The sequence below is a fragment of the Rhineura floridana genome, chromosome 16 (genome assembly GCF_030035675.1).
Source record: "Rhineura floridana isolate rRhiFlo1 chromosome 16, rRhiFlo1.hap2, whole genome shotgun sequence".
NCBI classification, from domain to species: Eukaryota; Metazoa; Chordata; class Lepidosauria; order Squamata; family Rhineuridae; genus Rhineura; species Rhineura floridana.
Window position 1 is genome coordinate 38922099 of NC_084495.1, and position 60948 is coordinate 38983046.

A 60948-nucleotide genomic window follows, 5' to 3' on the forward strand; every position below is an offset into this window, starting at 1 on the left:
GGAGTGCCAGGAAGGATCCTCTTACTCTTAATATGGTCATTATCATCACCATCATCATTTATATATCACCTTTCATTCAAAGGAAATACCTGATGAAGCGGAAGGAAAGGCCACTCCACTTGGGATGATGTGTGCATGCTGGAGGGGAGATAGAGAGAGGGTCCTCCAAGGTGGCTCGCTACCTGTCTCCCTCCTTCCTCAACTGATACCCTTGGGGAAGGTGACCACACCATCCACACTCTCCTTCCACTCCCGGCATCCTGCCCTTCTCTCTCTCTTCTCCAGAGTAGGGCGAAGGACCAACCCTGGCCATCACGCCTCCAGCTTAGTTAGCTAGAACTAGTTATGCCTTTCCTGCCAGCTGTGTATTTCTATATAGCAGTGTAGTTGTCCAGGGACTCAGGGGGTCTTAGACCCCTTACTTTTTTAGGAGCAGGGTCCCAGCAGGGTCTCTAAGACTCTGGCATCCAGTGAGCCTATCAGCATGAAAGGGGAGAGTTTAGTCACTGAGATGAATCTTCTAACATGCTTCCTTGTCCTTTCCTGCTGATTGGAGCCAATCAGAGTGAAAGGAAGTGAGTCAGCCATTGAGAAGACTCTTCTCAGTAGCTAACACATTTCTCTTTCATGCTCATTGGCCCCTAGGAACATCTGTTGTGGTGGGCAAAGGCATTAACAAGGATCTCATTCTCGACCCAGCGGCAAAAAAAGGAGAGGGGGCATGGTGTGACATGGCTGTGACTATCATGAAGGGGCCCTGCACTTCTGAATTTGCCACTACACTACTGTTTCTATAAATAAAGTAGCTTTTCTTGTTTTGAACAAGCCTGAAGTCTCAGTGATTGAAAGCAGGGAAAAAGCCCGCTCCTTTGCAGGTAAATCACAGACGCACACACTGACCCCGTTCTCCTGTGCTGACTGCTGTGCGCCAGCTGATCTCTGCTAACAAATATTCAGCAATACCAAGGCAGTTCAGAAAGCAATAAGATAATAACAAAAGTCTACAATAAAATAAAATAAATAAAACAGCAAGAAAACATCTGCATCAAATACAGGAGCCAGGGTGAGTAGTTAGGGAACACCTGGAGAAATAGCAGCTACTTTTCAACTTGTGGGCAGCAGTGCTCCTCAGTGGGTGCCCTGCTCTCTAGGGGGAGGTCTTTCCACAGGATTCTTTCCAAAGAGCATCAAGTATGCGTGGTGGGAAGTCGCCACTGCATTCTGCACCAGCTGCAGCTTCCAAACCAACCTCAAGGGCAGCCCACATGTAAAGGGCATTATGGTAAATCCAGCTTGAGGCTACCAGTGCATGGATCACAGTAGACAAGCGGTCTACAGACCAGGAATGGCCATGGCTGCTGTACCGTCAAAGATGGTAATAAGCACTCCTCACCACGGAGGTCACTTGGGCCGCCAGTGACAATGATGGATCCAGGAGCTCCCAGGTTACATTCCTGTTCCTTCAGAGGGAGTGCATCCTGACTCAGAATAGGTAAATCCCCTCACACACAGAGCTTCCACCTTATCATGATTCAAAGACAGTTTATTGGACCTCATCCAGCCCACCACTGGATATTCAAATTGCTAAGTAATCCAGTCTTTTAACTAGAGCTGAAATGAATGAATCACACCTGTCAGTTCCTTGAGTAACCTAGGATGCAATTTGCCAGGGCCCGAAAACCTGAATTTGTGGAGTGGTAAGGGGCTCCCCAACCACCTTGTGACCTGTGACCTCCCTTTCAGAGAGCAAGGCTGGTCATAACAGCAGAAGTATTTGGGTAGGGTGATTGCTCTCGTGTCCTCTGTGGCTGGAACTGCAGAGGCGGTGGCCATGAGGGCTCTTGTTGAGAGGCTGTGACAGCCCTGGCCTTCATCAGTCACTCTGTGAGGGTATGGGGGGGCTATGGGGGTCCACTTGCTCATCCCATCTCTGGGAACATTTAGCACCTTTCTTTCCTGATGCTGAACGTATAGCATCCTGGACGCTCAGAAACTGGTCTTCAGAATAATGTTACTAACTTGATTTCTGTTGCTAAACAGTTTGTTTGGTCTTTTTTATGGGAGCCAATTGTTAGGAGCTTGTTCTTGGGACCTCGCTTGTGTTGGAATATATGGGGTTCAACTCCAACTTATGGGTTGAGGCTGCATGGGGCTAAAGGCGTAGCTAGAGAGGAGACCTCTTGGTTGCTAGGCTATACCTGTCCTTTGATCTCCTGCTGTCTCTTTTTTTTTTTTTAATTAAATTTTTATACTGCCCCACTAGCATAGCTCTCTGGGCGGTGAACAACAAGTATATACAATAAAATCCAATAAACATACAGCAAAGTACAGAGAATGAAAGATCTAAAAACAATTACAACACACTTTAAAACTAAATTAAGTTAAATTAAAAGCCCTAGAAAAGAGGAAGGTTTTAACCTGGCGCCGAAAAGACAGCAGCGTCGGCGCCAGGCGCACCTCATCAGGAACACTATTCCACAGTTCGGGGGCCACCACAGAGAAGGCCCTAGTTCTCGTTACCACCCTCCGAGCCTCTCTGTGGGTCGGAGCTCAGAGGAGGGCCTTCGATGTGGAACGCAGTGTACGGGCAGGTTCATATTGGGAGAGGCGTTCCAACAGGTATTGTGGTCCCGCGCCGTATAAGGCTTTATAGGTCAAAACCAGCACTTTGAATCTGGCCCGGAAGCAAATTGGAAGCCAGTGCAAGCGGGCCAGAACAGGTGTTATGTGTTCGGACCGCTTGGTCCTTGTTATCAATCTGGCAGCCGCGTTTTGCACGAGCTGTAGCTTCCGAACTGTCTTCAGAGGCAGCCCTACGTAGAGCGCATTGCAGTAATCCAATCGCGAGGTTACCAGAGCATGTACCACTGATGTGAGGTCGTCCCTGCTCAGATAGGGACGTAGCTGGGCTACCAACCGAAGATGGTAGAACGCATTCCGTGCCACCAAGGCTACTTGAGCCTCGAGTGACAGGGAAGGATCTAAAAGAACTCCCAGACTACGAACCCGCTCCTTTAGGGGGAGTGTAACCCCATCCAGGACAGGGTATATATCCACCGTCTGATCAGAGAAACCCCGCACCAACAGCATCTCAGTCTTGTCTGGATTGAGTCTCAGTTTCCATCCTGCTGGACTGATATGTAAAGGATGTTGATCTCAGTTCCTTCCCTCCTTCCAGTCTTCTTCTTTCTCGAGAGGGGAGCAGACATCTTTCCTTTGTCTCCCTCTCATCCAGCATGAGGGGGAGTACTGGGCGCAGTGCTCGTTGGTCCAACATAGCTAGTTAGCTAGATCTAGAACCCTTTCCTATCAAGCATGTACTTCCAGAATAAAGTAGTTGTTCCCTATTTTACAGCTTAAAGTCTCTGTCTGACTAATTTGCAGGGAAGGTAGAATCTTAGCAAAGATTCAAACACACACACATAAGCTCGCTCAATACTCTCCATTCCGCTACACAACTCTGCAGGGTCCTACAGGACATTGGGCCCAGCATCCTATAGCTTGAGTCATGTTGAATGGAAAATCCATGCTGGAAAATCCACCCCCATTGCTTTCTCACCTTTTCTAGCTTCCTTTGAGCTCGAAATTTGCAGCTAGGCATCTCTCAACTGAATTACCTTTCTCTGCTCTCTGTGAGTCTCTGTGGCTAGGCTGTCGCTCCTGCAATTTTATGTTATTTATTTGACAAGATTCATGTACTCCTCAATTGACAAGAAAACTCTAAGGCAGCCATTAACTTAAAATATCCATTGAAGATGCCAAAGAGGCCAGACCATTGATCCCAAGTGCTCTGGAGATGCCGTTTTTGGGGCTTGCCATGCGCCATGCAGGCCTTTCCCTCTGCTGGCTAGAGGACCCGCCCTTCCTCCTGGCAGGAGCCCAGGGCGGCAAACAAAAGCACTGAAAACACTTTAAAACATCATAAAAACAGACTTTAAAATACATTAAAACAAAACATCTTTAAAAGCATTTTTTTAAAAGTCTTCAAGACATCTTAAAAAAAGAAGGTTAAAAACATACTGTTTTTTAAAAAAGGTTTAAGAACATATTGAAAAGCAATTCCAACACAGATGCAGACTGGGACAGGTCTCAGCTTAAAAGGCTTGTTGAAAGAGGAAGGTCTTCAATAAGTACCGAAAAGATAACAGAGATGGCATCTGTCCAATATTTATTTCTTCACAGCCTGAGACCAGGTATCATCAGGGGGGCATTATTCGGAGGGGGGGGCTGCTACTGAGAGGGGCTTGCCCCTCTTGCACTTTCTTCTCTGCCTCTTTTGTGGGCTCAGCCGCAACTGGGTGATCTGACATTGCTCTCCCTCCCTCCCACCCTGAGGAGCCTCCAGCATTTTCCAGGCCAGCTGTCCTCAGCCATGAGCCCCATCTCACCCCCCTTTCCTCCCCCTCTGGCCCACCTCTTTTGCCATATCCGATGGCTCGCCTGCCACTGCGCTCCTTCTCCTCTGGCAAAAGCAGTGGAGAGGCAGCTGCCAGCTGAGCCAGAGGCACCAATCCAGCTCGACCAGCCCTTTGTTCTTGTGCCCTGATCCATAAGCCACATTGGGCAGCAGTGTGTTTGTGTGTGGGAGAATTTAGGCTTTTTATTTATTTATTATTTGATTTATATCCTGCCCTCTCTCCCAGCAGAGAGGATGGTGCGTGTGCATGCATTTGTGTAAGACAGAACCCTGATTTTTTTCTCTTTTTTTACATAGTGCTAGCCGTGATCCGGCCCTGAGTGGTGCAAATTCCAACCCTCCTGTGATGATACACAGGCGGAGTGGTGGTGGTCTTGCTGCAGGGCTACAGACTGTTAACCAGTTTTCAAAAAATCCTGCAAGATGGACTCCCTGCCTACCAAGGCCACAAGAAGAACTCCTCAGAAGTCAGCCTACATGGAGTAGAGCAGCCGGCATGTCTGAGGTCGATCCTCCTGCATGCTTATCCTTGTTAATACGACTGCAGAAGTCGAGTTAAATGTCACCCTGGCCAAGGATCCCTGGAAGGGTCCAACAACCCTTTTAAGACTTGGCCACCAGCTTCAAAGTTCTGGTGCTCTTTCTGTTTGAGCAGGGATTCTGTCCCAGAGATTTCAAGCCAGGGAGTGACAAGGGAGGGAGGGCAGGAGGAGGCGAGGCTGGAAAGTGCTTTGAACAAAAACAGTGTTCCTAAAATCCACTGAGCAGATCAAAACCATCTTGCTTCCCCCCCCCCCTTTTACTGGATTAACAGCCTCAGCATCACATTTTGTGTTCACAAACTAAATGGGAACAAAAAGGTGATGGTGTGCAACACGGGGGGGGGAGGTAAATGTGGTTTGGAGGATGTGTCAGAAGATCCAGCCTATGGAAGAGGAGATTAGGGGTGCAATTATTGCACCCCACTTGGTACTCAGCAGGCCACATCCATGTTTAGTTAACACACGTCAGTAACACTCAGAAGATGCCTAGCAGTGTCCCCAGATTACCTGCCACCTTCCCTTGCTCAGATTCTGATGGCCTGATCCTGATTAAAATGGCATAAGAGCAAGATGAGCAGGTAAGAGGCAAGGGAGTCTCTGGCACTTGCTGTAAGATTTTTGTGGGAAAGGAGACATAGCTTGGAGAAGGCCCACCTCCTTCCTAGTTCCCCTCCATTCTATACTGGTTAGGCCTCATTTTGAGTACTGTGTTCAGTTCTGGAGTTCAAACTTTAAGAAGTATGCAGATGAAGTGGAAAAGGTTCAGAGAAGGACAACGGGGGATGATCAGGGGACTGGAAACAAAGCCCTGTGAGGAGAGACTGAAAGAACTGGGCATGTTTAGCCTGGAGAAGAGAAGACTGAGGGGAGATAGGATAGCACTCTTCAAGTACTTGAAAGGCTGTCACACAGAGGAGGGCCAGGATCTCTTCTCGGTCATCCCAGAGTGCAGGACACGGAATAATGGGTTCAAGTTGCAGGAAGCCAGATTTCGGCTGAACATCGGGGAAAACTTCCTAACTGTTAGAGTAGTAGGTAATGGAACCAATGACCTAGGGAGGTGGTGGGCTCTCCAGCACTGGAGGCATTCAAGAGGCAGCTGGACAGCCACCTGTCAGGTATGGTTTAACTTGGATTCCTGCATTGAGCAAGGGGTTGGACTGGATGGCCTTATAGGCCCCTTCCAACTCTACTGTTCTAAGATTCCATGATTCCTTCCTCCAGCACTCCCTCACCGTTGCATACTGGGATCTTTCCTGCATACACACTATACCTTCAAAGCATATTCCCCCCACCAAAGAATCCTGGGAACTGTAGTTTATTAAGGGTGCTGGGAATTGTAGCTATGTGGGGGGTAAACTACAGTTCCCAGGATTCTTTGGGAGGGGAATGCGCTTTGAATGTGCTTTAAAGGTATGGTGTGTACTTTTGCTGATTTCCACTGTCTGCCTCTCTGCAGTTGCCTGCCTTGGCCAAAGGGTCATAGCTGCTCTTTCTCTGGCTTCTTTATGTGGGACCAGTAGCGCACCTAGGGATTTTTAGACCCTGGCCTGGACTCAGTGGTCTTACAGCAACACTCTCCCACACACACTTTGGATGATCACATGTAGTACCTCAGGGGTGAAGTACACAATCAACATTTCCCCCCTCCAATATTGCTGTTCCATGCTGTACAACTGTGTAGGCATCCCTGATTTGTTAGAGCAAAAACCAAAAATGTTTGCCAGCCCAGATGAAAAAAGAAGTAATCTGAGCATATGCAGTTTTACATTTTAAATGCACTTAAATTATAGCATTATCATGACTATAGGGGGAAAAGTGGGGCTTGCTTCTGTTGCCCTGATTCTAAACACATTTGCTTGAGAATAAGCACCATTTTGCTGTAGAAATATACAGTATATGCAAAACACACACACACACACTGTACCTGCCCAGCCAGCCCTATAAAATGTCTTAAAAATATGAAGGCAGGCCCAAGTGACCAGTGGTCAGCCCCAGTGGGCCCCAGAATGCCTATGCTGGTGCCGGTGTTACAGCAGGGCCTCTTTGCCACTGCACCCCGTCATCTGCCACTGTCTGGGTGGTCATTTGGGGTCCTCTGAGCTGTGCATCCTAGACTTTGTCTCTGTGGTCCACCCTAGCTATACCATGGTGTGGGACAACTCAGGCTGTTGTGAGGGTAAAACTAATCTGTCCCTCTGATGTTCTGCTTGGGCACCACAACACCAACAGGGCCATCAAAGAGACTTCCAAATAAATCATCCTGAAGGGCTATGATCTGATACCAACAGAGCCAGCTCAGTCAGGGCTGTGTCCATTTTGCAATAACTTCAAAGCTCCAAACAGAGCTTTGATTTGACTGTTTTTGAATTAAACATGCTTCCCCGATACATATTTTTTTGGACAGAGGTGGGACATAGCCACTGCCATGTGTGTCTGCCTGTGCATAAAAGAAGGCTTGTTTGTGGCTCAAGGCAATTGCCAAAGCTATGCCTGAATCTGCACTTACCCTCTTTTTTCATGGGTTGAGTGTTTTGATACATCTGCTCATTTCTGCTGCTAAACCCAATAAAAGGAGCTGGACCTGCAGCACCAGCGCCGGCGCCAGCATTGGGAGGGGCCTCCCTGTGCCAAGATGAGCGGCTCCTGATCTGAACAGAAGCCCATCATTGCTCCAAAGAGCTGAAATCCCTCTGCTCATCTTCCTGGCAGAGCAAGTTTCACAAAAGTCTTTGCATTCCTGTTGAAACACACAGACACTTCAGTGGCACAAATGACTGGGGGGGGGACACGGCATCTTGGGCACCATCTCTCCCTGGTGACCAGCCTGTGCCTGGCAAGCAGACCCTCAGCATGGAGAGCCACCTGGGCATGAGAGGAGGGAGGCAGTTTGCCCACCAGCCACGAGAGCCTGCGCTGGGCAGCAGTGGCCTGGCAGGTGCCTACAGAGCCAGCGGCACGTGCCAGTGGGCAGTACCATGTACGGCCATGGGCAGGAGAGGACCAGCTGCCTGGAGCCACCACTTCATGCAAGGGAGAGCAAGCTCTCCTGCAGGGCCACTGGCCAATCCTTCCTTCCCAGAGCCAGCCCTGGGGAAGAGGTGGAGCCCAGTTCTCAGCGTAGCCTCTCAGGACAGGCTGCCCAGCCTTGCAGCTCAATCCTGGCTGGGCCCCATCCGGAGCTCCTTATCTCAATGCGGCATCTGCCATTGTGTAAGGAGCCCCGGTGGGGAGGGTGCATTTGTGACTGACACATCATTATCTGGATCATTTGCAACAGTATCAGAGCCCCCCAACAACAGGCCCAGCCGCCCTCCCAGCCTCTTTCCCACATCTCACACAACCCCTTCCAGAGACAGTCCTTTCAGGTGACAATCACTCCTAAAGTATGTTCTCTTGGAGACATTTATTTGCGATTTACAACATGAGTAAACATTAATGGGATGAGCAAGTGGGAGCAGCTTGTAAGGTTGAGAGTGGGGGTGGCCCCTCTTCACACCAGCTCAGGATCCTGCCCTCCAGGGAAATATTCTCTCCTGCAGCCCTAACTATAGTACCCCCAAGTCCCCCCCCTCGCCAAAGCTCTGTTTGTTTCGAAGCCATAGTGGGGAGTCTAGGCTCACAGTGGTCAGGGAAGGAGGAGATGGGAGGCCAAGGCAAACATCTCCTTTTCTGCAAACCTTTATTGGAGGACACTTAGAGGTAGAGGTAAGCAACCCAGTACACAATGTTGAAGAGCAAGAACGCTGTCGGAAAGAAAACCCGAGAGTAAGAGTCCAGGCGGGAGATGTGGATGCGGATGTGGCCCTCCCGCCATGTCCCCGTCTGGCAGTCCTCAATGCAGCAGAAGAACCGCCGGCACTCCTTCCCTTCCAGGCAGGGGGACCCCAGCTCCTTGTTCTCCTCCCTGTCTGCCTCTGGAGGCCAGTGGACCAGCCTGTTGATGTTGATGGTGGTGTAGGAGGGCACCACCAGGTGGGCCTGGCTGTCTGCCTGGAGTGAGACAAAGGGCAAGTGAGAGAGGCGGAGAAGGGGTGGGGGCTCTCTCCTCACCCCCGTTCTTCAAGCCACCCAATCCTGCGGAGCTGGCACATAGGCAGCGGGCACAACTCAGGGGTGGCGGAGGGCGCTTCTTTGGCCTGACCCTCTGGCAGACTAGCTTGAGCCCTGCCCAATGAGCCCAGCTGCTTTTGTGGGACTCGTGGAATCCAGCTGATCTGCCGCTATGGACCCCTTCTAAGGAGAGCAAAAAGCACCGCAGGAAAGCAGAGGCAATCTCCCCATGGCTCAGCACTTCTCAGCCTTGTAGAGGGGGAACCTCATCCCAGGCAGGGAAGGGATCCAGAGATGCTGCAGGCCCTAGAATTAGCTAGGGCAGGGGGACCTAAAAGGGAGAGGCGTATTGCCAGGGCCTGCCTGTTGCCCACAGGTGCCCATGTGCCCTGCCCTCCCTGCCCTGCCCTGCTGCTGACTCCAGGTCCAGCTCATCAGATACCCACTGGTCTCCTCAGGCAGCCTTTCTGTTGTTGGCTGGCACTTGCCTGGCATGCAAGCCTGCTTTCAGAACTACTGGGGCCTGAAAAAGCTTTGGGAGAGTCAGTGCATATCCCATAACTTTTTAAAATCACAAATGTTCTGGGGTGTGGTGTGGGGGTTCTGCCCCATTTTTGTTGCACTGTAACCCCTCCAGACAGCAGAAATCTGGTAGCACAGGGGAAACGCCACAGAACAAACTAAAGCAGAATAAATCCACCACAAATGCACAATTATTGTGTCAAGAACACATTGCAGAACACACCCACAATCAAATGCCATCTGCAGGGGCTCTGAGCGGCTTGCCTTCCTCTCCTGGCTCCCCCTTGCCTGATCCTCTCGATGGGCCCAGAGTCTCTCTCTCTCTCATACACACACACACACACTCACGCTCCCTCCCCCCCTCTACCGCTTACCAGCCTCGGCTTCCGGTCACTGTGCTGTGCTGGCTTCTTGCTTCCCACCAGGTAGTTGAGGGTGGCGTACTCCATGAGGGCCGCAAAGACAAAGATGAAGCACACGGAGACAAAAAGGTCCATGGCCGTGATGTAGGAGACTCTGGGCAGGTGCTTGCGGGAGATGGTGCTCAGGGTGGTCATGGTGAGCACAGTGGTGATCCCTGGAGGGAGGAGGAAGAAGAGAACGGGTTCGCCTGCTGGCTCCAAAGGGAGCGAGGAGTGGACCGTGGGCGCCAAAGCACCTCCTGCTGGGTCTCAGCGCAGGGCTGGGTGTTGGAGCTTTGCTCCACGGGCCTTTGGGGAAGGATGGGGGCGGGGAGCACAGCTCTTGCAGATTTGGAGGAAATTCTCATGGCTTGACTGTTCTGGGCATTTTTAAAAAATCAAATGCATATTCTTCCTGAATCTTCACACAGAAACACACACACTTTAGATGCCGTTTAGTTGAGGGGAAAACCCATCCTCTGAAATGACTGAGTTTGCAATTGGAGCCTTACTTGTAAAAGCCATCAGGGATCAGGATTTGCAGAACTTGTCATGACATTGAAACAGGAAGGTGTCTGCTTTGTGCTGCTGTTGGAATTGCACATGAGTTTGGGTTGGTCCGCCCTGAACTAGGAATTTGGCCCCCGCCAGGGGGCAGCAGCAGGATTCCTCCTGGCAGGTTGGAGGAGGGTCCGGAGACCCTGCATGGAGCAGCTCCTAGGGCAAGGTTGTGGTACATTGTGGGAGGCCAGAGAGATGAGGGGGAGGCAGGGAAAATTGGCTCTCCAGGCAGGAAAGAGAGTCTGCCTGGAGTCTGCCTTGCCAGAGTCCACATCAGTGGCATTGGGCCTGTTTGGCTGGCTGTGGCTCTGCGCTCCCTTCATCCTGCCCTTGCCATCACTCCCGTGCCAGCTTGCACCATCTCTTCCCTGTGCATTCGCACTCTTCATTTTGAGTGAGCCGACTTTCTCAGTTCTGCATGACTTGCCCCCATTTAGTCAGCCCATCAGGTGCAAGGGCGGGGGGAGGAGGAACGACACCTTTGTTGCACCTCTAGGGGTGGGAGTTAATCAGGGGAGGGAGTGGGATGGGGAACAGGGAGGCCCTCCTTACCCAGAGATGTCCTGGCAGGTGTGGAGTCCCTCTTGATCCAGAAGGAGACCCAGGAAAGAACAACCGTCAGAATGCAGGGGATATACGTCTGAATGGCAAAGTAGCCCATTCTCCGGCTGAGGTCGAAGGATACTGTCATGACCAGGTACTCTCCTGGAGAAAGCCAGAGAGGTGGGCAGGTCAGAAGAACGGCTTCACCACAAATCAAGTTGCCACAGCCTGTGCCTAGCAGCTTTGATGCCCACCCTGACTTTATGCTGAGCTGCTGCAGAGTTTGCAGGTTCCATCTCAAGAGGCCATTTGTTATTTGCAATTTCCATGAAGGGAACACAGGAGTCAGACTGTTGGTCCATCTAGCTCAGTATTGTCTACACAGTCTGGCAGCTGCTCTCCAGGGTGTCAGAGAAGAAGCCTTTCCCTGCCCTACCTAGAGATGCTGCCTGGGACCTTCTGCATGCCAAGCAATTGCTCTCGTACTGACACATGCCCTTTTCCAAGGGGGAGACAGTCAGGGCTGACCCTAGGATAACTAGTGCCTGGTTGCTGCCCCCTACAAGGACCCACACATGTTTGTGCAAAGCTGGGGGCACATGCAAGAATTATTGCATACACAGACCACCTGTGAGAATCCCACCTGCAGCTCCCCCTTGCCCTCCTGGCATCAAGCAGGAATGATAGATGTGCTTCATTCTTCTCTTACATGGGGATACGGGTATAGAATCATAGAATAGTTGAGTTGGAAGGGGCCTATAAGGCCATCAAGTCCAACCCCCAGCTCAATGCAGGAATCCAAATCAAAGCATTCCTGACAGATGGCTGTCCAGCTGCCTCTTGAATGCCTCCAGTGTTGGAGAGCCCACTACCTCTCTAGATAATTGGTTCCATTGTCATATGGCTCTAACAGTTAGGAAGTTTTTCCTGATGTTCAGCCGAAATCTGGCTTCCTGCAACTTGAGCCCATTATTTCGTGTCCTGCACTCTGGGACGATCGAGATTCCTACCTTAAGACCTAGCCTCACACCACCCCTACACCTTTCCCTAGAGTAACTGTCCCAGAAAATGACTCTCCAATGGCACCTGGCCTGGAAAGTGGCATTAATTCACTGCTTGAACTCTTTTCTTGAGTTCTTTCTGTGACAAGAACAGGCCACCTGCTCTGCCACAGAATCCTTCCTTAAAGCCTTCCCTGTTCCTTAGAAGGCGACTTGCTGTGGCCCGCTGAGTTGTACCTAGCACAAATGACTTCAAACGGAAAAAGAAACATACTTTATAGCTAGTTGAAAAAAGATCATTTTTGTAGTTAGCACCTAAACCACCTTGGGGTGGGGAAAGCTTTCTGAGACTTGCTTTTTGCTACACTCGCTCACGGCAGGCAGCACTTTCAAAAAGCACAGCCCCCTCAGCTCGGCGCTCCAGGCGACCACCCAGCTCACCTACCCCTTGGGCCGGCCCTGGAGATGGTGCTTCTGCAGCCATGCTCAGCAATCACTGGGGGACACTCAGCACCCTTTCCACAGCAGCTGTACCTGCTCTGATTTCTTCTTTGGCTCCTAAATCCCTTTGCTCACCACTCTGTAGGAAACACGTCAGTGAGAACGCTGGGCATGGGTGAAATGGGGTCCAGAATAATAGACCTGGAGGAAGGGACCCAAAGGCCAGAGATCAGCCCCCCCCCATTTCATGCATGAGATCCAAGTTTGTCCACACTGTGCTGCAAGCAAATATGTGTGTATGAGAAGAGCCACTTGGCTGCTTTGAGAAGAATTATTGTGCCTCTGAAAAAATGTCAGTTAATTAACTGAGCAACCCTGCTTGCTTTTAACCAAATTCTCAGTCAAGGTCAGTCCTCCACCCGCTTCCTGCTGCCCTGCAGCCAAATCGCACAAACAGAGAAAATGTCTGATGAAGGCAGGCACCACCCAGGAAGTGCCTGAATCAAAAGAGATGTTTCTCCTTGGTTCAAAAGGAGGCACATCCACCTTTTATGCCTGTCACAGAGAACTTCGCCAATTAAAACCTGCCTTTTCAAAGAATAAAAATTCCCATTTGCAGCCCGCCAATCATAAACAGATTAACAGTACAGATTAATCAATGTGTGATTTCAGGGCAAAATACATCCTCTGCCCCAACATAGCCTCTGGGAGTTTCAAATGAGCTCAAATGACACCAGTAAGTGAGGTGTCCTGGGAACTGCACGGAGCACCTGGACCCTCATCCTGAAGACAACGGTCCTGGGCAGAGAGAGAAGCTCTGGAGCAAGAGGTGGCCCTTTTGGGAGGGGGGGGGAGCAGCTACAGTGCCAGTGAGGCTCTTAGCCAGAGAAGTGTGGGGCACGGTGGGAGGCTGTAGATGTTCCAGCTCCTCCTGCTGCATGATCCTGCTCTCTGTCTCAGTCCTCCACTCCCCAAACCATCCCGGGTAGAAAGTATTGAGCGAGCTTAGTGTGTGTGTGTTTGAATCTTTGCTAAGATTCTACCTTCCCTGCAAATTAGTCAGATACTTTAAGCTGTAAAATAAGAAACACTTTATTCTGGAAGTACATGCTTGATAGGAAAGAGTTCTATATCTAGCTAACTAGCTATGCTGGAGCAACGAGCACTGGTCCCAGTACTCGCCCTCATCCTGGTTGAGAAGAGAGACAAAGAGAAGATGTCTGCTCCCCTCTCGAGAGAAAGAGAACACAGAGAGAGGCAGGAAGGAACTGGGATCAAACATCCTGTTGCTTATCAGCCTAGCAGGAAGGGAAGAGACGGCAGAAGATCAAAGGGATAGGTATAGCCTCAACCAGCAAGAGGTCTAGCTCTCTCTATCTACCCTTATTAACCCCATGCAGCCTCAACCCACCAAGTTGGAGTTGAACCTCATACATTCCAACAAAAGCCACCAGCGCCAACATGCTCATCTGCCCCGGGACGGGAGGAAGGCCTTACCAGCGCCTGTCCTGAGCACCTCAGACGTGTTCCTCAGACCTGTGAAGTCAAACTGATACAGCCTCCACGTGCGTTGGTCAGAGACTTCAATGGAGTATCTCCTCCAGCGGTAGATGATCTCATCTCGCGGATAGCCATCTGGAAGGAAGGGGCACAGCCAGCCTGAAGAGGATTCCTTTTCACCCTCGCCCCATAGCTCCTTCCTCCTCCGGAGGCAACTTAATCAAAGAGGCCTTGTTCTGTGGACCCCACAGAAATCTCCAGGGGGGTGTCCTGGGCTGGCCCAGAAGAACCTGCACACACCCAGGCAAGGAAGGTGTGCAAGGACCCTTGTCTCTGAGAGGCCCCTCCTTGCTGGGCCAATGTCCCTCTCACGGAGGCTTCATTTTGGGCATCACATTCTTTTGGGGGCAACTCCTCTTGGGCCAGAGGTGCAAAGGGTGCCTTTTTGGAAGCTGGCAATTCCACCCCCACTCCCTCTACAAGGCCTTCCTAACAAGAGGTAAGCCAGGCAGATCCAAAGGGGAAGCTCAGCCTGAACCAAGAGCTGTTGGTGGACCTGAAGAGCAACGATCAGAAACCCACTCGCAGCAGGGTGGAGGCTGTCCACCCCACACCCACCCCTTTGCTACCTGTTGTGTGCTTGTTGATGCCTGGCAATCTCATAATATTTCACAGTGTTACTAGACTGACTGCACCTCATTCAATTTACCTCTGTATGAAAACTTTTAATGATTGTGGTTGGATTCCTCTGTTTGGGAAATTATAACTTCGCATTCTGGACTTTCTTCTTGTCTTTCGTCCCACTTTAAATGATTGCTGTTTTACTGTGTTGAGCAATATTTTATCTTGTATTGATTTGTTGATGGTTAAATGTGCATTTTAAAAAAATGTTCCCTGTTAAACTTATAATACATAAAGTGTGCAGACAATGACTGAGGGCATCAGGACAGTTGCGGGGGCCATAAGTGGCTGCCTTGTGTTGCACATGGGTGGCTCCAGGGAGGTATGGTCTGAAGGCACCTGAGGCCACCACCTTGCTGGAGGTAAGCAGGCTTGAGCTCCCCCCTCAATTGGCTTCCTCAATGGAGGAAAGGCAGGATACAAATGCAAGGAAATAAAGAAATACTGAGTCACACTATGTGTCCATCTAGGTTGCCTGCTCTGACTGGCAGCATCTTTCCCGGGTTTCAGGCAGACACAGCCTTTCCTAGCTCAACATATCTGAGATACTTTTAAGAGGCGATGCTGTCAGGGATTGAACCCAGGTTCTTCTCCATACAAAACAGGTGCTCTGCCACAAAGTCCTTGTGTGCATACGCACCTGCTGGGGGTGGCAATCCTTCCTCAGCACAGATTCCCTTGGCCTTGGAAAAATGCTCCTCAAGGTGGTCCCTGGGCATATGGGGAGTGGCATGGTGAGGTTCCCATATTCCCAGCTGCTCCAGGCCTCTTGTTTCCCTCCCTTGTGCCTGAGGAGGGGGCCTTTTTGGAAGCACCCCAGGAGGAGAGGGAACATGGGTGGTGGTGATGGATGGATGGATGGATGGATGGATGGATGGATGCTGGTGCCAAGGGCAGATGCCTGACAATCAATAGGCAGGAGGACATGGTTGCTGTTTGTCATCTGCATTTGAAACATACAATATTCGGCGGAGCAATTAAATTTGTTCCCTCAATCATTTTTTTTTTAATGGAACAAGAACTCTCCCTTGTGCCAGGGGCTGGGCACGTGCTCATGTCTTTAGGTTGCGATTACTTTGGGCATCTGGCTCAGCCTTGCCCCTTCTGATTCTGGAGAAGAGCTTTCCTTAGCCAGCCAAACTGCTGCCCGAGATCCCTCAACTGGGTCGGAGGACCCAGTGGGCAAAGTGTGCTCTCTGCCCCTGACCCCTCCTTAGCTTTAGGGGATATGCAGGACATTTATGTTTGTCAGGAGTTAAAGAGGTGCAAAGGGTCAAGCTTGTGTGGGACCCATATATCCTCTGATCTGAAGGCCTGCCCCATAACACTGTCAGCAGCTGGGAAGATCCAGGCAGAAATTCTCATGGCGTCTTATACTGCTGGAATTTAAATTTTTTTACCACCAAAAATCTGAGCCAGATGTATCATAGAATCATAGATAGTAGAGTTGGATGGGGCCTCTAAGGCTATCAAGTCCAACCCCCTGCTCAATGCAGGAATCCACATCAAGGCATTCCCAACAGGTGCCTGTCCAGCTGCCTCTTGAAGGCCTCCAGTGTGGGAGAGCCCACTACCTCTCTAGGTCATTGGTTCCATTGTCGTATGGCTCTAACAGTTAGGAAGTTTTTCCTGATGTCCAGTCGAAATCTGGCTTCCTGCACTTGAGCCCATATTCCGTGTCCTGCACTCTGGGACGATCGAGAAGAGAGGGTTAGGGTTGGAAAGGATGTCTCTAGGTCTCCTTGCCATGTAGGGTGCATTGGGGGGAGTGGCTGTGCCCTTTCTGGGATGCCACTGATCACACACGCAGGTGCTCAGTGATATCTCTTGCTTGGAATGAAAGGAAATCCTGTTTGATGGGCAATGGCAATGCTAATCCAAGCTGACGCCCTGCCTAGCTCTGATTTTGCAAAGCCTTGACATCCCTTCATTTTCTGTGCTTAATCCTTTGCCAAATAAATACTAATTGCTTGTTTAATGCATGCCTGGTGGAGATATGCCCTGTGTGTCTCCTAAACCTGCACAGAGACCACTATTCTTAGGCTGGAGTCTCAGGTCTCCTTCAACCAGAGTCTTTACCCCATCTGTGATACTGGGTGTGGGCTGATTTAGGAGCTGATTCAAACTCAATTTTCCTATTGCTGGCCTTTTGAAAGAAACCCACCCAAATTCAGGGTCCGGTCAGGATCTGGGGGGTTGGAGCTTCCTCACAAGGAGCCCAGATGTGTTCTGGGAAGACCCTCAACGTATACGTTTTTCCACCAGGAAAGAAACAGCTGAAATGCAGGGAGAAAGGGCACACATACACACACACAGGCCGCCAAGGCAGGCTTGTCATCAGAGTAGAAATGAGTTCCTGGAAGCCATGCATAAGGGCCGCATCAGAGGCTAAGAGATGGGCCTCCTGGAGGGCTACCACTGGAGTTCATCAGTGGAGTTTTTGCATGCTCAAGCACCCCCCTCCCCCATCACACACACACACACTTAGGGAGTCAGGAGGCAGTGGAGGGAGGTGGGTCCTTCCCTGGAGCAGAAACTAGACTCCAGCTATCTGCCAGAGCGGTTTCCTCTGGGATCCTGGTTTATCTGCAAACTGAAATGTCAAAACTATTTTGAAGCAGCAATCTTGATGCCTATATGATGGATGGGGGGGGGAGGGCGGGGAAAAACCTCACAGCATTGCTCAACTATGTTATAATTAATTGCCAAACATCCATGGCATGTACTGTTAATTAGCTCAGATGCAGAGAAGATGGAGACAGGCTGGGAGGGGCTGGTCTCAGAGCCACGTGGGTGGGCCATGCGAAGCAGGAGGGAGGCAGCAGCTCTGTAGGATCGGGTACAACGACATGAAAGAGGGTGACAGGCTCCAGAGGGGCTGGTGGAGCCCAACAAACAGCAGCAGTACTAGCCAGAAAGCAAACGAATAGAAGCAGAGGGATGGGGGGGCTGTCCCATTATAACAGTCAGGGAGTGAGCGAGGGGTAAGACACCATCCTCCTTGGCTCCCAGGCACCCCCCAAAGGCCCTAAACCACCTCCTGAGCCTCTGAGGTTGACAATGGCTCTGTGCAAGCATGTGTGTGTGTGGCTTTCAGTGCCTTGATCTTCACAGGAAAGGACTCCATGGATCACTGCTGGGAAGGACGGCTGTGAGGGCCATGCGCTTCCTGCAGACAGGCAGAATGTCCAGGGAGGTGGCTGGGGGGGGAGGGAGGCTGGCAAGAGGCTTTTCACTCAACCATCTCCCCAGAAACGGATGTGCTTGGGTCCTCACGACCTCTGAAGATTGCCCCCTCTTTTCCTCGCCCACAGCTCCAATGGGGTTTGGAGCCTACATTGCTGCTCCCTTCTTGAAGGGACACCCAGACAACAGCCTCCTCTTCCTCCTCCTTTGCAGTTTCTTGCGGGTCTCTAGCTTCGTGGTTCTGGAGGTCTATCTGACATGGCGTGGACCACACTTGCAGAAAGCCCCAGCCCATGGTCAGAGGGAAAGCCCGAGCCGTACGGAGGCCAGAGGGCCACGTACGTGGCCCTCTGGCCTCCGGCTCAGACTCAACAGCTGCTCTTCATTACTGAAGGCCAAGCTGGCAGCAACAGCTGATCCAAGCCAGCCACAACCACACGGAAAGTGGAGCGGGTGTCCCATTCGGAGCAAAAGGGACGCTCCTCCAGCACTTGCAGCTTACCACCCCAGCCCCCTCTCCCCCAGGGAGGTCTGATGCTGACCCACAGGAGCAAAGGATACAGCCTTATTCCACTGAGCCCGGTCTTAGGTCCATCTAGCTTAGTACTGTCTACACTGACTGGCAGCCCCCCCCGGGTGTCAGGCAGAAGTCTTTCCCAGCCCGTTGTGGAGATTCCAGGGAGTGAACCCAGGACCTTCTGCATGCCAGGCAGGTGCCACAGCCTGTCCTCTCTCCAGCTGGCTCCTTTTGTCCCTTAGCCTCCCTGGCACACTTGTGTGGGATACGCGTCCCCCCAGAAAGGGAGCAGGCTTTACTTGGGAGTGAACTTGTGCAGGATAATGATGCTGTGAATGATCATTACTAAGTGTTTATGAAGCACCTGCCTGCCCACGAGGGACCCTTCCAAAAACACACAGACTCTCCAGATCAGACTGTCTCTCTCTCACCTCCAAGGAGGCGCAGGTGGTGTTTTCCCTGCAGAGCCCTTTGCCCTCTGCTGCCCCTCCAGCTCTCCCTCCCTCCTTGACTCCTGCTAGCTTTGCTATTGCCCCAATCAATCCCCAAACAGATGCAAATGGTGGACAGGGGATAGAGGGATGTCCCAGCCCCACGCTCAGCCTCTTTTTGGGGAAAAGTGGCATCTTCTTGCCCCACTCCTCAGCCCCACAGCCTCGTTGTGGCACCTGCACAACCAGGACTACTCACAGCTGGAGAAGACCAGGGGGCAGGAGTGTGTGTCCATTGGGAAGTTCTGGAGCTGGAGCAGGCACTCGGCTTCAATGGTCAACCTAAAGTAGAGATGGGGGGAGGTGGAACGTGAGTTTGGCAGATGGCGCAGCTGACCTTGGCTGCATTGCAACCCCAAGACTTTGCCCCTCTGCAGCGCATCTACACCCCACAATAAGATGTGCCAAGAGCCCTGAGGCCACCAAAACTTTGCTTAAAGCCCATAAAGTCCCTCTCCAAGTCCCTTTCTTTCACTCCAAGCCTGGACACCTCCTGGCCCCACTTCAGACACTAGCCCATGTCCCTCTTGGTAAACATCCCCTCCCCACACAATTGAACTAGGCTCACTGGTGAACTGGGATAGTGAATGCATTCTGCAGGAGGAGGCCAGTCAGATGGTCTCTCTGTGGGTGGAAGCTGGGTGCAAAGGCCAGGAGCAGACAGCCAGACAAAAGCATTTGGTGGAGACCCTCCATCACCCTTCCTGAACTGGCTTATTTTTCTGCCCCTACCCTCTCCCCAGGAGTCACCTGAGTGTGTAGAGGACTTTCCCGTCATTCCAGATCCGGAGGAGCTGGTTGGGCGTGGTAATCCAGTGGGAGTCTGCCCTCTTAGCATTCCTGAAAAAGGTGTCTGGGATCCAGATCTGGCTCACCATGTTGGTGCTGAGGGTGAGAGCTTTGAGGGTGCTGTTAAAGCGAAGGCGCCGGTCATACCACGTCTGGGCAAAGAAGATGTCGATGGTATATTCCTGGGAGAGGCACACAGGAGCAGTTATCCACAGCATGCCTGAAACTTGCTGATCTCTATCCTGTTGGGTGACATTTTGGTGGTGGCTGTTATTGTTACTAGTGCTAGCACTGATATGTTGTTTCTTAGGATCAAGCTCCTGCACAGTGACATGTATATAAAAGAACGATACAAGATCTATTAGGCACATCATACAGTTGTACAATTTCCTGCTCAGAATCACACAAACCATAAATTCTCTAGAGGAAAGACAGCAGTGAAGAGATGAGCGTTCATGGCCCTCTTAAAAGGCTGCCCTGAAAGGGCCAAGTGTGAGTCATTTAGAAGGGAGTCCCATCCCTGAGGGGCTGCCGTAAAGAAGGCCCTGTCTGCCATTTATTTATTTTATTATACTTGTATACCGCCCCATAGCCGAAGCTCTCTGGGCGGTTTACAGTAACTAAAAACATTAAAACAAATACAATTTAAAACAGATCTTATAAAAACTATTTAAAACACAATTTAAAAATTTAAACAGTATAAAACACATGCTAAAATGCCTGAGAGAAGAGGAAAGTCTTGACCTGGCACCAAAAAGATAACAGTGTTGGCGCCAGGCACACCTCGTCAGAAAAATCATTCCATAATTTGGGGGCCACCACTGAGAAGGCCCTCTCCCTTGTTGCCATCCTCCGAGCTGATCTTACTGGGGGTGGGATGCAAGTAGCTTCTCCAAAGCATACCTTAGTCATCGTGTATGGGCAGGATTGTAATATGGATGAAGCCATCCTCAAAGTAACCTGGTCCCATACCATTAAGGGCTTTAAAGGTTAACGCCAGCATTTTAAACTGGGTCCAGAAACATACTGGTAGCCAAAGCAACTGTAGGAAAAATGGTGACAAACACTTAGATTGTCAGGTCCCTGCAAGTATCTGGGCAGCCATATTTTGGCTGAAGTTTCCAAACCAATCACCAGGTGCAACTTTCCTGTTGCAACCTTGGTGCTCTCTCACTGTCTGGAGTCGAGAGTCCAGCCCACAAGAAGTTGCCTGATTCTGATATCAGAGCCTTGGTCCATCTAGCTCAGTCTTGTCAACACTGACTGGCAGCAGCTATCCAGCACTTCAGGCAGGAGATTTCCACAACTGTCCCTGGAGATGCTGAGTGTGGAATCTTTTGCATGCAAAATGGGTGGCCTGTCACTAACACTCCGCTTTCCCCCAACATATGTTGGTGGGCATTTTTTCAACAACGAATTCCCTGGGTCCCTGGATGCTTTAGCCCTTAGAAGTCTTCCAAAGCTCAACCAACCATAAATGGGTTATTTTAAGATTACTCAACTGCGTGATAGGGCTAACAGCCTTGTGGCTAGACCAGGTCTCCTGAATAACCCTAGCAGGACGTCCCTTTTTATGTTTAAGAAGGAGTTTATCTGCCAGGGATGGAAAGGCACAGAGACATAAAGAGTAGCTTTCTCACTCCACTCCACCCCTCCTCTGCCACCAGCTGCCTGTGGCTCTTTCCTTCTACTGATGCCACAGAGGGAACCAGAGGCCTAGTTCCAGGCACTGGTGTGAGAGCGAGGAAGAGATTTGCTAAGGAAAGTGATTTGGGATGTGGCATCCAATGTGTCCTCTCTCTGGCTATGCATGAAGTGGTAAGGAGCAGCTTAGCAACTGCCTGGTTGCCTCTGGGGGGATTTTCTTGATGGCAGCCTGCAGTGGCTCTTTTGACCTGGCATTTGCATTGAAGGAACCGAGAGCTCTCCTGAAATGCAGATCAATCAGTGCAAAGCCAGACTGGAATGTGGGCGCTTCTTGAGCAGGTGTTGCTCAGTGGCAGTGGCAGCCTGAGGGAGGGCCAAATTCTCACAAAGCGGACAGGGGTGGCACCTGGTGAGAGCAAGGGCTGTAGGGAGGCAAGGCTGAGAGCAGCCCAGCCAGCTCCACCCTCCTTAAGTGCCACCAAGTAGATATCTCCCACCCCCCGACCCCACTCCTGCAACCCACTAACCAGCCCTTTAACTCTTGGAACTGTAACTGGCCCAGTCAACTCTCTGTACTGGGTAGAGTGGTGGCACAATTAGGCATGGGGTGAATAGCAAGGCCTGAGACCAGTTTTCTCCAAACAGAATTCCATGCCCGGAAGGGTTGCATTCTTTTTAGGTGCTCTTTGGTGGGCATTTGATAAACGAGCCATCTCAGTCTCCTGCTGGGATGGGTGAAAAGTCTCCATAGGTGCTACGCGCCTCACAGGTGTCATGATGCCACTCACTGCTACATCTACTGTGACTGGGCCTGGTGACACCCCTCCTTTGCCAGTTGGAACAGCCACATCCAAGGGCCCTCTTCAAACCTTCTGGGTGACACCTGACCTCCTCTTCCCCTCCTCTTCCACATTCTCCTGCATCAGGACAGAAGTATCAGGTGGAGGAACCATTTGAATGGTGGGACCAGAGTAAGAGTATCAATCTCCAGCCTGGGTGGCGCACAGGACTCTGCTATAAGGGCAGTGGGACAGCAGGGTCACCCTTGACTGTGCAAGAGAGGGAGCTTCTGGAAGAGCAACCTAGAGTCTATGTAACTCTGGGCTCTCTTCCCCTGCCATGAGTTGTGGGAGTCTAGTTCAAGGACTGGCAAGAAGAGATGCTGGGAGATGATCCTGCAGGTGGATGGCAGGCAGACAGACAGAAGGAGGAATGAAACAAGAAGGCCCAGAGGAAAAGCCACCTCCAGCCCCTTCCAACTTGCAAGCTTTACTGGGACGGATGTTCAAGTCATAGGAGACATCCCAACAGAGGAATAAACATTTTGCGTGTTCCGCCATTTCATTTCCATGCTCTGTTGTGTATGAGGCTGTCCAGAAGCACGTAATGAATTTGAAGCACGTTCCCAAATGCAGCTCAGTCAGTTAAACCATGCTGACATGTTGCTGCTCCTGTTCAGGGGCAGCCTTCTTCGTTGCTCCTGTGTCCCATTAGCAATCAACAGTGCCCCCTATGGATGCTCCACATTCACCCTTAGGGAAGTGGGCAGCTGAAAAACACTGGGGCAACTATTAATTTGGCCCTGGACAACTGTGTGTCCCCCATTCTGAGCAACAAATCAGATACTAAAATGCTACTGACCACAGTATTAGTTAACTATGAAAAAGTTAACTCCCTGGAAACCATGGATGGACTGACATCTGTTTGGCTCTGAATTAGTATCATAGAATTGTAGAGTTGGAAGGGGACTATAAGGCCATCAAGTGCAACCCCCTGCTCCATGGAGGAATCCAAATCAAAGCATTCCCGACAGATGGCTGTCCAGCTGCCTCTTGAAGGCCTCCAGGGTTGGAGAGCCCACCACTTCCCTAGGTCATTGGTTCCATAGTTGTACCACTCTAACAGTTAAGAAGTTTTTCCTGATGTTCAGCCGAAATCAGGCTTCCTGCAACTTGAGCCCATTATTCTCTGTCCTGCAGTCTGGGATGATCAAGAAGAGATCCTGGCCCTCCTCTGTGTGGCAACCTTTCAAGTACTTGACATATCTCTCCTCAGACTTCTTTTCTCCAGGCTACATGTGCCCATTTCTTTTAGTCTCTCCTCATAGGGCTTTGTTTCCAGTCCCCTGATTATCTTGTTGCCCTCCTCTGAACCCGTTCCAGTTTGTCTGCATCCTTCTTAAAGTGCCGTGTCCGGAACTGGATGCAGTGCTCAAGATGAGGCCTAACCAGTGCTGAGCAGAGGTTGTTTCCACACTAGAGCCCCTGAGTGCTGCTGAGGCATTGCTTTTCGGTAGACAGGTTGAAGTGGAATTAAAAAGGACATTTCACATGTCAGAACAGTGCTATTTCCCCCATAATATCCAACTACCTGGCTATAGGTTTCTTCTGGAGTTAAGTCCCATCCAGCTGTGGTGTGTTTCCTTGTGGCTGCCCCTTTAGTAAGTAGCTCCCTCCTTGCCCCTTTGTTTTAAAGCAGCTGTTTAGTTCCTGTTCACTTGTGGTCATCCGATTCCTGAACTGGCAGTTAATTAGGCAGTTCAATTTCTGTTTCCAGTTAATTACTGGTTGCCTCTTTGCACTCAGAACAATTTCTCATTATTTTATTTTATTACTCCCCCTGCAACTGCAAGAGAAAAGCAATTGCTCTTGTTAGAAAGAAGAAACCAATAATTAAAGCCCCTTTCCCCTTCATGGGGAACAAGAATTGACCCAGGGCTTTTCCAGATGGCTGGTTTATTCAGCATCCATCCTAATTTGCTAGCACAAAAGCTTATGCAGAGTTTAGACTATGCCTGTTTTTACTGGCCATTTGTTTTGATCTGTTTATGGGGTGGGTAATGGGACAAAAGGCATTCATCCTGAATTCATCTTGATTTGTTTGTGGGGGTTGGGTGGGTGGGTTACACATCTTCCTGTTAATCATTTGTTTAGTTCGCTCTTTTCAATGCAATTCCCCATCAATTTCCAAACTGCAAAATGTCTGTGTGTGCGTGTGTTTTATAAGTGGATTTGTTGTTCTAGGGTAACAGAGTGCCTTAATCCACTTTAATGGGTAGCGGTCCTGTTTGCACCTGAATCCTTCCCACAAAATATTGATATTGAAGGCACCATAATTAAGGGCAACTCAGCAATGTGAATGAACAGAAAGCAACTAAACGGCTGTTTTTTTAAAAAAAGACAAGAGGTGAACTTTTAATTGAAGGCATAGTTTTTAGTGGGGAAAATGTCTCCACAGATGAGGTGTGGAAAAAGAACAATGAAACATGACTCTCTGGCAACAATATCATCTGGATTCTGAGTGAAGAGATGGTGCCCACTCTAGACCAAATGGTTGGTGTGGAAGCAAACACCATCATTTTCTGATCATGAACCTGAATAATTATGGAGCCTGGTCTGACTCAGATGAGATTCCCCAAGGGAAGGCTCTCAACTGCCAACTCCTTCTTCTTCAGGAGGGTTGTAGGTCAAACACACCAGCTGCCCTTCATACCTTTAGATTCCTTTTCTCTCACCTGATCAGAACCCCCTCCCCAAAGGTTGCCACATGGCTTGGAAGCAACATCTGCTGGAGTCTCTCTGAGAAAGGCAGAGCAGGCAAGCAATTCTATGCCCCTCCCCCACCTATTGGACTACCTAATGATGCACAAAATTCAGAACTCCTCATCACTTCTCCCACCCCTTCTGATGTCTGATTGCTCTGCAGTGAGGATGTCATTTAAGTGACCCACATGTAGAAGGCCAACTGGTCCATGCGGTGGTTCAAGGGTTAGACTTTGATTCGGATGATACTTAGCCTTGATGACCTCCCCAGGGAGCCTGTCTTGGCCTCTGTTCCCCAAGTGCCCAGTGGGGCTGAAAGGATACACAGCCCTTTCTGGGAAGGTCAGTGCACCCTCAGCTTGTTGCATCAACGAGCCCTTCATCTGCTCTCCTGTGGGCTGCTTTTACAACCTCACCCCCCATGCATACGCATGCAGTGAGGCCAATTGCACTCCGGCTGCTCCCACAGGGGTGCCCCCCTTCTTTCCCCCATCAGGGGCAGCCTGACACCATCAGCGCCAGACCATGATGGCCTAGATGCATATGCTTAGCTCATGATTAGCAGTCCTTCCCCAAGAGACCAGGAGAGTCCTTGAACTGAGACATGACATCAGCACAGCAGGAAAACACAACCTGCCGGCACTCTAGGAGAGAAGGTTCTTGACAGAGGTAAGTTGGAGACTGGACTTTACCGGCCCAGAGACACAGCAAGCCTCTGAGGAAGGCTGGGACTCTGGGCCACCCGCTAGCTGACCTCCTCCCTTCCCTGGTGGGGCCGTTCTGTCACAGAAGTCGTGCGCCTGCAGGCAAAGCAAGGGAGGAGCTTGGCTGGTGCCATGGCACTGCTGTGCCTCATCCTCTTCTCTGAGGTGAAGCCTTTAAGAACATAAGAACATAAGAAGAGCCTGCTGGATCAGGCCAGTGGCCCATCTAGTCCAGCATCCTGTTCTCACAGTGGCCAACCAGGTGCCTGGGGGAAGCCTGCAAGCAGGACCCGAGTGCAAGAACACTCTCCCCTCCTGAGGCTTCCGGCAACTGGTTTTCAGAAGCATGCTGCCTCTGACTAGGGTGGCAGAGCACAGCCATCATGGCTAGTAGCCATTGATAGCCCTGTCCTCCATGAATTTGTCTAATCTTCTTTTAAAGCCATCCAAGCTGGTGGCCATTACTGCATCTTGTGGGAGCAAATTCCATAGTTTAACTATGCGCTGAGTAAAGAAGTACTTCCTTTTGTCTGTCCTGAATCTTCCAACATTCAGCTTCTTTGAATGTCCACGAGTTCTAGTATTATGAGAGAGGGAGAAGAACTTTTCTCTATCCACTTTCTCAATGCCATGCATAATTTTATACACTTCTATCATGTCTCCTCTGACCCGCCTTTTCTCTAAACTAAAAAGCCCCAAATGCTGCAACCTTTCCTCGTAAGGGAGTCGCTCCATCCCCTTGATCATTCTGGTTGCCCTCTTCTGAACCTTTTCCAACTCTATAATATCCTTTTTGAGATGAGGCGACCAGAACTGTACACAGTATTCCAAATGCGGCCGCACCATAGATTTATACAACGGCATTATGATATCGGCTGTTTTATTTTCAATACCTTTCCTAATTATTGCTAGCATGGAATTTGCCTTTTTCACAGCTGCCGCACACTGGGTCAACATTTTCATCGTGCTGTCCACTACAACCCCGAGGTCTCTCTCCTGGTCGGTCACCGCCAGTTCAGACCCCATGAGCATATATGTGAAATTCAGATTTTTTGCTCCAATATGCATAATTTTACACTTGTTTATATTGAATTGCATTTGCCATTTTTCTGCCCATTCACTCAGTTTGGAGAGGTCTTTTTGGAGCTCTTCGCAATCCCTTTTTGTTTTAACAACCCTGAACAATTTAGTGTCATCAGCAAACTTGGCCACTTCACTGCTCACTCCTAATTCTAGGTCATTAATGAACAAGTTGAAAAGTACAGGTCCCAATACCGATCCTTGAGGGACTCCACTTTCTACAGCCCTCCATTGGGAGAACTGTCCGTTTATTCCTACTCTCTGCTTTCTGCTTCTTAACCAATTCCTTATCCACAAGAGGACCTCTCCTCTTATTCCATGACTGCTAAGCTTCCTCAGAAGCCTTTGGTGAGGTACCTTGTCAAACGCTTTTTGAAAGTCTAAGTACACTATGTCCACTGGATCACCTCTATCTATATGCTTGTTGACACTCTCAAAGAATTCTAATAGGTTACTGAGACAGGACTTTCCCTTGCAGAAGCCATGCTGGCTCTGCTTCAGCAAGGCTTGTTCTTCTATGTGCTTAGTTAATCTAGCTTTAATAATACTTTCTACCAGTTTTCCAGGGACAGAAGTTAAGCTAACCGGCCTGTAATTTCCGGGATCCCCTCTGGATCCCTTTTTGAAGATTGGTGTTACATTTGCCACTTTCCAGTCCTCAGGCACGGAGGAGGACCCGAGGGACAAGTTACATATTTTAGTTAGCAGATCAGCAATTTCACCTTTGCCAAGCTGAGACCAGCCCTGCACGAAGGGCTATGCACAGCTTAAATGTCTAGTCAGGGTGACTGCTGGCTGGGCATGACAACCCCTGGAGAGCATCTTGTTGGCTACCCCAGCAGCACAATCAAGCAATAGAAAGGCAGACGGTATTCCCAGGTGCCTTTGCCTAGCACAGACCATTTTGTTCAGCAGGATCAGCCTCAGGAACAGGTGCAGCAGATTATGCCATGTCCTGGGCAGAGCCACTTCCAGGTCTTCATCTGAAAAAGGCCACCCTTTATCACCTCTGTTAAGAGGATCACATTAGACACGGGGGGCAGTTGTGACTGTGGTCCATAATGTCTCTGATCCCTCTTTATGTATAAATGGGGGGGGGAGAGCTCTAAGCTTTTCAGTGATGGGGCACATCAGTGGGGCGGCATTTGCTCTGTGTGCCAGTTGCTGGGAGGATTCGCAAGTGGGGAGAGTTGCAGCTGTTGCGCTCAGGTCTTGCTTGTGGGCTTCTTCCCTTTGGGGCCTCTGGTTGGCCACTGGGAGCAGGATGCTTGCTGGACTAGATGGGCCTCTATGGGCTCCTCCAGCTGCAGAAAAGCTCTTCTCAGGCTCCTAACCTGAACTGTCTCTCTCCCCTTTGCCCCCCTGCAGCTCATCACTTGAGACCCCTTTCCCCACAGACTGGATCACTTTTGGTCTCATAGAATCGTAGAGATGGAAGGGGCCTATAAGGCCATTGAATCCAACCCCCTGATGAATGCAGGAATCCAAATTAAAGCAGACCCAACAGCTGGCTGTCTCACAGTCCCTTGAATGCCTCCAGGGTTGACAACCTTTCCAGTACTTGAAGAGTGCTATCGTATTGCCCCTCAGTCTTCTCTTCTCAAGGCTAAACATACCTTATCCCTGTTGAATTTCATTCTGTTGTTTTCAGCCCAATGCTCCAGCATATCAAGATCCCTTTAAATTTTGTTTCTGTCCTCCAGGGTATTAGCTATCTGTCCCAATTTTGTATCATCTGCAAATCTGATAAGCATTCCCTGCACCTCTGCATCCGATAGCATGAAGAGTGCTATCATATCTCCCATCAGGCTTCCCTTCTCCAGGCTAAACATGCCCAATTTTTTTCAGTCTTTCCTCATAGGGCTTTGTTTCCAGTCCCCTGATCATCCTCGCTGCCCTCCTCTGAATCTGTTCCAGTTTGTCTGCATCCTTCTTAAAGTGTGGCAACTATCTTGAGACAGTGCTCAAGATGAGGCCTAACCAGTACTAAAGAGAGGGGAACTAGTACTTCATGTGATTTGGAAACTATATTTCTGTTAATGCAGCCTAAAATAGCATTCGCCTTTTTTGCAGCCACAGTGCACTGTTGACTCATATTCAGCATGTGATCGACATCAACTGTAAGTTCCTTCTCACATGTAGAGTAGCTGGACCAAGTATCCCCCATCTTATAACTGTGCATTTGGTTTCTTTTTCCTAGGTGTAGAACTTTGCACAAATATCATACTGTTGTTTTCAGCCCAATGCTCCGGCCTATCAAGATCACTTTGAATTTTGTTACTGTCTTCCACGGTATTAGCTGTCCCTCTCAATTTTGCATCATCTGCAAATTTGATAAGCATTCCCTCATGTCTGCATCCAAGTCATTAATAAAAATATTGAAGAGCACTGGGCCCAGGACTGAGTACTGTGGTACCCCACTCAGTGGTACCCAGGCGATGGTCTGAAGGGACATAAGGCCAGTACCCTGTTGAAGCTAAGCAGGGTCAGGTGTGGTCAGTGCCTGGATGAAAGACCGCCTGGGAACCATATGTAAGCCGCCTTGGGTTTCATGAAAAGAAAGGCGGGGTATAAATGTAATAAAATAAATAAATAAATAAATTACCTCCCTCCTGGTTTGAAAAGGAACCATTGATAAGCACTCTTTGAGTATGGTTCTGCAGCCAACTATGGATCCACCTGATAGTTGGTCCACCCAGCCCACATTTAGCTAGTTTGCTAATCAGAATATCATGGGGCACTTTGCCACTAGCTTTGCTGAAGTCGAGATATATTATGTCCATAGCATTCCCACAGTCTGCCAGGGCGGTTACCCGATCAAAAAAACGAGATAAGATTAGTCTGACAGGATTTGTTCTTGATAAATCCATGTTGGCTTCTAGTAATCACTGCATTGTTTTCAAGGTGCTTGTAGACTGCCCACTTTATAAACTGCTCCAGAATTTTCCCAGGGATCGATGTCAGGCTGATTGGTCTGTAGTTCCCAGGTTCCTCCTTTTTGAAGATAGGGACAACATTAGCTCTCCTCCAGTCATTCGGTTCTCCACAATTTTGCAAAGATAATAGACAGTGGTTCTGAGAGTTCTTCAGCCAGTTCCTTCAATACTCTAGGATGCAGTTCATCTGCCCCTGGATATCTGAACACATTCAAAGTGATTAGGTATTTCTTGACCATTTGTCTATCAATCTCAAGCTGCAATCCTGCCCCTCCAACTTCATGTTTGCCAGGAGGGTCACAGACCTTTTGGGAGAAGATTGAGCCAAAGTAGGAATCGAGCACTTCTGCCTTTTCTTTGTCATCTGTTATCATTTTGCCATCCTCACTGAGTAGCTGTGCCACCATTTCTTTTTTCTGCCTTTTACTATGATTGTACCTGAAGAAAGCTTTTTTTGTTGCTTTTGGCATCTCTCGCTAACCTCAGCGCATTCTCAGCTTTAGCCTTCCTGCAATTCCATGCTGCCTGTTAGTACTCTTCCTTTGCGGCCTGGCCTTCTTTCCACTTCCTCTGTGCGTCCTTTTTTGTTTTCAGGTCAGAGTTTGAGTGGAAGAAACGGCATTTGGAGCATAGGGAAAGGGTCCAGGCTCCTTTGCCCATCTTCTTATGCAAGAATTTAGACCCCCTTCTGTTTTGGGTGAGCCAGGCATGTGCTCAGCAAAGGGAGCTGCCACATCACATCCACTTTGGCCCTGATCCTGCTCTTCAGAGACACTGCCAGAAAATAATTGTTCAGATGTGGGCCTCTTTCTGACTTTCCCTGCAGCAAAGACTAGAGCAAAGAAGAGCTTGTTTCACTCTCCACCCTCTGTTTCCTTTTCTTCTGTGCTGATCCTCTTGCACCTTTGCTGCTGCAAAACAGCCCTACTGTCCGTCTGTCTGTCTCTTGGGCTGATTTCCTGCTTCTGAGATCTTCAAGGGCTTCCTTTATTTCCAGCTTTCATATCTTTAGCTCTTTGGTTGCCTTCTAGGTGCAACAGCATCACCCCCACCATTGGCCTGCTGGAGTTTGCATGCTTCCTGCTCTTGGTTTTAATGGTCTTCAGTTGGGCACAGCTTTTGTTCAGGCCATGGTGAGTTCTGCCAGCCAGCCTGCTCTGCAATCCCCTCTACCAAGTCATCAAGTTTGCCGCACAAAGATTTAATGTTTGCATGATTCTATGGCCTTAACAGTAGATTGCTACTTTTTGTCCTTAAACCTCAAAGCACTTTTCAGAATACAAAAATACCCTCTTAAAATTGATCAGTTCAGAGGAAGAATTTCTGCAGTCTTCCTTTCTTCATTCCTGTGAGCAAGCTTTGCACAAATGAAAGGCTGCTCTCCCAACATTGCCACCCTACTCCAAGGGAAGCTTGGAGAATGGCAACAAGGGAGAGGGCCTTCTCAGTGGTGGCCCCCAAATTATGGAATGATTTCCTTGATGAGGTGCGCCTGGTGCCAACACTGTTATCTTTTCGGCACCAGGTCAAGACTTTCCTCTTCTCCCAGGCATTTTAGCATGTGTTTTATATTGTTTTAAATTTTTAAATTGTGTTTTAAATTGTTTTTTAAAAGATGTATTTTAAATTGTATTTGTTTTTAGTTACTGTAAACTGCCTAGAGAGCTTCGGCTATGGGGCGGTATACAAGTATAACAAATAAATAAATAAATAAATAAATAAATAAATAACCCTCCCCCCCTCCCCTCCCCTCCCCCATCTCCCCACTTCTGTCTCTCTTTTTCTATGCACTGCGGCAACTACGGCAAAGAGGTTCAGCCTTATAGCTTTAAGACAGTTCTTATTGTTTGCAGAGGAAATGCTGATAGCTTACTGAAAACACACGTTCAGAGGTTAAACAGGGAAGGGGTCTCTTCACCCCTTTGAATAAGCAAAAGGGATTAGTTCAGCCTGCTTCAGACGAAGGCTGAGGGGGTGAGGGCAAGGAGGGGGCGGAATGATTCTACAGGGCTGAGTGAGTCTCGGTCCCAGCCAGCAGTGGGACAAGGAGGAGAGGCACAGAGGACTTCACTACCAGTTGACTTCAGGGGGATGGCACAGCTTGTGATGGCAGCAGGACTACATCCCTCACATCTGTGGTGTGGTTCTTCTTCTTGTTCATATTCTCTGCAGCATGTACAGGTGAGATGTTGTGTTAGGAAGAAAAGGAGAGGGAGATTGGTTTGGGACACTAGAAGTCCCCAACCTCCGATCCCTCACTGCCCAGCTTGGCTTCCTCAGTCGAGTCAGGTGGCCACATGCCAAGGCTCACTCTTGCTCTATGGCATAAAAGCTTCTGCCTGGTGCAGGCAAAGTTGCAGGGAAGATGAATGAATGGAGGATCCTCCCTCCTGCCATCAAAATGGGGGTCAGGTAGTTCAGCAAGTGATGGAATCTGCTGCTCCAGCCAGCCAGAGTGCAGTGGATATTCCCCAAATGCCCCACTGAGGAGACATCAAAAGCAGTCTTGAAAATAAACCCCACTTGGGACTCTCTGAGCCTGCTTGACTGTGACATTCTTCTTTGTCTGAACATTTGACAAGCCCTGATTTTTACTGGGCAATTTCTTTGGTTGCTTGGAACTATAAAGCCAAAGGGAGAGTCAGGCTGCCCTCAAAACCTGTTAGTGTTATAATAATCCATAACAACAAAACAAAAGCCACAAATCCTGCTGGTAAAACCACCAAAGTCAGCAAAAATATAATTGAAAAACAAAATTGTTTCTGTCCCTCCATTTCCCTAAAAAGGAAATTCATCCATTCCCCCAAACCTGACTCCACTTGTGCCCGCTCATGGGAATATCATTAATAATCCAGGAGTAATTTGCAAATGATTCACCAAAGAGGGGGAAAGAGACACTGGGGTGAGATTTGCAAAGGCGATCACTTGAGCAGGGGACGGAGCAAGAATGACCGTCCTATGGGCCCCCCCAGTGGATGTTGCACAGTCTGGCCAAGCCAGAGAAACCTGCATGGTCTGGGAGATCTTTTTTCCAAAAGTGCCACCCACCCACCCACCCAAACTGCTACACACACACCCCTGACCAGAATCGGCCAGCCCAGCTGAGCTTGATCCACCACTGCAGGGCCTGTAGCATGCAGGGGGGGGCAGGCATGTGAACTTCAGGAGGGAGTAGCTGTGAAACCAGAAGGGGGAGGGAAAGGGAGGGCAGGACCCTATTGGGGGGCAGCAGGGCTAGAGTGGCTTCCCTGCAGTTTGCATCTCCATTGTGTGGCCTGCTTTGTTTAAGCTGAGGCAGGCTGTGCCAAGCAGTTCCTTGGGAACGGGCCCCCAATGGTGGTGCCCTCCCTTCTGAGATGTGGCTGGTGCCAACTCTTCTTGGGTTCCATCACCCGCTGAAGACCCACTTCTTCGCCCAGGCTTTTGCACAGTAACTTAGTGTCTTGTCTGGGTTTGTTACTTGTGTTGGTTGCTGTTTTGTTGCATACATTATTTATTTATTTAGCACTTTTATATTCTGTTGCAAGTAGTAGTAGTGGATAATAGTAATAGCTTGTACTGTGCTTTAAATGGTGGCCATATGATCCCCACCATCCAATATGGGACAGTCCAGGGCTAGTCCTGGGGGAGAGGCAAGTCTGCCTGACAGTCCTGCTGGGCTTGGGCCTCCTCAGCCTGACTTGGCACTGTGGGCTGTCTTGCGCGTCCTGCCCTATCAGCCATATGTTAACCTGACTTGGGAGCCACCTCTGCCAAAGCCCTCACAAAGAGGGGGGCTGACTCTTTCTCAGCAGACACCCATCTTTGCTGAAACTGGACCACATCAAATTGTTCTGTGGCTCCTTCGTGGCTCATGAAGCCACCCCCAGCAAAAGGAAGCAAAACTACTCGTATTTCCTGCAGTCTGTTCCCCCCCCTCTGTGGATGTTATGGGGGGAGGGGCTGTGGGATGAAGTCAATGTCGTCTTGCTTGCACAAAAGCAAAATGTCAGCACCAGATCCCTTTGCCAAAGGATCTGTTGGAAGCCTCGGGAGTGGATTAAGGTTTCTCTTCTCCCTCTCGGTCCACTGAGCTCTTTCCCTAATCTCCTCTCTCTCTCTCTCTCTCTCTCTCTCCCACATGCACACACCCCACTCCACATTCCTTCTACTGGTTTCCACTGGACGCACAAAGGGTTTGCCACCGCTGCCGCCACTCACCATGTGGATCACAGAGACAGGCCCGATGCTGTTAACATAGATGTCCACATCGATGAAAGTCGGCTTGACTGGAAAAGAGACCCAAAGAGAGAGGATGGATCAGCCAGAGGAAGGGTGTGTTGTTGAGGACAACGACAAGGACAGGAGGGCTTAGGTGTTTTATTCATTCCAAAAATTATGCCCTACTTTTCTCTATTTCCATCCAAAAGTGGATCATAACATCTAGTGTAAATAGACACAATCATTTAAAAGGTGGAAACTCAAAGGCCACAAAGCAGAGCCTCTATCCTGGCAACTCCCAATATAATCCTCCTTTTTGATGAAGGCTGTGACTCAGTGGTGGCTAGTACCCATCGCGACTGGTAGGGCAGAAGTCTGGCAGCCCAAGCAGTAGGTGGTGCCGCAGCCAATGGCAGGCCTTGCCAACCAGCTCAAGTTGTGCCCACATCCTGCTCCCTGCCAAGGTCTGCCATGACAACTTGGAGGAGGAGGAGAGGCAGCCACCCTCCCCTCACCCCCGGGCTGCATGCAAGTAAGAAGGGAGTATTTGCCATCATGGGCCAGCCTCCACTGAATGCACCCTTTCATTACAGCCATGTTGGCTCTGACCAGCCAATCCTCCGCCACTTTTGCCCTCTGCTTCTAAGCCCTTCCCACAAGGTTGCCACTGTGCCCTGCTACTGGTCTTGGGGAACCTGGCACACAACATGTTTTGCCAAGCAAGAGCACCCATGCAAGCAAACATGCTCCACAGATGTCCCCTTTGTTTGCAATCTGCATCCCTCAGCAGCGGCTGCCTTCCTTCCAGATGAAGCCTCGGGAGGGGGCAGCACTTACTGCCAATGTCTGGCCGCAGCTTGTTGTCATAGTTCTGGAGAAGGGAATTGAGGATCTGGGTGGCGTCCGTCTCCTGGGCTTTGGGGGTCAGGACCCAAGTTTTGTTGGTGTTGCTGAGGTAATCGTAGTCATACTCCTCTGCACTCTCAGCCCTGCGGGGAGGGGAAAGAGGCAAACCATTAAGCGAGCAGCTCATGAGAAGATAAGAGAGACTATAGCTCACAGGGGAGCATCTCCCTGGCATGCACAAGGCCGTGGCAGCATCTGCAGCTAAAAGCATCAGGGAGCGAGCCATGAGACATGCCTCTCTGCACCGAGGCCCTGGTATGCTGCTGCCATTCCCAGCAGCCTGGACTGGGGGATATGGACTCAGCAGGAGATACTTCCACATGGCTTCTCTCTCTTCCCTGTCGCTATCTCAACGTTTTGGAGAGGACAAATTCATATATAACCCAACAGCTGTATGTGAACAGAAACACAAGGTAGATAGAAAATATTACTACTTCTACTGCTACTAGCAGATGCGTTGCTGCCCTGAGGAGCATCCAATGGAAATTCAGCACAGGGGAACTGAGATCAGAACACGAAGGTGAAGAGAGGAGCCATGTGCAGTGGCTGCAGCCACCCTGCTTAGGCTGAGTCACAGGCTAAGGTAACACATGGCATGAGACCCTGAGGATGATGCTCCCTTGTTCCAGTCACTGAAGGGGACTCCACACAAGATGCTCTTTCTTTCAGAGAGAATTCCCTGCAAAGCGAAGGCTGCAAAGATCCGGGGCTGTAAAGGGCTGGAGGATTTGATTGGTTTTTAACAGGGACTGAAAGACCACATGAGTCCATCCGGCACCTGCCCCTCCGGTCAGCCCACCCAGCAGGAGCCAAACATCTCCCCAATTTTGATCAAAATGAAACAAAACCAGCACCTCCCCCCTCCATGCTGAACAAGGAGCCAAGGGGAAAGTAGGGTGTTGTCCAGGAGAACCCAGACTAGAAATGAATTTTCTTTGAGAAATGTTCGGCAAAATTGGTGGCGAATATTCTCTGTCCACCAACTACTCTCTGAATAATGTTGTGTGCAGTAGCATCATTTAGTCCCCAAAATCATGCAACCTTTTACAGTACCTGAAAAATGCCAGTATTCAACAATATTTGAAAACTGACCTGACGTATTGTACTGTACTGTGTGCGTTCATTAATTTAATCAATCAAAACAGACACATCAAGACTGAAATTTGAGTGTCAGATTTTCACATTTCATGGATCAAAATCAAGATCAAGCTTTCTTCCCAAGCACTCTGAAATGCCTGCTCTTCTGCTAGGCGCAGCCAGCCTGGTGCTTGAAATGCTGTCAGACGCTGGTGCTTTTTGATTGCTTATGAATCCTTCTTGCTGAGTGGACCTTTGTGGGGGTTATTTGCCGGCAGCCCATCACACCCTCAGCCTGCCTTGCAAACATGCCCAATGGGTCCCAAACTGGGGGGGTGGGCAGCTCTTCTGACAGGGCTGACTGGGCTGGGGTGCCTATGTCTGCGTGTGAGCACACATGCGTGACATGTCAGCTACAGTCTTGAAATGAGTAAGGGACTGGCTGCTCCCTTGTCTATCCTAGCATCTGTGGGAGAAGGCTATGGCCCTCCTGTCCGGCTTGTGGGCTTCTTCTTGGCTATGGAGGGACACAGGATGCAGGACTGGATGGGGCCCTTTTGGTCTAACTGTCCAGCTGCAGGGCTCTCCTGGTGTTCTGAGGTACCTCTGCCCCCAAGCTGACTGCCCAGAGAATCTGTGTGCACTGATGGTGCTTCATTGTAGCAAGAACAGCTGTACGTTGCCAGCAGTTGCCTGATGGTAGGATTACTGTCAGAAGGTCCAGCGCCACCTTTGGCTGTTTCCCTTGCCAGACAGTTCAGGGCCACAATTTAAACATCAGAAGAACCCTGCAGTGCTGGATCAGGCCAAAGGGGGCCCATCTAGTCCAGCATCCTGTTCTCAGAGTGGCCAATCAGATGTCCCAAAGGATTATGGAATGATCTCCCCGATGAAGTTTGCCTGGCACCAACATTGTGATCTTTTCGGCACCAGCTCAAGACTTTCCTTTCCTCCCAGGCATTCTAACAGCATGTGCTGAGCTCTGACCCCAGGTCTTTTACTTCATATGGTTTTTAAAATTGTATATTTGTTTTTAAGGTTCAATGTTTTTATTTTTTGTAAACCGCCCAGAGAGCTTTGGCTATGGGGTGGTATATTAATGTAGTAGTAGTGGTAGTAATAATAATAATAATAATAATCCAGCAAACAGGGCTTGAGCGCACACTTGTGATTCCCAGCAATGAAATCAGGCACCCTGCCTCCAACAGTGGTGGGAAAACATAGCCATAGTGGCTAATTGCCATTGATAGTCTTCTCCATAAATTTGTCTACTCCCCTTTCAAAGCCATTCAAGTTTGTGGCCATCATTGTGTCCTCTTGTGGGAGTAAATTCCGTAGTTTAACTATGCACTGTGTGAAGAAGTTGTTCCTTTAGTCTGTTCTGAATATACAGTATTATGAGAACCCCAATGATGGCTCTAATGGCTATTATACCAATTACAGTTTCAGTAGATTAGCAGCGTTGAGCTTAGCATTGCTTGCCAAGCGCTCTGTGCTGCAGGGGTGTGATTCTACCGGAGAGAAAGCCAGCTTTTTCCTTGCTTTAAATCGCTCGGACTTGGACTTGGTTTCCAAATAAGAAAAGACCACTTCATTAATAGAAATACCCACTGGATAGGAAAGGCACTATTTTCGTCTGGCTAGCCAAGTGGGAGGCTGCAGTGGCCATGCCTGGGCATTGCCCTCATGCTGGAGGAGAGGAGGCAGAGAGAGAGGGGCTCCTTCTCCTCCGGTGGCCAGCAGAGAAGAGAGGAACAGGAAGGGGAGTCGGAGGTGTGAAGAGCTCCCGGAGACACATCAGTTTACATGGAAGGAAGACGGACAGAAGAGATGAGCGCAGGTCAGCGGCAGCCCAGCCAGCCAGGAGGCCTTTCTCTAGCTAACTAAAGTTGGAGTTGCAAAAAGCCAGGCATGCTCTTTCACCTCTGCAGGAGAGAGACAAAGGAAAGATGCCTCCTCTCCCAAGGTGGGACGATGAAGAAGGGAGGGAGAAGCAGGAAATGAGAGCAGCAACCCTACGAATATTAGTCTGGCCCTTGAAGAAGGTTAGCACAGGTTATGTTAGAAAGGCAGTCTAGGAAACACAGACATTCCCTTCTCTGTCTACTCTTTCTCACGCAACTCCCTAGCAAGCTGATTTGCATCTCGACACTTCCGGCATGAACACCAATTTACTGGAAATGAGAGCTGGATTATTTGTATAAATGAAATATTCAGCAGTCACTTGTGGCCACCAAATGGCAGCCCAAACAGAGACAATGTCCAGATTCTGGCTTTGGTGAGCCTCCAAGGGAAGCAGCCCAGAGTTGGGGCTCTCTCAGAAAATGCATCACCAAACAGCACACCCACCTTCCATTTGTGCCTGGCTGACAGACTGGGTTGATCTTAGCCAACACCAGAGGCTGCCTTACACTGAGTCAAATCAAGAGTCCATCAAGCCTAGAACTGCCAACCACGAGTAACAGCAGCTGTTCTTTTGGGTCCCAGGCCATTGGCAGTTGGCTAGCTCTGCTACTGAGATGTGCCCCCAGTCTCCCCCCACTACAGGGCACTGGACAGGAACACCCCCCCCCAATGCTCATTCCTCTAGTAAGCAAGCCTCATGTAGCTTGCCTGCTTCTTGGTTCAATTTTAGGGTGAGGTTTTCCAGTTCCCCTCCCAAACTTCACCTTCCAGCAACAAGCAGAGGAAGCTCTTCCATCTCCCAGGTGTAATAAGTAATGTGTCCGCTCCTGAGGTCACCAGGCAGTTGGAGGGGGGGGGATGCCTTGTGCCTGTTAATGGAAATGTCACACACAGCCAACATTTTGCAATCCAGCAGAGCAGATGGGGGAGCGGTTGCTTTGAGCAGGAGCAATTCAGTCTGGCGGCTTCTGAAAGGTGCAGGCCTAGTTCCCATCTGGCTCAGACAGAATCAAAAGGAAAAGGTATTCACACGTGACATGTTGCAAAACCTGCTTGTCAAAACAGCCACCTCTCTTGACCAAGCTGGCCTTGGGAATGCAGCTAAGAAGAGAAGGGCCTGCTGGAGCTCCGATTGCCCTGGGTGTGTGTGTGAGCACACCTTTTCCTTCTTCAGGGGTGGTGTGGTGGTGTATGTATGTAAGGGGCAGGAAAGCTAAGTGATGGCTTCCCCCTCTGGGCCAGGGATGTGTCGGCCATGTTAACGATCAGGCTCAGGAGAGGACAGATGGAGTCCAACATCACCTCCCTGGGCAACACTTGACGTTATCCCAAGAGCTCAGTCTCAGCAGGCCCTAATTGCATTTGGCTAAAGAAAGGCCACACAGATCTAAAAAAAAATGTAAATGTACTGCCTTCAAATCGATTCTGACTTATGGCGACCCTATGAATAGGGTTTTCATGAGGCTGAGAGGCAGTGACTGGCCCCAGGTCACCCAGTGAGCTTCATGGCTGTGTGGGGATTCGAACCCTGGTCTCCCAGGTCGTAGTCCAACTCCTTAACCACTACGCCTACTGCTAAGCTCCTGTTAAGAGCTCATAAACGGGCACAAATCACATGCCTGATGGGCAGCCTCTGAGATCTGGAATTGTGTCCATATTTGAACAATGTTTCTGTGAGGACATTTCAGAGACGTTCTGTAAGTTCACCACCTTCAGCTTGCAGCCCGGTCTATAAATGTTGGCACAGCTCATTATCCAGCCATTCTTTTTGGTTGCCACCAATCCCCTCCCCTCTGGCAAGCACAGAGTGAGCATGAGGGGGTGGCAGGGTCATCTCTCATTTGTGTGAGGTATGGAAAAGGTAAGAGATTCCTGCTGGTTTTTCCCTGCTAAAACCTGCAGAGGAAAGGGAACTTCCAGGTGGGGGGGGGAGGTCTGTGTGGTGTTGGAGGTCCTGCTTGCCAGAGGGTTGGGTACATTTTCCCCTGGTGGGCAGATTTGGGGGTGTTCTGCATTTGTCTAATTTTAGGTACATGTAACTTAGTACTCTATGGAGCTCTAGAAATATTTGGCAATGATGCTGTCAAGTGTTATGGCAAAGAATCTCCTGGATGTAGGAGGGTCTAAGAAGGTTTTTTTTGGGGGGGGGGAGTCGCTTAGGGAAAGGTGGCAGAGAACTAGGGGACATGACAATTGTTTGATAAAAATATGGAGAGTGAAGTGGGGGGAGCTTTTCTCACCAAGCATTAATCACTTGGGGACATCCAAGGAAACTTGTTGCCAATGCAATGAAGAGTCTTGCGCTATCTTAAAGGCTAAAACGCTTTTTATGACAGAAGTTTCTGTGGATTTATCCACTTTATGGGATGCAATTTGTTCGTTTTAAGGTACCACAAGACTTTTTCTTGTCTCTGTAGCACGACATCTCTCTTCCCACCCCTCTCAAAATGATTGCCAATAGGCTCCGACTGAAGAACTTCTTCATAATTCACTGGAAGAATCTGCTCTTCTAAGATTCGGTTGTATTGACAGCTTTAAAATGTAGAGGCAAACAGTCCACCTTCAGTGACCAGGGCAGTGGCTATGCCCACCCTGCTGCAGAACCCCTCAGAGGTGGCTGTCTGCTGAACACCAGAATTCAGGGCTACATGAATCTTGGCTGGCTCATGTTGGAATGGGGAAAGTGCCTCAAGCAGCAAAATATATTGGGCTGGCCCAGGGCCTGCCCTTGTCAGTACGACCATGGGACAAAGCTGGGTTGGGTTTGCAAATGGAGAGAGACATAGCTCAGTGGCAGCATGCATGCTTTTCATGCAGAAGGTCACAGGATCAATGCCCAGCATCTCCAACTAAATGGATCTCACAGGCTGCAGCTGGAGCGATCTGCTGCCAGTCAGAGCGAAGCTTGCTAGGCTGGATGGGCCAAGGCAACGCCATTTGCTCATAGAGCAGGGTTCAACAACTAGCCCCTGCATTTTGGCAAAAGAGGAATGTAGAAGATGGAATCCTTTGTGACAAAGTGGCTTGGTGGCTGGTCACCTGGGGGGGTGGATCAGGGCCTCGGCAGAGCACTCCACTCTCTTCTCAAAGTGTCTTCTGACAAAATGCAGTCATTCGCCCCACTAACTGGTTCCTCACTCAAAGTCCATGGTGGATTTTCCCCGTCACATTTTCAAAGAAGCCCTGTGACAGGGTGGTTGATCTGCTGACAGCATTGTCACCAACAAGCTATATACATCTGGACCTCAGTTTCAAATGATTTTCTAACAGTGAAATGGTTTTTCTGTATTATTTCCTGGGGAGAATATCATTCAGTATCTTCTAGAAGTGTCTGTACTGGAACTCTGGAAGATTTGTTCAAACTACTCAGTTAATCAACTAATGTAACTAACAAATTTGTGTTTTATTGTATAATATTGTGTCATTTATTGTATTTTGTTGTTCGCCGCCCAGAGAGCTATTGCTAGTCGGGCGGTATATAAGTTTAATAAATAATAATAATAATAATAATAAAATATTTCACAGGAAGCAATTCATAAAGGAAAATAACTAAAAGGTTCAGGCAGGTGTTAGTCCAAATTAAAAGCCCAGCTTTTGGTTTACTTTCAAAATCAGTTAAAAATGAGTTCAAAAGGTCCCAGGCGTTGGTCTGAAGGCCCATGTGGCCAGCTCCCTGCTGAAGCTAAGTAGGGTCAAGTCTGGTCAGTGCCTGGATGGGAGACCGCCTGGGAACCATATGGAAGCCGCCTTGGGTTTTAGGAAAAAAGAAAGGCGGGGTATAAATGTAATAAATAAATAAATAAAAAGCCAATGGGGAGCTGCAGACCCTTCCTTTCCCTGAAGGGCTCCAACTGCCCACATCCTCAGTGTCCACAACCACCCCCTATTGCCCATTCCCCTGATGAAAAATCCCCATTCGCAGGGGGCTGAGCTGGCCTTTATCTCCTTTCAGTTGATTGGGAATTCAGCCACACCCCCTCGTATGTGTTAAAAGAAGCCCTCCAGATCTAACTGGCTGCTTCAGCAGATGGAGGAAGCTAGCTTTGACTATACATTTACGGAAAGCCTGTGAGGGAGCCCATCTACAAGCAAGAGAGGAACCCCGGCTGACAAAGCATCAAGGTAGCAAGTGAGTTCAGCAGCAGGGTGAGGTGGTCAGGGCGGCAGACTATGCTCTCCTCCTCCTCCCACCCCACCCCACTCCCAAGACTTATTGATCTAAGAAACCCCAAGCTCCCAAGTGCACTAACTCAGCAAACAACCCTAACGGGTGGGGGGGGCAGGAAGGCAGCAGTGGGGGTGGGGGAGCTGTCCAGTGTAATGTAGGGAATGTCGCATGCCGGGCAGAAGTTCTGGGTCTTCTTCACACAGCACATAGATAAAGCGATGGCATTCACTCCCACAAGATGGTGCAGCGTTGGCCATAAACTAAAGACAGCTTCAAAAGTCTAGACCAGCCTTTCCCAACCAGTGTGCCTCCAGATGTTGTTGGACCACAACTCCCATCAGCCTCAGCTAGCATTGCCAATGGTCAGAAAGATGGGAGTTGTAGTCTAAACATCTGGAGGCGCACTGGTTGGGAAAGGCTGGTCTAGACACATCCATGGAGGATGAAGCTACCACTGGCTGCTAGCCATGACGCTGTGCTCTGCCTCTCCTTGCCAAAGGCAGGTGCCTCTGAAGACCAGTTTGTGGGAATCACAAGATGGAAGTTGATGCTGAGCTCAGGTCCTATTGTGGGCCACTATGAGAACAGGATGCTGGGCCAGATGGGCCCCCTTTGGCCTGACTCAGCTGCTGCAGGGCTTTCCTCAAACATCACTTCCACATCTTCAGTGGGCCCAAATTGCTTCTAACCGGCACATCTGTCTGGCCTCATAGCCCATTCAGCTGACCCTCGTGTTTCCGGAGAATTCAAGGCGAGACTGCATATTCAAGACAAGAGCCCTGAATGAAGAAGCCCTGGACATGTCTGGGTGGTGCCAGCTCCAGGCTTTGCGGGCCTCTGGGCATGATGCCCACAGTGTGCCATTTCCTCTCCCCTTCTGTTCCTGCTGCCATCACTTGCCATCTTCCCTCTGAGCCCAACCAGCTCCTCCACAAGGCAAGAGAAGGAAGCTGTTGGACCTCCTTCCTCTGGTCTCAGCTTGGATGCTCAGAAAAGGCAGGTGGATCCACACGACCAAGGAGGAGAAGGAGGCCCCAGCAGAGGTGTGGGCCTTGCCAGGTGTCCAAGGATGCCTCTCTCGGTACTGGGGAGTTGTGGGAGCCAGGCACAAACTCTTGTTCCCTCTCCATCTCTCTCAGCACTTATGCACTGCTGGTCCTGTTAGGGATTTGTAAATCTACAGGCATTCAGGAGACTTATTGGATGTACATGACAAAAGGCTGGCCCCTGCTGGGACTGTGTGTGTGTCAAACATGAGCACACCAGTAAGTCCAGTTGTTCTAGGCCTCCAATCCCCCCCCCATGCCTAGCTCAGTAGTGTGACAGTCTTTTCCCGCCCTCAGAGGGGGGATTCTGCCTGCAGCCCCAGACATCAGGGATTTCATGGGCCTTAAGTTGTCTTACTCCTGCAATTAGCTCCATTCCACCAAATCTCCCTTCCCCAGAGTGCTGAGGGAAATGATCTGCTGACGGCATGCATTTTCCTGATGCATCCATTAACTTCACAAGCAGAGTGTGAAGACCACTTAAACGCCCTCGCTTTGGGCTTTCTCTCCTCTGCCCGCCCACCCACCAGCTGGAGACCACTTTCTGCCTCGCTACCACGGGACAATAGCCAAAGGGGGAGCAGCAGAGGCCAGGGCTGGGTGCAGCTGTGCCTCAACCAAGTGCCCCAGCGCCTGTTGCCAACCCAGCCCAGAGGACGCCACCCACAGGAGCCTCCTCTACCCCTGCCATGGCCCCTTTCCCCCCATCACTGGTGGTTAACTGCAGCCAGGCCCTTGCTCAAACTGGGGGCTCGGGGTTCTTAGCCCGTGGTTATGGAGTCCAGCCCCAGAGTGTCTCGTTTGGAGACAACACCGCAGCCAGCTGCTCCCTCCCTCCCTCCCTCCCTCCCAGGAGTTTCTGGCAAGCACTGTGGCCTCCTCATGGTACACTGAATGAGGCTCGGCTTGGCAGCCCCTCTGGCCTCTGGGCAAGTGGCCACACGCCCTCCTTCCCCTCTGCCAACCTGAGGTGCTCCCCTCACAAGGACGCGCTATGGGGTGGAGTGCGGCAGCTGCTTCAGAGAAGAGGCAGGTTGGGGGACTCTGGGCTGCTAGGCGCTGCAGTGGTGACGGCGGTGGGGGGGAAAGACCCCTTTGGCCAGTGAGCAAGTTGGGTCTTCGCTTGGCGGATTGCCTGCCTGCCTCATGCAGCCGCTTTCTTCGACTGAGAAAGACCCACCAAATCTGTCCAAGCACTTCCTGGGCACATGCCAAAGTGCTGGCTTTGGTCTGCAGAGGCCAGCATCAGAGGGACTCCCCGAATCCTCTTGTTGCCATCTCCAAGGTCCACTGAGGGTGTCCTCTGGGCCTCTCATCAGGCAACAAATTTCCCCTGCTAGAGGGCAAGCACTGGGGAGCTCCAGGACTTCTGTCTCCTTCGCACAGACACAACCTGAGCATCTCCCAGAAGCAATGGAAAGCTGCACTGGGCAAGAAAGGTGTCCAAGGGCCTTTTTCCTCCTAAAGGGGGCTAAGTCATTACATGCATTGTTTTATGACTCTGTGTATTTTGTTTACTTGCCCTGAGCCTTGTATGCAGAAAGATGGGAGGGAGGGAGAGAAAATGCCCCCCTTCTTCCAAACTGTTGCCAAGGCTTTATAAGAAGCAAGTTCCTCTTCTGCCAGGCCAGGGTCTAGACAGGGGCCCTGCAGAAGAGGAGAGCAATGGGGCCACAAGCAGCCTTGGGGCAGGTGCCACAGAACCACCAGGAAAGAAGCCCACCGGTCCCCTCCTTCCCGCCTTCTAGGGTTGCTTCCCCCTCTCAGTTCTGAGAGAAAGGGAAGCCGCCAAGTCAGGCGACCCGCCGCTGCTTCGCCAAGCCACGTCCAAAGGGCCCGAGATCCCTGCAACGTCTCCCATTCTACGGGCGAGGCAAGTGAGGCCAAGCGGCCCATTCCTTTTCGACCATTCTTCTCGGTGACGCCAATCGGCGCTCCGGTGAACTCCCCGCAGAATTCCCGCGCTCCTCGCGCAGCATGCCAAAAAGAAGCGAAACATCCACAGACAACCGGGTTTTGGAGGGGGAGGGGGCGCATGCCAGCGGCGTGGCGGCGGCGGCGTCTCGGCGGGATTCGGGGAAGGACGGACCGAAGCTGAGGAGCTCGCTCACCTGCTCTGCAAGGCTGGACAGACGATCAGGCACAGCAGGAGAACTTTCCTCGGACACATCCTAAAGGTGCCCCCCGAGCGAGCCCCACGCAGGCGCCCCGCGCTCCCCTCCTGCCCAGCCAGGCGGACAGCTGAGGGGGGGCAGAGGCTGAGGCAGCCAGGCAGCCAGCCGGCCGGGGCGCTCGATTGCCGGGCCGAGGCGGCGCCTCTCTGGTCCCTCCCGAGGTGGGCGGCGGCGGCAGGAAGCCCGTCCCTCCCGCTCGCAGCGCACCGCACCCGCCGGGGGAAAGGCTTCTGCCGAGCGCCGGCGCTAGGGGCTGGACGGCCCGAGCGCCAGGAGCCAGAGCCCTTGTGGATGCTGCCGCGGGCGGCTGCGGGCGGCGGCTGCGGGAGCAGCATTCCGGGACAAGAGGGCGCCCAAGGGGAGGCGGCGGCGCAGCACAGCCCCGTCCGGCCCTAGCGCCGGGCGGCAAGAGGGCGAGCTGCTGAAGCCCTCCGCCGGGCCGGGCCGGGGCTGCTGCCTTTCCGGGTCACCGCCGCCCCTCGGGCGGGCCAGAGGAGACGAGGGGCCCTTGCCTGTCAGTCCCACCGCCGTCACTGCTCCCGCTCGGGCTCGCTTCTCCCGGCGGTTCCTCCGGGGGCGAATGGCAAAAGTTGGGCATCGCGCCGCCCGGCGTCCGCCCTCCGTGTTTACCTCGCAAATGAAGAGCGCCAGACGCAGCCGGGCCGGCGGGGGAGCAGCTCCCAGCCCGTTGGGTCCTAAAGCCCCTCGCAGGACACGCGGCGTGCGCCCTCTACCACCCCCGGCTGGCAACGGGCAGTGTCCCCAAACATCCAAAGTCAACGGCTCTCGGGATGCCCAAGGGCGATTAGACGGGGGGAGGGACGGTGTGGAGCGAGAAGCGCCTCCGTGGCTGGCGAAGAAAGCCGCTGGCTTGTCTGGAGCGCCCAGAAGGCGCTGCGCGGGAATCACGTCCAGGACCGTCGGGGCTAGGCCTAGGAGGGTAGCATCTCCGAGCTGAAGGGGACACCCTGGCTTCTTACCAGCAGCGTTCCTGGGGGGCTCGGAAGCTTCGCCGCCGCCCTCCAGGCCTCTCCCTCGGGGCAACCAATGGGCCGCAGCTTCTTGCACTGTCTTCCCTTACCAACAGGGTCAGAGCTCCTGTTCTGGGGGACACTCTTCAAGCAGAGTTTGGCTTTGGCTTGCAGTCAGTCACCTGCACCAGTGCGGTGCGTGTGCATGTGCGCGCCTTTCTGCTCAGAAGCGTCAGGCCGCACCCCCTTACAGCCGCACCCCTTTTTCATTTCTCCTCTTCTGGTGAGTCCCCACCCACTGCACTCCAACAAACCTCCCTGGGAGCCAGTCAGCATGAAAGGCTAGGCGGTTTGTTAACTACTGAGAAGAGTCCTCTCAGTGGCTGACTCACTTCCTTTCACTCTGATTGGCTCCAATCAGCACGAAAGGACAAGGACTCTTCTCAGTGGCTAACACACTCCCTTTCCATACTGAATGGCTCGTACATAGGGACCTGGCTGGGACCCTGCTCCCAAAAAAGTAAGGGGGTGCCAGGCAGAAGTAGTAATGTTTTGTGTTCTGCTCAGTGACCACCTTGTGACTTTGTGTGTTTGAGCAGCTCTTCCTGCTTCCTCCCTTTGTTCTTTTCATCCGCGTTGTGAGGACGGGTCTCTCTCTCTCTCTTTCTGGGCTCTCACCCCGGGAGATGGCTGCGTATGCCAGACGTGAATACGCCGTCACTTCCCTTGCTCACTTTGACCAGGGTCTTAACAGACTGAGTTGTCACAATGGCTGAGTTAACTCTGCGACTTCCAGTACTGGGGTTATGAGAGAGAGAGAAGAGGTTTTCTCTATCTACTTTCCCCACACCCTGCATGTGAAGTTACATTTCTTTCCCCTCAACAGACATCACTTTACACTTAGTTATATCGATCCACATTCCTTTGGAGCGCTTTCCTGTCGCTGTGGATTTTAACTTCCTCAGCAAGCTTGGACACCATGCTGTTGAATTCCATCTCCGGTTCATGTGTGATTGTGAGCAAATTCAAAAAGCACCAGTCTCATCAGTATGGAGCCAGAGGGGGTGTTACTTTCCTCCATTGTGAGGACAGTCATTTTATTCCTTAGCCAGTGGCTCAAGATTATACACTTGGCCTTGGTGAGTATATCTCTTTTTTAATTACAGCTCAGGGTTACATGTCAGGCTTATACATCAGGATACCTTGCAGTATATATTTAACATATATTAAAGTATAATGTTCTATTTTGTGAAGTTATATTGCAAGGAATCAACATCAAACAAGTTACATTTCCTTGTTAATCTATTAGTTGGACATTTCTAGCTCTTATCCAGAAAGACATGTTGTTTGGGAGCAGACCTCTGGCTGTCAGCGGCCACAATGTATCTTTGACTAAGCCTGCAGAGAGAGGGCACCTTACTGTACAAAATCTCCTTTTATCAGAGTGTTTGGAGGCTGTCTGCTTATCAGCTGCTACCTTTACCCAGCGACTCTCTATGCTATCTGTCAGAGGCAGCAAGGGGAACCAGCTAACTGTTCAACTAGTCAGGTCAACCAGAAGCAGGTATTGTCCACGCCACAGAAGGAGCTTCCTCCAGTAGTGCAGCTCCTGGAAATTGCGATCTCCTTTGTTTATACAAGCAAGAGTCCATTGGCTGCCTGCCTACAACTAGAAGAAGGGGGGGCTGGGAAAAAAACTTTTTTTTGAACGGCTCGACTGTATACTATGGGGAGGTTTGCATACCTGGACGTATCATATTCTATACATTAAGATTAATACAGACATTTTAAGGACTCAGGCTGCAATCCAAGACACACTTACCTGGGAGTAAGTCCCATTGAACCCAATGGAGCTTACTTGTGAGTAGACATGTTTTGGACTGCAGCCTTTAGAGAGGAAATATAAATGCATTCAGCATGGGGTCAGCCCATAACAAACTGCTTTGGGGAATGCTGGAGGCATCAGTTGGCAAAGAGAGGAAGACATCCAGTGGCAGAGAAGCAAAAGGATGGGAAGGGAAGCCTAGAGAAGTGAGGGGGGCGTGGGAAGGTTATGGCGGTGGGGTACTTGAAGGGAGGATGACAATGGGCTGAGAAAAGCTTTGTTGGAAGGATAGGTGTGGGTTGGAGGAATGGAAGGTCATGAGATCACCTATGGAAAAGCCTCCCACAGAGCCCAGGGACAAAAGGTGCTCTGTCCTATAGGAGGGTCAGACATCATTAGAGGTCAGAGGAGGAAGTGGGTCAACCAGGAGACCCAAAAGACAATAAGGTCAAAGAAACAGGCAGGAAGTAAAATGCTGCATTAACCAGACAAGTCTTTGGGAGGCAGCCTCTGATGTAATCTGCTTTTATTAATAATAATAATAAAATTTTATTTCTAGGCCGCCTATCTGGCCGAATTAACGGCCACTCTAGGCGGCGTACATAGACTAAAATATAACATAGAGTAAAATATAACATATAATACAAAACAACAATAAGTATACTCAATCCAAACCTACTCCCATCATACAAAAATTTAAACTAAATTAGACAGAGGTCTCGAAGGCCTGCCTAAAAAACCATGTTTTCAGTTCTCGGCGGAAGCCTGTCAGGGAGGGGGCATGGCGGAGATCATAAGGCAGAGAGTTCCAGAGGGCGGGGGCCACGATTGAAAATGCCCTCTCTCTGGTCCGCACCAGCTTAGCTGTTTTGACTAGTGGGACCGAGAGAAGGTCTTGGGAGGCTGATCTCGTTTGGCGGCCTATCTGGTGATGCTGGAGGCGTTCCTTTAGATAAACTGGACCAAAACCGTGTAGGACTTTAAAGGTTAAAACCAACACCTTGAATTGGGCCCGGTAAACAACTGGTAGCCAGTGCAGATCTTTAAGTACTGGAGTGATATGGTATTGGCGGCGGCTGTTCTTGATCAGACGTGCTGCCGCGTTCTGTACCAGCTGTAATTTCCGGACCGTCTTCAAGGGTAGCCCCACGTAGAGCGCATTACAATAGTCTAAGCGAGAGGAGACCAGGGCATGTACCACCCGTGGGAGCAGATGGACAGGGAGGTAGGGTCGCAGCCTTTGTATCAAATGTAATTGATACCAAGCTGCCCGGCTCACTGCCACGACCTGAGCCTCCATGGACAGCTGGGAATCAAGAACAACACCGAGGCTGCGAACCTCGTCCTTCAGGGGCAATCTTACCCCATTCAACACCAGGTCAAAATCACCCAACTTCCTCCTATCTCCCACAAGCAGTACCTCGGTCTTGTCGGGGTTCAGCTTCAGCCTGTTTCCTCCCATCCATTCACTTACGGCCTCCAGGCACTTGGAAATGGTATCCACAGCCATCTCTGGTGAGGACTTAAATGAGAGATAGAGCTGAGTGTCATCCGCATATTGGTGGCACCAAAGCCCAAATCTCCTGATGATGGCCCCCAGCGGCTTTATATAGATGTTGAATAGCATGGGAGAGAGGATAGAACCCTGTGGCACACCACAATTGAGAGGCCAAGGGTCTGAAGCCTCATCTCCCAATGCCACCCGCTGGTGCCTATCAGAGAGATAGGAATGGAACCACTGTAAAACAGTGCCTCCTATTCCCATTCCCCTCAGGCGATCCAGGAGGATACCGTGGTCAACGGTATCAAAAGCCGCTGAGAGGTCCAGGAGGACGAGGAATGTCTTTGCCTTTTCCCTGTTTATTTTGCCATGCGCATGCACCCCCCACCCTCGCATGCACATCTGATGTGGAGACCAGCAACTTTGACATAAGAATGGTTCATTTATTTAGAAGATGACTCCACGTGGCCTGCCATTCTAGATCTCCCACTTGGCCTCCTTGTGTTGTGTCTGCACACCACAGTTCTAGTCTAGGGTCACACTGGGCTCCTATTGGGAGGAAGGGTGGGATACAAATCTAATAAATAAATCCTGCTCATCTAGAGCATGTTTCTGCTCAGCCAAACTGGCTGGGAGTGAATGGACGGCCAATGGTGGGCACAAAGCGTGCCTTTCAAATGGCCCACCCTGAGCCTGCCACAGGCCGAGGCAGTGTTGAGTGAAGCTCTCTCTTCTGCATGTACAATTCCACGCTGGCACATGAGGTGAGAGCCAAGGTTAATTCACATCCCTCTTCTAACTGATTGTTGCTCATGCCAAGTGGCTCTGGAGGGCCCACAAAGCAACTCCTGCAGCAGAATCCCTTTGAAAAAAGAATGGATCCCCCCACCCCGATTTCTCTTTGCTTGAGCTCTGAAAAATACAGTTAACAGCAGTCACAATGTGGATGTGACTGAATTATCCAGCCTGGGAGTCATGATTGTAGAAAACAAGAAGCAGTTTCCATGTAGCAATTATTTCTCACACTCATCCTTTCTTTCACTGATGATTATGCAGCTTTATTCATTTCCATCTTATTTCAAAGAGAATTATGTCAAGCAGCAAGAATTACTTGAGATTCTGTCCACTCTCAACAATGGATTGTCCACAAATTCACAGCCTGCAGATAGGGTGGAGTACTGCAAGCAACCTGAGAAAATTAGTACAGGAGGCATTACCAAGAACAGCCCAAGAAGGGTCTTAATGACATTTATTTATTTTTATAGAATTTATTAGTCGCCCATCTGGCTGGCTGTCCAGCCACTCTGGGGGACGTACAACATAGGCATATAATACCTAAACACTGAAAATCTAAAAACGATGAAGATAAAACCTAGCCCACCCCAAAAGCCTGCCTGAAGAGCCAGGTCTTCAAGGCCTGGCGGAAACTCATCATAGAAGGGGCATTTTTCTAGCTTACTCCAGTTAGCAAAGGCTTCATAATGCCCAGGTGGCTGGAAACCTGCACATTTCTGATGCAACCTGTCCAAGGAGGGCAATAATTCCATTCCGAGAACATGAGAAGAGCCCTGTTGCTGGATCAGGCCAAAGGGGACCCATCAAGTCAACCACTCTGTTCTCACAGTGGCCAACCCGATGCCCTAATAGGAAGAAGCCCACAAACAGGACCCAAGTACAATAGCTCTCTCTCAAAGTGTGATTCCCAGCAACCGATATTCAGAGGCTTACTCCTTCCAGCCATGGAGGCAGAGCACAGCCATCATGGCTAGCAGACATTCATAGCCTTCTCCTCCCTGAATTTGTCGAATCCACTTTTAAAGTTGCCCATGGTGATGGCTATCACCACCTCTTGTGGGAGTCAATTCCCTAGTTTAACTATGTTGCTATATGAAGGGATTTCTTTTAATTGGTAAAGAATTTTATAAATGAGAGATATGCAGAGGGAAACTAGAGCTTTCCACCCGATAGACGGTCAATTGGTTACTACACAGCATGCAGGTTTGTGTGAGGTATGGAGTGATCCCCAGCAATCAAACACTCGGGGCGGGGGGGCTCACCTACTGATGAATTTCCACTGTCTGGTTTGGTGGTATTTGGTGATTCAAATATTAACAACTTTAGCTTATTTATTTTATTTATTTATTCTTGGATTTATGAGTCGCCCGTCTGGCTGGTTACCCAGCCACTCTGGGCGACGTACAAAACAGAATAATACATTAGACATTAAGCATACCATAAACATTAAAATATTAAAACATACAGTAAAAGTTTCAACCCATCCCAAAAGCCTGCCTGAAGAGCCAGGCCTTTAAAGTCCGGTGGAAGCTCATCATAGAGGGGGCATGTCGGAGATCATTTGGGAGGGAGTTCCATAGGGTGGGGGCCAATATTGAGAAAGCCCTCTCTCCGGTCCTCACCAGCCTAGCTGATTTAACCGGTGGGATCAAGAGAAGGTCTTGAGAGGCTGATCTTGTCGAGCGGCATCCCTGATGGTGCTGGAGGCGCTCCTTCAGATAAACTGGGCCCAAACCGTATAGGGTTTTAAAGGTCAAAACCAACACCTTGAATTGGGCCCGGTAAACAACTGGTAACCAATGTAACTTCTTCAAAACTGGAGTAATATGATCTTGTCGGCGGCTACCCTTGATCAAACGTGCCGCCGCATTCTGTATCAGTTGCAATTTCCGGACCGTTTTCAAGGGTAACCCCACGTAGAGCGCATTACAGTAGTCTAGGCGAGAGGTGACCAGGGCATGTACCACCGGTGGGAGCAAATGGTTGGGAAGGTAGGGGCGCAGCCTCCGTATCAGATGCTTTAGCTTATAAGTATTATCCTCAGAGCTTGTTCTCCACAAATCTTTAGAGGCTACCTGCCCTAATCCAGAGATGTTGACATGCAAATAATCATCTCTGCAGAAGGAGGAGTTTCATGTGTGGAAGGTGCAAGAGGCAAATTAATTGATCAGGGGCTATTTATTTGTACGTGAGTACAAAGCAAATCTCTGGACACTGCTGAGTTCTGACCTGCAAGATGCCTTTGTAAGCTATGGAGATGAACATACAAAGCTGCCTTGCACCACGTGAGGACATTTGGCCCATACCTGTTGACTTCAAGTGGCGGCGGCAACAGCTGTCCAAGGCCTCAAGGAGGGAAATGTCTCTCCCATTTCTCCCAAGCCTTTTAACAGCAGCCACTTAAACTATGGATGTCAGTGGCTGAATTGGGAGACTCACATGCAGAACTTGCGATGTAATAAGGCACAACCCAAATCATCACAGCCTCCTTTTCTTCCTTTGGCCAGAGCCACAAGCGGGTAGTAACATTTTGAATTGGGAAGGCTGCAGCTTTTAACCTTGCTGCTTTCATCACAACAGGTCTTGTACAGCACTTATTTAGGAAGGTGTGCCATTTGCACATGCAAAGCATGCCACTGTCTTCTCAGTAAAAATATCAACTATTCTCTGCACGACTGTGGGCAGGGAAGAGCCTCCATGTAAGAGGGCCCAGGTATGATTGTCAGACAAGATTGATCTGCCTTACAAGATGACATCAGCTTTTGAATTCATGAACTGATTACACCTACACATCTATTGCCAAAAACACAAAAACACTTTTAAAGTTGCTTGCAGTTTTTCTTTCCCCAAAAAATATTTTTCTCAAAATTAAAAGAAGAGCTCAAACTTTTCATTTTAGAAATTCACTGAAAAAACTCACACAAAAGCATGCAGAATTATTAATAAAAAATAGATACTTATTATAGAAAGAGAATCACTGTTGTTTGCTTGTTCGTTCTCTCTGGCAAGGTCACAAAAGACACTAAACAAAATAAAAAAATGCTCTGCAGAGTAAGAAACACTTCCTGCTGCTTCTCTGGTTACCTATGATGAGATCTGGCCTTCAAGTTCAGGGAAACTGCTCTGAGCATGCTCAGAACCAATGTGTGATTCTGATATAGGCTAAGGCTACCAAATGAGGTTGTTTTTGAAGCAGTCATGTTCTTCCTGACTTCTCCCTAATTTGCTATAGTGGCTGTGCTAGGTAGGCCTCTGTCCTGCCTGTTGTTGAAAGACTCAGTTGCAGATGTGTCTGTGTTTTTCCCTTTTTATTAAAGTTATGGATACATTGAAAGCAGTGCACCTCATTAACATAACTAAGTTTGCCAGGAGCTTTGGCCCTAAACTGCCACTGATTAAGCATGCTAATGCGGCACTAAAATGTTGCTTCAGCAAGAGTGCTCCCCCCGAGTCAGCTTAAGTAGCCTTGGATTGCGCGAGCACATGGAGGCTCCTCCTCAACCTCACCTGTTGAACTTCCAGCCTCTGGCACCTCTGCGTGTTGGGCAAAGGTAGTTAGATCTCCAGCTCCCCCTCTGATGGAGGGGGGCTTCTAACCGTCAGTTTGGGCATGGGAAACTGGACAGCGCTGGGTACGGAAATGCCCAACATGCCTGGCTGCTTCTCAGAGGCGGGCAGTGGGGGTGTGACCTGTTGGGGAGTCTCCAATGAGCTAGGTGGTGATTCCATGGGGAAATCGGGAGCAGGAGGAACTGTACTGTCTGAGACGGGGGTTGGGGCTCCTGCAAGTTCTTCCTTCTGTCCTCTTCCTCCTCGGTCACCTTCTGACTCATCTTTGACCAGCCTTCTCCCTTCTGCCTGGCTCACGACAGCCTCATAACAACAGATAAAGCAGAAGTCTTCCTAGCAAGGCTAGAAATTGCTTGACATTCTCATTAGGAGGGCTGTGCCGTAGGAGCCCTAGTTGACTAGCCTCCATTGTTCTTGCCTCAGCCTCACTTTTGCCTCGGCCAGCCAAACCCACCTGACCTTACTGGTTGCTCTGGATCTTGGCCCCTGCCGACTTTGTAGGAGATGCTGCTGGGCTTGATGCAGAAGTGGAAGGCAGCTTGAGACTTTGTCCCTTTGTCCTGAACACAGCAGGATAATCCTGAATGGGTTAGAGACTAGATCAGGGCACTCGTGGGAATGGGGGTCCGTGAGTGGAAATTCTCAGTGGCTGCCTCTGAGTGTGCAACTCCCTTCCCACTAAGATGTGTCTGGCAACTTTCCTGTACAGTTTTAGGCAAATGCTGAAGATGTACCCTTTACTCTGGCCCTTGACACCTGAGAAGTATATTTTAGGACCCATCCTATTTTGTGATTTTAGGTTGTTTTTAATGCCAGATTTTTAAATTGTTGTAACCTGCCCTGGGACCTCTGGGTGAAGGACAGCTAACAGATGATGATGATCATGATGATCATGATGGTGATTATTATTAATAATAACAATAATTTATTAACAACAACAACAACAACAACATCTGCCTTGCATGTGTGTTCTAGGGCTCTTATTTTCCCAGAGTCTGACTCTGTGGAAATGCCTGCTCCATTGCAGATAAATTTCTTCATTGTTTGTAAGTGGCTGTCACAATCTGTGATGGAATTCTCTCTTCTGCTAAATTTTACGTTCCTTGTAAGGATATTTATTTCTTTGAAGAATAAATGGCATAATGGATCTTCTTTTTCATGCAGTGTATAGTTGATGGAAAACTACCTCTGGGTGCTTTTTCTGATGGCGTCTGACCCCTGTCAAATTAGAGGAGGCCTTTCACAGCAGCACCAGAGATTGTCGGAGCGACTGTGAGAAGAAAGGGGCCACTTTACCTTTTAAGCCAGGAATGTGGTTTTTTAAGAAGTCCCTAAATATACCTAGTTCTGTAACTGGATAATCTGTTGAGAATCTTGTCTTTGTTGTTGCTGTAATTCTTATGACTTGGCAGAGGTGAAAGTTCCATGGAAGAAGTCAATTTGGGACCCTTTGGCTCTGGGAAATCTCCACCCAGTTTCAAAGTTAAAATTCCTCTGCAAGATCTTCAAGCAGGTGGTCTCTTGTCAGCTCCCGTCAATGGAGAAAGCTGACACTGAAGATGGAATGGATGCAAGGGAGATCATTCCTATTCAACTCAATGGAGAGAGAACAATCAGTTTAAACAATCACCCCTAAGCCCTGACAACCACCCCATCTACCTTGCTGGGATGGATTAAGGGCAGGCAGGAGGTAGATCAGGGCCTACTGCTAGATGTCTTGTGTGATTATTCTAGATCACCAAGAACTGGCTCCCAATTGTATAACTGCAGCAGGACCCCAAAATTAAGCTGCTGAAATGAGGAATTCCTGAGGGCAAACTACTTGGTGCTTGGCTCTAGCTGGTGGACCTTGAGCTTGTAGGAGAAAGCAAAGCAGATCCGCCCCAGTGATATGGCATCAATTTGCACCCAGTGTCACAGAACACCATCACCCATATATAAACCCCAGACTGAGAGACAAGAGCTCAGATTAGAGGCCATGCACCAGGGCTTATATCTCTCTGGCTGCATGTCATGCACACTTCCAGGGGAAACTTTGGTGAGGGGGATTGTGGATTAAGAAGGGTCCTTGGCACAAAGAGCCTGTCTCCAAAAGACAGATCAGAACTTTTCTTCCCAAAACTTCCTAGAGCCTTGGGACTCCAAAATGAAACAACCATCTCACTCCAGGAGCTAGCACTGTCAGGACAGAGTGCCCCACCATGCAGGCAAGCAACAGAAGGTGAAGAAGGCATGGGCTGTACACAACTGCTGCAACTGCCCCCAACCCAAGGGGAGGCACTCATCTCCACATGCAGGTAAGTTCTCTGTTGGCAAAGGCTCCAGGCATATTGCTCTCTGCTGGCAAAGAATCTTGCTTTTAAATGGTTGTTTCTAATTATTATCTTAGTGAACTAAGCAAGAGGGAGGGGCAGCTGGTGGGAGGGACAATGCACCTATAACACTGTTCTTCATCTTTGGGTCCCCAGATGTTGTTGGGCTATAACTTCCATCTTCCCCAGACAGCGTGGACAATGGTCAACGATGATGGGAGGTGTAGTCCATCAAGATCCAAGGCTGAAGAACAGGGCCGGTGCCAAAGGGCGGCCAGGTTGGGCCCTGGCTGAGGGCCCCTGTGGCCGAGAGAGCCTCCTGAAGGGCCCCTTGTTAGGGTGGGAGAGTAGCACTCCCCTTCTGTGAGGGTCCCTGCTGCAGATCACAGGGACGGAGCTTCCAGGCCACCCGGCCATTCACTTGCTCTACCTGCCTCTCTCCTGTGTTCTGCTGCTGTGCATGCTGCACAGCAGAGCTGCCATCAGCCAAGATGGCGGCAGAGACTTCTTTAAGGTGCTGATGCTGCTACTGCCATCTTTGTTGATGGCAGGCATGTGTGTTCATGTAGTGTACCATGCATGTGTGCCATCAACCAAGTTGAAAGAAGGAAGATGTACACGCACACACATAGTGCAATTCTATGAGGAAGATTAATCCCTGGTCTCCTCCAGGCTCAAAAGAGTTTTAGGCAGCAAAACTCTAAATGGCAGAGAAGTACTTTGTGCCGGCAGTTGAGGCAGAAACTGAGAACATTCCACATGGTGACAAATTGAATTGTCTGTGTAGACTGGAGAGGAGCTTCTTTGGGGAGTGGGTTGAGACCCCACATGAAGAAGCAGTCCCTTCCTCTGCCCACTCCATATTTTACTACCTGATGCCAGCATGTACAGCTATCTCTGCAAAGGCTGTGCAGGTTTCATTGGGGACACAGGAGCAGAGGACTGCCTTGTACTGAGTCAGACCATTGGTCCATCCGCGCCAGTATTATCTGCACTGACTGGCAGTGGCTGTCCAGGGTGTCAGGCAGGGGCCTTCCCAGCACTCTCTGGAGATGCCATTGGGGACTGAACCCGGGACCTTCTGCATGCAAACCTTCTGAGCAGCTGCAGACCCAAAGAGTAATCAGGACATGGGAGGTCTGCAGGCGGATTCTGGAGCCAGGCATTGTTCTCCCGGGGTAGGCTGGTGGGAAGTTAGCCAGCAAGAGCCAAGGACAAAGAGTGCCAGAAGGCAGCTCACAGGAGCCTGGCAGGAGACAGTTGATGGCCAGGCTGCTCAGATTGCTGCTGCTGGTTTCCATCCTTGGTCATCTCCCATCCCTTTCTGGCCAACTGCTTTGGTGTCTTTTCTGTGTTTGAGGAGGAATCTCAGCCCCAATCAGAGTGGACTCCTAAATCCATTGGCTTCCCCCCACTCCCCTCCCTCAAGCTTGTTGCCCTCAGTGGGCTCATTGCTGTTTGGTGATCAAAATGTGCAACTGGGGTTTGCTTTGTTTATCATTCCGTTGACCTCTGCAAGCTCAGGGGAGGCTGGTCCCTTTGCGAGAATGGGGCACTGCCCACCACTCTCCGCCTGTCATCAGCCTGCCTTCTTCCTTCCACTCATTCCAGGGGACAGCCCTTCCTGTCCACGTCTCTTTAGTCTCAGTGTCACCCCTTGTGGAACTCAGCAGGGAAGAGGAGGAGGATGGGGAGGCCAAAACTGAAGGTAGCTGGCTCTGCCTGTCAATGGCTTTGGCTCCACCTACTGTTGGGCTCCCTGACGCCTGCCCCATCAGTCCAATCGGCACCAGCCACCACTGTTTGAGCCTAAACACTTCGCTCTGTCAAAGGTCATGCAAGGCATGATGTGATGTTCCTGCTCCCCTTATTCATGGAAGGTGTGTCTGACCTGTGAGAAACCAGCACTGAGGTGATGATGGCTCTGGGTGGAGCAATAAATTCTCCTGAAGTGAGGTGAGCCTCTGGCTTCTTTCCAAGAGCAGTTGTCCCCCACCTGGGAAACACGCTGGAAGCAGCCAGCACAGAGCAGATGCTCCATCATGTCTCGCACGTCATTGATCAGCCCTCCAGCTGGGCTCGGCTTCCAGCATCATTAGAGCTGCGAGTGCTGTGTAAAGGAAGCAGAGAGGATCTGTTTGGTTCCCAGCAACCTGGAGGTGCTTCATGTGCTGACAGAAGGAAGAGAGAGTGTTTCAGAAGTGCAAATTGAGCAGGCAGGACAGCATGGAAAGTCAGAGGAGATGGAGAGGGAAGGGATGAAGTAATCCACTGTCCTTTAAGGGGCTTATGTTATGGAAATATGCAGAGATCCTCAGTGGCCTGAGCTGCATGGGTGCCAGTGTGTATTTAGCTAAGTAGCAGGCTTTTACCCTGCATTTAGATCACTGAGTCTTAAGACTTAGTAAAATAAGAAAAGCTCCTTTATTTATAGAAATATGTAGTAGATAGGAAAGGCATAACTAGTTCACTTCTAACTAAGATGGAGGCACAATGCCCAAATGTGGGTATTGCCCTCATGGCTCAGGAGAGAGAGCAAAGACAGAAATGTCTCCTCTCTCCTTGGTCAGTCGAAAAAGCAGACGAAGGAAGGAGGGGCAGCTCAGCTTCCCTGAGCATATCAGTTTACAAGGGAAGGAAGTTAGGTAGAGAAAAGCACAGGTAAAGGTTGGCAAGCCTAGCCAGCTGGAGGACCCTCACTCTATCTTCCTTCTGGAATACACACAAAAGAACCCAAACAGGAGTTGCTTTTGCCCCACTTCCATCAGCTTAGACCTCAGTGTAGGAAGTGATTAGTATCAAGTGGCGGCAGACAAAATGAAAAATAGGTAAGGAAACAGACTGCATTCTGTGAGATTAAACAAAGGCTCCTCCAGGGATGGGACCCTCGCACTCAATGGAGAGGCCTCAACCTCCCTTCCTCTGCTGTCTGCCACCCTGTGAAATCAGCAAATGCTTTCCTCTGGCTGGTTTGTGTGTGGTGTTTGAGTGTTTTTACTCAGAGCACATCTGGGAATTATTACTGAGCCCACCTCCTTATTTGGCTGTGAAGACCACGTCCAATTGCCTGGAATCCGGGAGTGGTTGGATGGGAAGAAACAGACTGAGGCTAAACCCTGACAAGACCGAGGTGCTACTGGTGGGAGACAAGGCAAGGTTAGGTGATATAGACCTGGTATTCAATGGGGTAAGATTGCCCCTAAAAGACCAGGTTTGCAGCCTTGGGGTCATTCTTGACTCCCGGCTGTCCATGGAGGCTCAAATTTCTGCGGTGAGCCGGGCAGCTTGGTATCAATTACATCTTATACGAAGGCTGCGACCTTACCTTCCTGTTCATCTGCTTCCGCTGGTGGTACATGCCTTGGTCTCCTCTCGCTTGGATTACTGTAATGCGCTCTACGTGGGGTTACCCTTGAAAACGGTCCGGAAACTGCAACTAATACAGAATGCGGCGGCACGTTTAATTAAGAACAGCTATGATCACATCACCCCAGTGTTGGTAGATCTACACTGGCTGCCAGTTGCTTACCGGGCCCAATTCAAGGTGTTGGTGATGACCTTTAAATCCCTATATGGTCTCGGCCCAGTTTATCTGAAGGAGCGCCCCCAGTATCACCAATTATGCCGCCCAACAAGATCAGCCACACAGGCCTTCTCTCAGTTCCATCAGCTACATCAGCTCGGCTGGTGAGGACTAGAGAGAGGGCAGATCTTCCTCATGCCCCTTCCCTGAATGTTTTCCGCCGGGCCTTCAAGACCTGGCGCTTCAGGCAGGCCTAGGGGATCTCTGTGGCGAGTTAGTTTTGCTGCTGCTGTTAATGATAGTTCTTGGTTTTAACCTAGTAATTATTGTTATATTGTATTTTATTAATGGATTGTACGTCGCCTAGAGTGGCCGTTTTTTGGCCAGATAGGCGACTCAGAAATAAAATTTTATTACTATTATTATTATTATTATTATTTGTGGCATAGATTTGCTCATTTATTTATGTGTTTCTGTGTCCTTCTGTGCTTCAGCTCATTTTTGAAACGCTGATGCTGCCGGCTATGATTTATCACACTACAAACCTCCATCTCTAATGCTCAGAATGTAAATAGGAGTGACATATGCCTCTCCTTGCACAAATGACCCTGCGTGCACAGTTTCTCTCTGTCTGTCACACATGTGCATGCTTATGCACACACACACACAGAGCTGCAAATTGCGGCCACTTGGGCAACTTCTCTCCTGATACTTGCTAAACTGTAATCTTAATCTTGTTTGCCACTCTTAAACCCTGGAGAACTGAGGCTGAAATGCTTAAAAGAGATGAAATTGGGTGGTGGTGGGGACAGAGATGTTCAGGAGGAGGTGGCTGAAATGCTTCCTGTACCACAAAGAGGAAAACATATTTGAGGAGAAGAAGGGAGGCCTCAGGATGTCTCAGCAACATGGAAGGAAAAGCAGAGTCAATTAAAGGAATGCAACGGAGGGCCCGGCAGCGCCTTCTTAAGAGCTAGATCAGCAAAGGCCTTTCAGAATGTGGAGAAGGAGCCTCAGTGGTTTGCTACTCTACATTTAATAGAAGCTCAGCATATAAATAATGAATTATTAAATTATAATTAATATTATTATTTCACTGACACACACTTCCATGTCAGAGTGCCATTGTCTCAGCCCCTGCAGCTCTCATCCCGTCCTCACTGGATTGCCTTCAAGACTTTTCTTTGAATCTTTTCCACTACTAGGTCTGTGTCCTTCCAGTGCCTCAGACAGGTTGGTCAGGGTGGCCTCTCACTGTGATGTGCTCACTGCTCTGCATGTGAAGGACTCTGATGAAAAGGCCCTGCCTTGTTGAGTTCTCAGTCTGACCAGTGCTCAGCCCTGATGCTCAGGCACCAACTTGGATCAACTCTGATAAACAGCCCGTCCTTCAGGTTCAGGGCAGCATCTCCAGAGCCCAC

General features: G+C 49.9%; 1 protein-coding gene across 2 annotated transcripts; it reads right to left on the reverse strand.

The window, feature by feature from the left end:
• Positions 1-8536: 8536 nt before the first annotated feature.
• Positions 8537-45637, reverse strand: GABRE (gamma-aminobutyric acid type A receptor subunit epsilon). Of its 2 annotated transcripts, none has more exons than XM_061599096.1 (9): positions 44968-45637; positions 34592-34743; positions 33755-33822; positions 19607-19827; positions 19056-19138; positions 13979-14116; positions 11049-11201; positions 9909-10111; positions 8537-8952 (listed from the first exon to the last, which is right to left on the reverse strand). In XM_061599096.1, the coding sequence occupies exons 1-9, from the start codon at positions 45363-45365 to the stop codon at positions 8656-8658; spliced, it is 1713 nt and encodes a 570-aa protein (XP_061455080.1). In that variant the 5' UTR covers positions 45366-45637; the 3' UTR covers positions 8537-8655. The 2 variants fall into 2 exon arrangements, with proteins under 2 accessions (XP_061455080.1, XP_061455079.1); XM_061599095.1 differs by having other exon boundaries at positions 19607-19887.
• Between the last annotated feature and the right edge of the window lie 15311 nt (positions 45638-60948).

Excerpts from the sequence above, each read along its gene's own strand:
- GABRE (XM_061599095.1), bottom strand. The coding sequence starts at position 45,365 with ATGCTGCTCCCGCAGCCGCCGCCCGCAGCCGCCCGCGGCAGCATCCAC. Across the intron at positions 34,744-44,967 it reads TGTCCAGCCTTGCAGAGCAG|GGCTGAGAGTGCAGAGGAGT; the intron begins GTGAGCGAGCTC and ends CCCTCCCCGCAG. Across the intron at positions 10,112-11,048 it reads ACCTGCCAGGACATCTCTGG|GGATCACCACTGTGCTCACC; the intron begins GTAAGGAGGGCC and ends TCCTCCCTCCAG.